Source organism: Lates calcarifer, linkage group LG12, assembly GCF_001640805.2.
Source record: "Lates calcarifer isolate ASB-BC8 linkage group LG12, TLL_Latcal_v3, whole genome shotgun sequence".
NCBI lineage: Eukaryota > Metazoa > Chordata > Actinopteri > Centropomidae > Lates > Lates calcarifer.
The window spans coordinates 15,236,932-15,290,129 of NC_066844.1; the positions used below are offsets into that span (position 1 = coordinate 15,236,932).

The 53,198-nt window shown below is 41.2% G+C and overlaps 2 protein-coding genes across 3 annotated transcripts; both read right to left on the reverse strand.

The window, feature by feature from the left end:
• Positions 1-375: 375 nt before the first annotated feature.
• mapkapk3 (MAPK activated protein kinase 3) lies at positions 376-18,905 on the reverse strand. Of its 2 annotated transcripts, none has more exons than XM_051074395.1 (11): positions 18,678-18,905; positions 18,051-18,532; positions 11,194-11,333; positions 8,444-8,508; positions 8,207-8,286; positions 7,982-8,108; positions 7,705-7,780; positions 7,450-7,574; positions 6,101-6,186; positions 5,914-5,994; positions 376-534 (listed from the first exon to the last, which is right to left on the reverse strand). In XM_051074395.1, the coding sequence occupies exons 2-11, from the start codon at positions 18,378-18,380 to the stop codon at positions 391-393; spliced, it is 1,254 nt and encodes a 417-aa protein (XP_050930352.1). In that variant the 5' UTR covers positions 18,381-18,532; positions 18,678-18,905; the 3' UTR covers positions 376-390. The 2 variants fall into 2 exon arrangements, with proteins under 2 accessions (XP_050930352.1, XP_018535563.1); XM_018680047.2 differs by lacking the exon at positions 376-534 and adding an exon at positions 2,221-2,977 and having other exon boundaries at positions 18,678-18,898.
• A 217-nt stretch (positions 18,906-19,122) lies between these two features.
• On the reverse strand, positions 19,123-49,692 carry dnah1 (dynein, axonemal, heavy chain 1). The gene is given in 81 exon segments (XM_051074394.1): positions 19,123-19,440; positions 20,031-20,265; positions 20,502-20,708; positions 21,261-21,405; positions 22,684-22,814; positions 23,044-23,214; positions 24,064-24,240; positions 24,582-24,761; positions 24,995-25,165; positions 25,275-25,406; positions 26,059-26,217; positions 26,522-26,666; positions 26,801-26,997; positions 27,111-27,262; positions 27,345-27,540; positions 27,658-27,883; positions 28,214-28,374; positions 28,479-28,628; positions 28,826-28,945; positions 29,116-29,241; positions 29,377-29,508; positions 29,979-30,170; positions 30,289-30,456; positions 30,585-30,776; positions 30,924-31,109; positions 31,339-31,449; positions 31,655-31,846; positions 33,420-33,591; positions 33,683-33,891; positions 34,158-34,293; positions 34,732-34,928; positions 35,085-35,315; positions 35,571-35,749; positions 36,037-36,066; positions 36,205-36,378; positions 36,602-36,677; positions 36,679-36,760; positions 36,886-37,046; positions 37,284-37,424; positions 37,528-37,629; positions 37,747-37,905; positions 38,103-38,222; positions 38,337-38,531; positions 38,624-38,801; positions 38,904-39,058; positions 39,162-39,253; positions 39,338-39,524; positions 39,647-39,733; positions 40,001-40,150; positions 40,238-40,351; positions 40,594-40,699; positions 40,816-41,004; positions 41,099-41,212; positions 41,378-41,541; positions 41,705-41,845; positions 41,992-42,171; positions 42,265-42,370; positions 42,625-42,746; positions 42,840-43,004; positions 43,096-43,308; positions 43,562-43,815; positions 43,919-44,117; positions 44,234-44,389; positions 44,689-44,830; positions 44,999-45,081; positions 45,166-45,285; positions 45,427-45,652; positions 45,816-46,009; positions 46,098-46,248; positions 46,484-46,782; positions 47,098-47,309; positions 47,398-47,555; positions 47,690-47,945; positions 48,043-48,213; positions 48,301-48,433; positions 48,550-48,700; positions 48,971-48,993; positions 48,995-49,146; positions 49,314-49,377; positions 49,515-49,670; positions 49,672-49,692. Coding segments are annotated over 81 exon segments (12,624 nt in total). The 3' UTR covers positions 19,123-19,318.
• Between the last annotated feature and the right edge of the window lie 3,506 nt (positions 49,693-53,198).

Here is a 53,198-nt window from a genome sequence, read left to right on the forward strand (position 1 = left end):
GGAGATAATATAAGCATCATGTGACGTGTCTGTGAGGACCTGAGGCTATTTCAGTGGCAGTAATGGTACCCGTATCAGCAGCCTATGATAATGATGACACTAATTGTCAAGCACGAGGCCTGTGACTGCACATCTGTGAATTAATGAGACAGTCTCACACATAAAATACTGAGGACAGAAAGACATCAGGAAAGTATTGAAGCCTACACAAGATAAAGAGAGAGAACGACTAGAGTTCAGAATGGTGGAGAGGGTGGAAACAGTTGAAGGTCAGATGGCTCTTGACTGACCTTCGAGGCATTGCCCTTTGCCTTTTCCTCCCTCTTCTGAGCTGCTTTTCTTCACCATTGGCTGTTCTGTTTGGATTCTCCCTTGTTGGTCATCTGTGTCTCACTGGCTTTGGCAGACAGTCGACACACTCTTGGACCCTGCAGCGGCCTTCTTACATCTTTTGTTGAGGAGGGGGTCGAGATCCTTGATCTTCACCTGGTCGTAGTCCACGCGCATGGTCGCTAAAGCACTGGTCATCTCTTCCTGTGAGAGACAAGGATCAGGTGTGGCAGAGTGTGTTAGATCAGTGAAGATTACTCCAGTTATGTACTACAAAGGGCAGGGCACATCAGTAAGAAGTACTCCTCTGTTGACTCCTATTTTCAAAGGGGCTATTTTGAAGTTTTCTCTGCAGCCGTACATGGTTTCTCGCCAGGAGCAGGTGGTGATGATGGTCACTTGCATGAGCTCCAGCTATCATTGTGTTTACATCACAAGAAGTTAGACTAAGCCCTATGGGCAGCTACACATTTTCCTGTGCAGCATTAAACTTAAGACCAATCTCATTCTTCTTTTATTCATAGTTATATAGAAAAATCATTATACTTATATGACATGTAAATATATGCAATAATCAATGATCACACATCCTTTCGTGCCACAACTTAAATTTGTGTAGTTTTCATAAAGATATGATGTCTCTGATCATGAGGTACTATAGCCCCTATTAGAATAACAGCAGACTTTATTATCCAGTCAGTCAGTTTTATGAATCAATCTTACTCCCAAAAGAATAATAGTAATAAAAAAAAACAGAACCATGACTGAACCTAAGTGCTGACAACTGACCATAATAAGTGTTGTTGTCTTTGTATTATTGCTACACTGGCTGATGTTGGCAAATCTCTGCTGGGGGAGGATCAGCGACTTTTGTGGAATAACACAAATAGGAAGCGTATGAGACACTATTATGTCAACATCATATTAGTGAGGCAGATACATTGCATCATCATGACCGGGCTTGTCTCTACAAAATGGCTGACTAACAAAGGAAAAATACTTACCACTGCCTCCCCACGAGGAAACACTTCACACGCAATGTACTGTTAAATTCCACTCACAAGTATTCCCTGATGAATTGTTTTTGTTTGTTTTATTATGAGAACTCTTGTATTGTTTTTTTTTTTTTTTTTTTTGGAGTATCAAACAACAGCTGACAGATCATGCTCTTTTTGTGTCACATCTAATCATGGCTGACATCCCATATTTACAGCAGCATATTTATGATTAGCCTCCCCTAAATATTGCAGAGGGACCATGTGATCTAAGTGGGGGAAAGGTACTTCGCCTGTAATCTAAACATAATAATGTTGACCTTTCCCAGTCGAACACCAAGTCAGATGGCCGCGTCCCAAATAACTACTCGACTGCTGCTATTTATAGTGGCCTTACAAAGCCTGAAAGGACGAACACAAAAACAATACCTCCAAGGTCCACAGAAAAAAGCATCTTGCGTATGAAAACCCCTGATTTGCTTTTTTAAGTTTGATTTACAAGTGTATGGACAAATGTAGTCTGCTGAGGTTTCCATTGTTAAGGGCCACACTGTCTTCCTGATGATTTAATATGAAGTGAAACTGTGGCCACTATTTACCAAAAGCGTTTTACTCAACCCCCATAAACACACACGAACACACACTTTGTGTGTGTGTGTGTGTGTGTCACAACTCATCCATGTCTCACAACCAACCATTACCCCACCACTGCTTTCATAAAGCTCTCTGGCCTCACACTGACAGGAAGCAGGCAGGTTTCGTGCTGCCCCTCATAGCCCCATTTATAGGACACAACATGCAGTGTTGATCTTCAGCAGTGATGCTGACTAAAATATATCACTTGATAGTGTGTGTGAGGCCACGATACTGTTGCGGCAATGATTTAAATACACCCTCGGGTTGATCTGTAGCTCATTACAGAGGCTACATTTTATTGACAAGACAGTCAGTGTCAGACTTTGCTTTAATCCCCTGAAAAGAAACAGCAAAAGACAGACAATATTAAGACAACACAGGTAATATTGAGTGTTCTAGGATTCACAGTCTGTCTGCAGTTGGTTTGTCTGTCTGTGTGTGTGATCTGCACACCAGTGCATAGTTACAAAGAAGACCTCAAACAGGCAAACCAGCATTAAAATACACAAAATATTATCACTACAAATACTTGATGACAGTTGATATCTGCAGCCAGGATCTAAAAATTACATACATACATAAATAATTAAAAACAGACAGGCCTGCAGTGAGCACAGCTGTTGATTACTACCACTGGCAGGCAACATACCCTATAAACGTTCAGTTTTGACATCGCTGTTGTTCCTATGTTGTCCCTTTATTTAAGAGAACACGCCCTCAATGTCCAGTCTCTCAGGACTCCCGAGCAGCTCTCTAAATGATCCTCTCCTGCACAAATCAACTTTTCCTCCCTCTTCTGAGTTGCTTTTCTTCACCATTGGCTGTTCTGTTTGGATTCTCCCTTGTTGGTCATCAGTGTGTCACTGGCTTTGGCAGACAGTGGACCCACTCTTGGCCCCTGCAGCGGCCTTCTTACGTCTCTTATTGAGCAGGGGGTTGCTCGAAGTGTCGAGATCCTTGATCTTCACCTGGTCGTAGTCCACGCGCATGGTCGCTAAAGCGCTGGTCATCTCTTCCTGTGAGAGACAAGGATCAGGTGTGGCAGAGTGTGTTAGATCAGTGAAGATTACTCCAGTTATGTACTACAAAGGGCAGGGCACATCAGTAAGAAGTACTCCTCTGTTGACTCCTATTTCTCAAAGGGGCTATTTTGAAGTTTTCTCTGCAGGTCACTTTACATGAGCTCCAGCTATCATTGCATTTACATTACAAAAAGTAAGAATATGCCCTATGGGCAGCTACTTCTTCGAGGCAGTCTGGATGCTACACTGAGTCACTATTGGAAATTGATGGCTAGCTGCTTAGCATTCTAACCTCAGTAGAAGAAAAAAGATAGAACTAGAGGGAAAACATCATTCTTGCTTTTCACTTCTGGAGACAGCTTTTGGCATGTAAAGGAATGAAGTCCGATGCTCAACTTGCAACGTGTCTTTTGGACTGGTAAGTAAACAGCTGTTAATGCTAAGGGTGGCTATATAGCTGTAGCAAAACTTCCAAATAGCTCCTATAACCAGTCTTTTTAAATGTCAGATGATTTAATCTGGTGCTTTAGGGGTTTCTATATGACTAACATTGCTACTGAATTATTCCCCTCCTGCATCCAGGAGATTTATCAGTGCACACGTGTTTAAAGCAACAGCTGGACATTTTGGAAAAAAATGTACATTTGCTTTCTTAACAAATAGCATGTATAGACAAGTAATATGTGGCTACAGCCAGCAGCTTACTAGCATAGCAGAAAGACTAGAAACAGTCTGGCTCTGTGAAAGGAAACAAAAGTCACCTGTCAGCATCTCTAAAGTTCACCAATTAACATGTTATATATCATTTTTGCCAGACAACCAGCAGAGACCTCAGGAAGTTACTATTTCTGTCCAAGAAATACTCTGGCACGCAGCCTGGTGAAACCACAACTTTTTTTTTACACTTAGCTAACCAACTGCTGAGACTAAAGTCTTATACTTAACATACATACTTAAAGAGTTCTTCTTAAACTCTCAACTCTTGGCAAGAAAACAAAGAAGAGTGTTTCCCAAAATGTTATACTGTTCCCTTGAGCTGCTGTTTCACAGCATGCAGTAATTCACTAAACCAATTGTTGTTAAAATGAACTGTGCAGACAAAAGTAAACGTAAAAGTAGATAGGGCAGAGAAAAACCTGTCAGGGAACAAGTTTTATGAATTGAGAGAAAAGGTCAGGTCATCACTGGCCTAGGCCAAGAAAAGCTGGAGCCAAAACAGGCGGTCATGAAGTGTGTAGAAAGAATGTAACATCTTGTTTTTTGTGCTTTTTGAGAAGTGGTTATTCAAGAATGCAATCTGCGACGTTTTTACGCAACATAGCCCAACAGAGCCCATTGCAGAAGAGAGCGGTGTATTATTTTAGAGAAAGTTCTTTTCATACCTTATCGCCACAGATTCACTTATTCAGCTGTTGTGAAGGAATGTGCAATGCTACTCATGATTGTTGCTCACATTTACAGCCACTGAAAAAATATGCAATTGCCCAACTTAGCCATTTTTTGCTGGGGAGTTAACCCCACAGTGACTTGATGTGAACAAACAGCGTTCTTGTTCTTTAAGCACATTTCTTTGTGTGAATATGACAAAAAGAGTTGGGAAGAGCGGCAGAGTGTAGCTGAACTCTTTTGTGTTCATGTGTGTGTTTTAAATGTGAAAGAGAGTGCGAGTGTGTTGAAATAACTCATAGAACAGCTGAGACTGTGACCATTGCCTCCCCCTGGTGGCCATCAGGGAATCATCATGATGGTGATCCGCAAAATCAATTTTGAAAGATGTTATATTCAGAAGTTATATTCACTCGAGGATGTGAAAGGTTTCTCTATCTTTGAAATTTTCTTTGAAATCTTTCCTTTGCTGGCTTTCATGTGGTAATGATTAAAATCATTAAAGAGGTATCAGGCTGATTTTTACACAAGAAAATCTCTTGACTAGTCATTAGGAGTATGGCTTAGACTGAGATGAGCTTTGTAAAGCTGTGGCTAAATATGACCCCAATGATATCATTGTGATGTTTTCAGGGTCAATGGATATTTACCAGGCATGCAGGGTCCTGCCCCATACTGGAGACTCAAGGTCAAGATTATTTGCCCTGTGCTGCATTGATTTCAGGACTGTTTCTTAAAGGGATAACACGCAGGATTTGTTGGTTGCTGTTTGTAAACACACCATTTCAAGTTAGCCTCTCCTGCCTTGCTCAACAAACGAGAGAGAGAGAGAGAGGGAGAGCAGTGCTGGTTGAGCGAGCTAGAGAGTGAATGATGAAAGGGAGCAGCGATACTGACAACAAAGAATGAAAGAAATTAAATGTTATTTTCTGTTTGTTTTGCAGTGGTAACATTCTACAGCACAACCCTGTGGGAAGGTGCCGCACTACCGGATTTTAAATGAATGCAGCTCAAGCTCGGCCCCGCCCTCGGTCACACAGACACAGATTTGCAGTTCTTCACGACACGGACAGAGAGTGAGGAGAGGGACAGCGATGTTACTTGGTTGTAACTTGGTTGTGTTTTTAGAGAGTCTCTCACATTCTGCATGTGTTTATTGGCTGGGGTCTACACACCCACTGCCCAATGGTGACAGCCTAGAATCGTCCTGAACACAGCAAAATAAGGAGAAAATAATAAAATACAGGCACAGGGGATGGTCTCTGCAGATAAATATACTGCCACGCACTTATAGTGGGGTCATACATGATGAGAGTGGGATTATTTTGTATGAGTCTATACATTTTTTTAAGGAAAATCCTACATATTATACCTTTATGCTCTGTCTCTCATGAGGCCTAAATATTAAGGAGCCGCAGCACTAAATTACTGGAATTCTCCTGTAGCACCAACCAAACTAAAGCCTAAAGCTTTGATAGCCCAGCGGTAGCAGGTTGTAATGTAAGCATGTGACCCGAGGGGGTCAGTATTATTCTGCTTCTGACCTTCACATCCTCCCACATCTCTCTGTCTTCAGTCAGGACCCGGGTGGTGTGGAGTGGAGTGGAGGGAACCACCATGGACTGCTGCAGAGTGCAAACATACATGAAGGTATGAGCAAACAGATGCACAGACAAACGAGAAACAATACAGGAAGTATACAATGTGTGTACTTGACACACAGATGCTTACATTGATCCAGGGGTGGTTCATAAACTGAGTGATGGTCATTCTTTCATTAGGGTCCGTCTTCAGTAGCTGGTGGATCAGATCTTTTGCTGGAGAAGAAAAGGCAATGCAAAGATTATTATAATTAGTGGTAATATAATCGGCAAGACACACACATGAAACAGTTCCTGGTCTCAGGGACTGGCTGGCCTAGTTACACAGCCAATAGGATTATTTGAAAGAGTGAGAGCAAGGAGTGAGACTGAGTGAAAAAAGAAAGGAATATGAAATGTGTGTGTGTGTGTGTGTGTGTGTTGTTGTCATTGGAGGAGGACACCAGGTGGCTGTTGTCTCTGTATCACATCTTTAAGAGGAGCATGGCCATGTTCATTTCCTTTGAAGTGTCAAACTCTGGGAAAGCACCAGTAAATGGGGTTGATGAGTCACCATGGGTTAAGTTTACCTAAACTATAGATGAACCATACTGTATTTACAGAGACTGCACTCAGGTAAGGATACATACTGGGAAGGTTGAAGAGGTTACAGCACAAAGTGTAAACAGGCCATTTAAAAGCTCAGAGCAGTGTTCCCCCACATGATGTGATATGCTTCACCAGCTGCTGCAGCATTCTAATATAGAAACTGAGTTTTCCACATGAGAACGTCTTTCACTAGGTCACTCAGTAAACCCGTGGAGTCAGTCGTTCGTTTTATGGTTTCCTGTTTTTGATTGTGTTACTGCAACCACCAGTGTGGCCATGCCCACACTGATGCAAATAAATGTAACAACACTGTTCACAGGGTTCTTCATCATAAACATTTTCAGATTCATTTTGCTGTCTAAGCTGAAAAATTCCAAGTGAAAAATGGTTCAATTTCACCATCCCTCTCTTAGACAGACAGAGACAGAGTGATAGCTTGGTTACTCTTCTTGCTCTCAGCAGGAAAAGAGTAGTTTTTTTTAACTTCTCACTCTCACATATATATGTATGAGTACAGCTAAACACAGAATGCATGTGTTGTCATTGATGATATCTTTCTGTTTGGAGCATGGCCTAGAATAAAATAATGATAAGCTATGGAATCTTCAACTTGTCTAAATGTTCAGAAGATAGAGGTTCAATGTCTCATAAATAGCAGGTTGCAGTTGTCTGATAGCATAAACACAAAGATGTGTCCATTAGAACATCTGTATTGAGGGATCAGTGACACTGACAAAAACTTGGTCGTGTTTGTGGAAAAATTAAATGTATAAGTTTGTAAAAACCTACACTCTCAAGGCTGAAAAATGGAGATAAAAACAAGCATTTTCAAATAAATATATAACATAAATAGATAAGTCTGTGTGGAAGGGTTTCTTGGGAGGTTCGCACCTTCCTGTGACACCTCAGCCCATTCTGGGTTGGGAAACTCATACTGGCCCATCCTGATCCTCCTCTTCATCCCTGGTGAAATGGCCTGACCCGTGTTGGAGTAAAATGGAGGAAAGCCACATAACCTACATAGACAAACACAGAGGGAAGAACAGAGAAAGTTTAAAACCACCTACGCTTTGTTTGAATGTTTCCATATACAGACTGTTTGTTGTGCCATGCATGTGTTCCCACCCAATTATACACAGTACTCACAGGATGTACATGATGACTCCCAGAGACCACATGTCACATGACTTGTCATATTTCTCCGGACCCAAAACCTCAGGAGCTTATCAGTGGTGATACACACACACACACACACACACACACACACACACACACACACACACACACACACACATAGAACCAATATACACAGGGACATTAGGTTTATACAGTATAAGCAAATAATGACTCACCAACTACATAGTGTTTTCCTGCTTAAAAAAACATACTTTTCCAGGCCTTCAAATAACACAAAGCAACATACCCACATAGTACGGTGTATAACAGGGAGTCTGTAGAGGGTTGTGTAGCGTGGTCTCCTTAGCGAAGCCAAAGTCTGTCAGTTTGAGGACCGCGTTTCTCTCTTTAGTGGTGTACAGCAGGTTCTCTGGCTGGAGAGGGAGGCAAAAGAAGAAAAGAAGTTTCCTTTAATTACCCAGGACAGATCATAATCTTTGTGATTTGTGGGGTGATTGTGATCTCTGTGCACCTTGATGTCTCTGTGTGCGATGTTAATGTTGTGGAGAAAGTCGATGGCTGTGCCGATGTCTCTCATAATCTCAGATGCCTCTGGGAAGAAAAGAGGAAAACGCAATCTCTCAAACCAGAAGCAGTTCCAATATCACTCAATAAATTTAAGAAACAAACTCGTCATTCTGTCCCCCTTTTTTGTACGTTCCTATCTGATTTCATTAATGTAATATCTTGTGAATCCATCAGTCCTCACCTTTCTCAGTGAAGGCCTGGTCTCCTCTGGCTTGGATTCGGCTGAACAGCTCTCCTCCCTCCATACTAGAGACACAAACACACACAGACAATTTCCAAACTGCACAAATAACACACCATAATGTCTGCTGTATATCACATGGATCAATTTTGGATAAAGTAGAGGCTGAACATTTTGTGCACTGACTAAAGCAGAGTTCTCCATTTGGAAATTTAAAAAACAAGTAAAAGTAATAAAATGTTTCAAAATATTATGCAAAAATAAATGTTACATGTTTTCTATATTTGAATGTAAGTTATATATAATAATTTCAAGCAGTGCAGTGATGGTAATGGCGCGATAAAACTGTGCTTAAAAATAAATCAGGGCCAGAACTAATGTGATTTGTTACAGTTACAGTATAACAGGGAAAAACCACAGTTTAGAATAGACTGTAGATGTTGCAAAATAAATAAATAAACAAATAAAGCTAAAGAAAACTATCAGCTAATATAGACATAGAAATAACATGATCTTATTTGTCTACACTGCATTGAACACCAGAAGCTACATCTGTTGAATTGCTTTACTGCTTGAAATACTCAGATCTTTCACCCAAAGCTTTCAGTTTCTTGCAAAGAGAAATGGTACGTGATGCTAAGTGAAAGTCCTCAAGGGGGAAGAAAGTACAAGTACTGAAATCTTCTTACTGAAAAGAAGCAACAGGATTTATGTGAAATGGCACAGTGTCAGTAATATGGCTGTTATTTGTCTCCTCTGTAGTATCACTGTTAGAAATCCAATAATTACTGGGAAAAAATGACATAAAAGACAAATTATGATCTTTCATTCTAGAAAACAATTATATATATATATATATATGTGTGTGTGTGTGTGTGTGTATTGACATATGACCTAATTGTTTGAAAGTTCAGACAGTCTGGCCACCGAAAATGTGACAGTTTCAATATCAGATGTTTGTGCCTCCCACTCCTCATTTTCACAAGCACACATCAAACAGTGGCTACTGATGTCTGAAACTCTTCCTCTGTTCCTCAGAAAAACGAAAAATATTTTGGTGCTGCATTTTAATGTCTGTTAGGTAAGAGCGTACTTTTCGTGGTCCATGACTACACAGATCAACAGATAGCTGAGACAAAAAATTTGAGCGTGACGGTTTGCTGAAGTGAATATCTGCACCGCCGGCCTCCTCTGACCCTTGCTCACACAGGAAGCAGCTCACAGCAGTGAGAGATTATTGAGAGCGCGCGCGCACACACACACACACACACACACACACACACACACACACAAGGTCACTATAAAACACAACACAAACAGTTGCTGTGTCAGTAAATGAGAATGTGAGAACCATTTAGTCACTGTTTAGAATTCCCATGAGCAGAGGACAGTGTCATTTTTATGGTGTCACTGTCTGGTTTCTCTCTTTTCCTCTGAGTTATTATGTTTTTCCCTTTTACAAATGAGGACAATAAAAAGTCCAGAGTTCAATTACAGGTACACACACACACACACACACACACACACACACACTCACACAAACACACACAGTGTTTTAGCACTGCCTCTGAAGTCATACAGGGTATTGTTATGAGGGGTTTGTCTTGACATGTGAAGCCCAGATGGAATTTCCTTTCTCTATCTTGCCATCAGTGCTAATGTCTTCAGTTTGTCATGTCAAGTCTCATGACAGACCCTGAGCATGGATAAGCACAGAGCTTACTCACATATAATACAGACACACATGTGAATCTATGTTATGTGAAGATATACAAAATGAATTTCCTGCATAATTTTCAGGATAATGGTTTTAGACATGCATTTGTAATATGAGATTCTTTTTGTTGAGAGACATGCTTACTACGTAATCTCTTAGTAATGATGCACAGGTGACCTTTAACCTTCTCGACATAGTGGAAAAAGCAAGTGTTGTCAGTTGAAAGAAGAAAGACACATATGGAAAACCATCTTGAGTGTGTTTGTATTCAGCCAGACTAACAAAGTCTTACAGGAAATCTGGAAACATTACATCCTGAGTTTCCACACCAGATTTCAAAAGCTATTTCCCATATTTATGGAAACAGTAACGTATGTAGCATCACGTAAACCTGTTGTAAAAACATATCATATTTATGTTAAAGCTACAATTTTCAAGCGTCATAAAAAGTGTGTTGTGGAGGTGACAGCATTTTGTATGGTACAGTATGTGTGTGTTGTGAGACTCATTCACTGCAGAGCTTGTTCTTATTTTTCACGAACCAAATGAAAAAAAATTCCAGTGGAAACATGAAACCAGTAACTTCCTATTTTCTGGTCAACAACAACAGAATATATCAGTGCTGAACCTCTCTGTTGACATTTGCTCAAAGGGGTTTGTTAAAACCGCTCATTAGGTAAATTCTGTGCTCCTACGCAGAGCTGTGACTTGTGGGGATTTGTAGTCAGTCTGAGCTATGTTGCCAGTTTTGAACCTGTTACTAAAATAGCAGGACTCATCACTGCCCAGTGGAAAACATTTGTCCTCTTAGTCAGAGAAACCGCCTTGTTTTAAGCTTCAGGATGATGACTTCTTTTATAATCAAGTTTGAATCATTTTATTAGACATGGGGAAAGCCCTTTGTTAATATGGAAACTTAAATGAAATATCACAAAATACGGAGATATAATAAGTTAGCACGTTGTTGTCCAGGAAAGCATTCGGATAGGAGTGTGTAAACTGATAAGGCAGAGTAGTGAAATGTGAACCCTACCACTCCATAATGATGAGCAGACATTTCTTCCCATGATGCATGTTTTCATAGAGGTTGAGGATGCGAACGATGTACGGCCCTCCTGATACTCGCCAGTGAAGCTCCACCTCTCGTCTGGCTTTGGGGCTGTCGTACAGAATCTGGGGGAAACACAGAGAGAAAGATGAACACAAGGTGAATTTTTTGACAGATAGAAAATTAACTTTCAGTGTATAGCAAGACTGGGGAACTTATATTGTGTTTATATACAGTCATGTTACCCTTGTCCAGAGTCAGAGTGATACTTTTTTTTTGGGGGGGGGGATTTTAGTCTCAGGTAATCCATCACAGGACTTTGAGCATCAGTTAACTTATTTTATATACCATTTCGAATACAATTTCCGTATCATCATATATGTCAATTGAAGCATCAATAATGAAAATGACTGTTAGTTGCCCTAATGTAAATATCAGAGAGCAACATATTTATAAATAATAATACTTTCAACCACATCACCTATTACAGCATCTAAAATTCCTCACATCCGCAGTATCTTGTCAGTTATTTTGCTCTTTTGGTCGATAACGAATCAGGGATTTTGTCATACCCTCTTTGTTACCCATATTATCAATATACTCCTCCATGGTTTAATGAGAACTACATATTGTGTTTTTGTTAATTAAAAGTACCCCTTCAATACACAAGAATAGAATTACAGCTATAATAATAACAACAATAACATGCATTTTCTGCAGAAAATGTGAGTGAGAGTGGGCGAGCTGCAGCTGTCGCTGTTGTCTGAAGAGCTCATACTAGAAAAGCTGCATTTACTGTAGAAAAGGCAGGTGTGACTGCTCACAGCTTCAGTTTATACCTCATAAACACTAGAGAATATCTTAAAGTTTCATGTCCTCTGGCAATGCAGAGACTCAAGCTCACAATATGCACACAGTCAACAGGGAGCACGCTGTACCGAATGAGCTAATGTTTGAGACAAGACTTAATGTTTATAAAAACAGCAAATAAGGAAAAAAGCATGAATCTGAAATCATTAGTATCATTAGTGACGTTCATGTGAGCAGTTGAAAAGAATCAACTCCATATACCTCAACCCTGATTATCTTTGTCAGCTAAGATCAAAATCTCCTGTGGTGGATACTGAACCCAGGACCGCCTGGCAGGAGAGCAGGAGAGGCTAAGCACTGAGCTAACATGGGACGGTTTTGCCAAGATCAGCTGTCAAATATCACATACAATGACAGTGAACTGGGGACTGAAAATCAATAAAACAATAAAGACCTAAAAACCTGTGTGTGTCAGGAATATCTGTGCCTAAGCCAGGTGAGCTGGCCTTACTAAGAATTAAACTCTGAACTCTCCCGATTTTGAGGCAGCAGTGTTACTACTGAGGTGACATTACTCACAGAGAAAAATACATCACACGCTTTCTAAAGAAATACGTCATTTTCCCGTAACTTCAGTGGGAGTAGCTGAGCATGAGGAGATATTGTTTAGTTACTGCTTGGTTGTTAAAAATCTGTAAATTGAAGAGAAGTTAAAGACAAAAGTAGTTTTATATATAAAGAAGAAGAACAGGTGTAAGCACTAACAACCACATGAGCAACGTCTACACAACGTTAAAATCTGGAATGATGCAAAGCTGAAATCCATGTGCAGAAAAGGTTCAGTCCTCACTGACAAGGCCTGTGAATTACATTCACTGAAGAGCAAACACGAGACACCTGTGTGAGCCAGACAGTCTTGTGGGAGCTGGAAGTTGTGTCAAATCAAACAACTCCACCTATCAGAGCCCTGCACTGATAACAAAACTGCCCCCAGCAGGGATTGAACTTCTTGGTTGGTTTGCTCCTATGAGCAACAGGATTAAACTCTCTGTCTTACAGAGCCCCAACCAAGCTAACCTCTGAACCACACAGGTATCTCGCTTACATGTAGCACAAGTTCACATTTTCTTGATGATAAAAGTAAAGCAATCAAAAAGAAAAGCTTTTGGACCAATATTTTTCATCAGCTGCAGCAAGAGCGGCTGAGCATGATTATACACTGTATGCTCACACAGTATGAAAATCAAGGGAGAGCCCGTAAGTTGAAGAAAGTGTAAGGTGGGGAGGGAGCGAGCCTGCCGTTTATAGGGCGTGAAGAAAAACCGCTGCTCCACACTTTGACTGATCACATGACACACTGATGAAGTCTGTATAAAAACTTAAATTGCTCAGAAAAAAAGATATCACAGCACAGAAGACAACTGTATCGTACTCTACTGTTCTGCGCTTACACAGCTCCAATGAAGTAAGTCGAAGACACGTGTATAGTCCTTTAAGAGGTCTGGTCACACAACAGCATGTGTGTTTGACCTAAGCAGATGGGTGCACGCGCACACACACACACACACACACATTGGTCTTTTTATAGCTGGCTTGACCAAGTCTTAAGCATCAAACTGCCCTTTAAAGCTGAAAGGAGCGGCCAAAATTTCCTCACAGAGATGGTTTGTTCATACAACCACTGAAAGACATGTACACACATATTACACGCACACACACACACACACACACATACACAGACACACAGCAGGTGGCGGACCCTGACATAGCACACGTCTTCAGTCAGGGTGTATTTTTGGATGTGACAGTGATGGAGTGATCTCCTGTTGTTCACAAGGCCAGTCTGGTCATAGACTGAGTCTGGAATACATAACACACAGAGGGAATGACTCCTTAACGTGTGACAGACACACACACATTAAATCTGTTAAATCTGTGTTGTATGGCAAGTGACTTTAAAATGATTAAAAAAAAAAAAAAAAAAAGTTAAAAGAATCTTTATAAAATTTCAGATTCAGTTGTGTGGGTGGAAATGGAATAATTCAGCATTTCCTGGAAACTCCAAATGTCAGAAACAACAGCTCATAACTGTAACATTGTGTTTTAGAGGAAGTGAAGAGTTGAGAGCACAGCCGGGTGTTGAAAGTAGAAGTTGAGGGTTTCCGGTGACTTACTTGTCTGATGTGCTACTACATGTGTCCTATTTTATTCAACCTCGCCCACTGAACTTGTTTCTAAACCAGGCAGTGAGCAGGTTTGTTTCTGCTATGTCATTTATTGCTTTATGACTTTAATCAGAGCCGACAGCCTGTGAGCTGCCCTCCTTAATTTCCTGCAGTGAAACAGAATTGGCTATAATAAAAAGAGGTCCATGTGGATTAAATACACATATAAAACTCTAAGATGGATGAATGAGAGAGTGATACAGACATAGTTAACCTTCTGTTGTTATTCTGAATTCTTATGTCAGGCGACATTATGGAGACTGAACACACACCTGATCCTGTTCTAAACCAACTGGATCCCAACGCTCCTCTAAACCAGGTCTCTGTTCATAGAGAGTATAACGCATTCTGATAATGTGCTGAATTTAACATCACCCTGCTCACATGACATACACACACTCACAGGCATATTGCACCAACATGTTTACAATCTATTAAAGATTAGGGGCTTTCTTGATGAAAAGGCGGCTTATCTTAACGACTACTACCAATAAAGTGTTGCTAATAAAGGCTATAGCAAAGTGGTGTATACGGTTAATCAACAATCAAAAATAAAAGCAATTCAATAACAACACTAAAAGTTTTTTTTTTTTTTTTGGAAAGGCTGTTTTCAACCAGACTGCCAGCTCTGTGAGACTACACTTTCAATAAATGCTAATGCCAGCATGTCAATATGCTCACATTAACAATGGTAACTATCTTAGGATTTGCTAGTATACCATGTTTTACCGCCTTAGTTTAGCTTGTCAGCATGCTAGCATTTCATTATTAACACTAAAAAAGAAACACCCATGTTAGTCTGGCAGGTATCTGAGCGAAACCACTGGACAAATTCTAATTTTAAGCAGATGAAAAGTCAAGCAATCACCATACTAACAGTTCATCCTTAGGTGGACATTAACGTTTAAACCAAACTTAACAGCAATCCACCCTGTGGTTGTTGAGATATTTCATCAAAAAACACAAATGTCAACCTCATGGCGGTGCTAGAAGAAAACTCAGGTTGTTCGATTAATCCTCTGGGCTCCATAAATATCTGTACAAAAAATTCACAATAATACATCCAATAGTTGTTGAGATAATTCTGTCTGAACCAAAGTATCTCTAATAATTACTGCATACTCCTTTTTTTTTCAATATCATGAAATGAAATAATTTTTAAAAACAAATATCAAAAACACACCCGTTTCATTCAATACACTACAACCTTTCAAGTCAAGTAAGAAAAACACCCAAAATCTATTTTTGTATGTAGATTTTCCATGACACCAGTACACTGTTGTGTCCTTCACACAAAACCTTGTGAGTAAAATCCCCACAGGACAATAAAAAGTGCTGTGTAAACTGAGCAGACAGGGAGGAGTGATCTACACCAACATAACTTTCAGCTCTTTTGAATACTACAAAGATCCTTCACCACAAAGGTTAATGAGGTTGAAAACCCAAAGCTGACGCTTTCATTCGAGATGACATCTCAAGGCTCCAGCGCTGCAGCGTGTTATCGCCATGATACAATCCAAGCAGATAATGAGCTTGAATTGCTCAACAACAGCTGAAGCCTCAGTGTAGAATTATAAGCCCAAAGCTCTGCAACTGATTAACTGTTTTTACCAGCACTGTCTGCCTGGAGTGAGGCTGCATGAGACCTGTGTGTAGTTTTTTCAAAATAAAAACCTGCTCCATGCAGTGTCTGACCAAACCACTGAGACTTTTTAATGACACTTTGGTCTCTGAGAGTCCCAGAAGAAAGCCAGATGTGTCACTAGCATGCCACACTGAAAGGAAGATTTTGACTATGAATGGAAGCCTGCATGCAGACCTGTAGCTCACACTGTTTTCCGTGCGCTAAGCTGGAAGGCACTTCAGACGCTAAAATGGAACAATTGCCAGCCAAATGTGTGCATCTAATGGTATTAACAGCTAATGGCTCCAGACAACTGCCAAGCAGCACAGGGCTCTCTCTAAGCCCCCCCCCCTTCTCCTCCCTGGAGTCAGACAAATCCAAGTTAAAAGAATCTTGATGACTGTAAGTGAATTACATTAAACGGATGGCTCCCCTCCAGCTCTGCCGCAAAGTGGATTAAACATATACCCATTTATTCTGTTTAGCGCTCAGAGCAACACTTAATTAAAAAGCCAGTGAGCTGGTCAACTCTCCTCACCCCCACTCCACTTCTAACACACTCGGTTATTTCCCTGTCTATTTGCCTTGAGATTTAAAATAAAAAATTTACAGAGAAAGTTGTTGTTGCAAAAAAAAAAAAAAAAAAAAAACCCTGACACTTGGTCCAGTGCATTCCCATTTACAAGAAAGCCAACACAGATGCCAGTGATGTGTGTTTTCATGAGTGTTTCACTTGTCATCTTCTGAAACCTTTTAACAGGTTCTTCCGGGGACAGAGGAGGTTCAGAGGCTGAGTGCAGCAGGTCTGTGTGTGTTCTCTAAGCTGGGGTCCTTTCCTTTGTGCAAGTTGAAGTTAGTCGGGCATCAGGTGATGCCATAATGGATGCAGTCAGCAGTAACATCACCACACAGAAAATAACATTTTCACAGGTTAACACACTGGTTTCTAAGTAGCCGACGAAACGTTTCTACACGAGACACTCTTGTGCTGTAGTACCATGCAACCATCTCAGTGTTTTCTTAGAAATTCTGCTTTTTTTAATCAGCTCTTTAGCTCCGACATTAAGAAAAAAAAACTGTGATCCAATTTAGCAAGTAGCCTGAAGATTTTTTCTTTATTGTCTCTGCTGTCATTTCAAAGCAGTAATTGTTTTCTCCTCTCCCCCAGTCTGACATGATGCTATCAAGCATCCCGACTCTCTTGGGCTTTCATTTTTTGTTTGTGACATCCTATTTTCTGCTGGAGTTTATCTCTCTCTCTCATCTTGTGTCTCTCTTTCTATCCCAGAGTCCACAGCTCTGCTTGTGACACTGCTGCTGCCTGGTTTGGCGGCTCAGCTCCAGATGGATTACAGTAAGCCACTAAATCTCTCTGAGTCTGTCGCCCAGTGGTGACAGGTGACAGGCCTGACGACCCCAGTGAATGCATGTGTGCATCTATGCATGTGTGAAGGTGCGCCCGAGTTTCCGCGGCTCCTAGATGAAGGTGTCACCAGCAAGGTCTATGTGTCTATATGAAGCAGTGTAACACGTCATAACTTTCTTCTGATCCTGACTGAACTTCCAACAGACATAGCTCGTCCACATGTAGAGCGTATGAGGGCAACGTGTCGAATACAGTACATGCCAGACCCAGTGTGAGCAGCAGCCACACATACATGCAAGCTCACAACATAGACATGCAAATACAACAGTCACAGTCTCTCAGAAACAAACACACACACACACACACACAAACAGGCCGTCTGAATGTAAATCACCATGACTGGAGAATTATTTAACTATGATGGGTTTTGTTAGTCACTTTTGACAACTCCTGTGTAATTATGACTCCTGTGTGTCTCTGACACAAACCTGACCTCAATAAAGGTCAAAGTGCAACTCAGTTTCCATCTCTTAGATCTGAAAGATACAAATGTATCAAGATAAAAAAAAAAAAAAAAAAAAAAGATGGCACCTGCTCATATATGGATAAGCACAAAATGAATCATACTGGACTGTTAAAGATACATATGTATCGGTAATAGTAACGAGTCTGATCGTTTGGGAAACACGCAAAAGGTGTAATAATTCTAGGAGTGAATAAATCAGTTTACTTGTGAGGTGTGAAAACTGAGCCGAGAGGGTCTATCCTCTACTATCCTGTTTATAACATACTCATAAGTGTCCGGTGACTTCAGTACCTTCAGTGCGCACTTCTCTCCTGTCTTCTTATTGAAACACTCGAGGACTTTGCCATTGATTCCTAAGCCCAGAACCTGACTGGAGATTTTATAATCGTCCGTCACTGCGTTGCGTTTTATCTCCAGTTTCGGGTAAACGGGCAAGGGGAACTGAGTGGACTCGGTGCCCGCGTCCTTTTTCTCAGCAGCGGGGAGATCGGGCTGTTGCTGCTGCTGCTGCTGCTGCTGCTGTTGTTGTTGTTTCGGGTCGTCGGCGGCCGGGGAGTCCGGTTCTGCCTCAGCCTTTGGCGCTTGCAGCGGTTGCTCCTTCCCGTTTCCATTTTGTAGCATGTTCGCGCCGGCTTGTTGTCACCACCGGTGCTGTGGTAGGGGAAAGCGTGAGTAATTCACCACAGTAGTGCGATGACTCCTGCTGTCCTCCGGTAACTGCGTAAAGCTGAGGAATCCTCTGGTGCGTCTGGCTGCCCTGGGCACCGGAGCGCCTGTAAGGACGCCACACAGTAATTCCACTGTATCTACAGTATCGCTAATAAAAACAGAGTTCATTGGTTTAAACTACACAGTTTCTTGTAACTAAACTTAAATACCCGCCTATTTGTTTTCCCCAAATTGCTGTGTCAACTTTACCGTCTGTCTGCCCAGGGAAATCCAGATAATTCAGCACGTGAATAAAACCTAAATTAAATTCCAGTCAGATATAGTCTTTCACAGGCTACTGCGGTTGTTCTGTTGATTCTATTGATCTTGGTTTCCCGTTGGTCTAGAGCCCTTTGGTTGTTGTATTCACATGGCCGGTCGCTGTCACTTTTTGCGTAAGCGCCACCCTCCTTCAGTTAAGTCATGTTTCTCAACTGGCCCGGTGTGGCCGCCTTAAAGGAGCAGGACGTGTATATAGTTCAGCATTCTGTGCAGTGGGGGAGGAGGAGGAGGAGGGAGGTTGATAAGAGTAATGGAGGAGATTAGATTTAGTCTTGTAAAGTTACAATATTTTTATCTTGAAAACCAGTGGAGCAGAATCCTTGTGATCAGATTATTTTAATCTAAGCGACAAACGGTAAATGAGAACATCACGTTGATAAAAACTGTTTATTACACAAACCAAAGAGGAGTGTATAGCTCATTTTTAGTGATATCTGATGCATGGTGAGAGCATCTGTGTTTGACCTTAATTTTATTTCAGCAACAACTACATAGTCATAGTGGCTGTGGGCTGTAAAACACAGAGCATGAAGCATAATGGCAAATGAAAAAGTCTGTGCATGTTTGTGTCAGTAGTCCAGTGCACATATGAGAGCGACTCCCCGTTTGATCCAGTGTCTCTGACTGTGATCTGTGGGCAGCTCCACTGCGATCACGTAGTTGGTGGAATGACCGGTAGTGGAGAGTGTCCCTGCAAAAGCACACAGAGCAGTTCAGTGACATAAAGACAATGTTTTATATTGTTTGTATTTTATCCAAGTGTTTTCGGGGCAATCTAATGTGCCAGCACAAGGTGTTGGCTACGTGCTGCGGGTGGAAAATACAGAGCTGCACTTTGAGACACTTCGTGAAACAGGACACTAACTGGAGTCTATTTTGGGTGAGTAATAAAACCACCAAAAGAAGATACACACAAACACTAGAGCGAGCACCTCAACACCAAGTCACACTGACAAATAGAGTTCATAACCTGAGCAAACATGGGCTGATCTCTAAAAACAGCTCATCAGTTAAGCACTAACTAATGTGTCAAATTTAAGTTATATCACACTTCCTTGGAAATATAGTATTTGCTTTTTGCTCTTTCTACTCCTTAGCCTTACTTCTACTTCTCTATATCTGTCTTTGTTTACTATCACTGTTCTTTAGCACCGATAAACCAAGATAAATTCCTTGTATGTGCAAACTTACTTGGCATTAAAGTCTGATTCTGATTCTGATGTGCATGTTGTAATATACTGTAGATGAATCCAGTCATGCTCAGATACTGTGTGTACTGACCAGCACGTGTCAGCGTCTTGTAGATGGGACAGATGTAGACCCCAGAGGTTGGAGGTTTGCGGTTGGGTTTGGGGATCAGCCAGATGACGGCCATTTCTGTGTAGAGCTCCTTGGGCCTGGACTCCGTGAGCTGACCTGCCCCGTTATCCCAGCGAGCCCCCTCCAGGAATAGACCGTGGATGTAGCAGCCCGCGTCCGGTTTCTCTGTCATCTCTGACACTGACTTCACCATTACCTGAGGAAGGAATTATTACAGAAGAGATGGGGAAGAAACAGGTTCAAAGTTTTAACAAAAACTAATAAAAAATGAAGTTTCAAATAAGAACTGTACATTTAGATTCATACAGACATTGGTCAGTCCTCTAAATCTGTAGTGTCATATTTGAGAAATATAAATTAATATCTCTTCACTCGTGAGGTAGAAATGGTGGCAGTGAAGCATACCGCCAGACATACAGCTTACTGTCTGACCTTAAAGTCAAATCCAATTGTGTCGATGGAGGCGCTGTAGCGACGGGCATAATTCTGGAGCGTTCCAGTGAGAAAAGCCTGCGGGAAAAAGAAGCCGCTAATCCAGAAGACAGGTGGAATGCCATTATATATCCATCTCTGCAGGAAATTGATCCTCTGAAGCAGGTCTGACACCCAGGAGGCCAGAGGTTTCAGAGACGGGTAGGCCTGGAGGGAGAGAGATACACAGCCAGTCAAAGAGTTATGTATTCTTAGAAAGCAGAGCCTTGAATTATTACAGCAGGACAGAAATGTCACCAAAAGTATCATCTGATGGCTTGTACACAGAAATCACTCCCGAATGTCAACTGTGCAAGAGTCATCCCTGACTGAGTCAAACATGAATGAATGTCAGGATATTAGCTGAGTTCAAGGCATGTTGAGCTGGTATGTGTGGGTCAGGGGTTCTCTTTAAAATTAGCGAGGTTGAGCCACCCTACCTGCAGAACTGCTAAATATAGAAATAAAGATATGAGAGGGTAATTGCTTAAAAAGAAAATTTTCTCAACAGGATTTTTTTTTCCTCAACGTGTTCATATAAACATCCCATTTTGTAATGAATTAGCTATTAATCATCCATTAATACATGCGTGGGTTGTGTCCAGTATGCTATGCAACATAATGTTTTTGCAGGCAGTCACGAACCATCCGACAACTGGTTCCTGATATCAGTAAGAAAGGTCAGAGGGGTAATAACTGGTATGTGCCTGTGTGTCTTGCCTTGGCTTTCCACATATCAGGCACCACGTTGTTGAACAGGCTGTTGGCCATAAGCTCCAGTTCTGATGACATCACCACTAAACCCCTCAGAGCCTTCACAATATCACTGAGACTCTGAGAGATGACCGCCAGCAAGTTGTTATACCTGAAAGACATAAAACATACAAGGACTAGTTACTGAAGTGCTTATGATTTCAACTGAACTAATCTCAGAGTATAGTCAGTCACGGATCCAGGCCTTTTATTAGCTTTCTATAAAACAACTACGAGAACACTTTGTGTTTATTTAATCAAGTTGTGCAAAGACAAATACATGACTAAGTGGGGAGGGAAATGTCAAATAAATATGTAAAGAGTTCACTCTTGATGATGATGATGACGTAAGCAGTGAACAGTCTGATATAACTTAAATTTGATTTCTAAAACTCCTAAGAAAACAGTAAGATTTAGTTATAAACCTTACTGTTTTAAGATTAAAAAGTAACAATAAGTAAATTATTCATACGTTACTAAAGTTCCCAGATGGAGCTCAGAAAAGAAAAATGAATCGTTGATTAGCCCAAAGATAAGCTGTACAACAAGCTTGATCAAAATATGATGACAGACGCACAAACTAAAAAAAACCTGGCGACCAAAGACATAAAGACAACATCACTTAAAGTTTTTATTACCCCATTTAGGTTAAAAAAAGGAACATGATACATTTGCAAGAGCGTGATAGGACTGTTCATCAGCACCAATGACTCAGCAAATATTATGTCATATTCAGAGAGTTTTGCCTTACCCAACTCACTTGAGACAAGTTGCTGACATAACAAGTTGCAGCAGCTCACACACAACCAAATGAAAAAGCTGTTATTACATGATGATTACAGAAACATGTAATTATGGTTACAAGCTGTGACTTTTAAAGGGTACAATTTCAGCAGTTGGTGTCAAATAAAGATATTACATGTCTGGTTTCACATTTAATTATTTTTTTTTTACCTCATAAGTGAAATAAAGTTACATTTATACTGGGCAGGAACAGTGATCTATTCTGGCTACTTGACCCAACTTCATGGTGTCAGTGCAACACAGATTACACTTTTTTTCCCTGACAATTTGTCCTCCTGCTAGATTAATATTTTTTATATTATATATTAATATTTTCATAATTCAAATATGTGTACATAAGATTCACTCAGCAAATCCCAGTAAGGCATACTAATGAAAAAGTTACAGTTAACTGGGATCATCTGAATTTACCTTCATTTGGTCACATCTTTCTAGTCCTGATTGTAAGTGTAAAATAGGATAAAACTTTATTGTCCCCAAGGGGAAATTTGACTTGGGCAGCAACAGAGCAGAGTGATGTGTTATTATATCAAGGAGACCTGCAGTGTGGTTTGTGATGTGATCTCACAGCACAGCGTAATGTTACCTGACGACCTCCTGGATGAGCACTGTGTTCATGGACTCTTCATAGAGGACCGGGTACTTTTCCATCACCTCCTGCACACTGAAAGGCTGAGGGATCTTTTCAGCGATGCCTGCCACTATCTCCTCCACTATCTATGGTGCAGGAGGAGGTAGATCACAAATGAAACATAACAAGCCTCAGTCTCAGTCCAGGCATTCAAAAAAGAGTATTGTATTCATTTTGCTGTTAAGTATGTTCACCTAAAAATGTAACTGATGTCCCACAGGTCTCAGCTTGTATTTAATGAATGAATACTGATACCATTAGTTTTAATAAAGACTACAAAAGAACAAAGTAAACCAAAACGGTCGCTAACTGTACCTCCTCTAGGGTTTTCCCCCCCGCAGACGCAGCTCTAGGCTGCAGACGAACCACAGCTCCCAGCAGGGCGAAGGTCTCATTCTGGGCAAAGCTGATATTTGCGTTGTCATGGAGACCAAAGATCTCAGGTGTATCGTTGATGGGCAAACCACGAATGTATGCCAAGTAACCCTAGGGTCAGAGTTGCCATGACAACAGGTCATTCACTGATACCAACTGTCACCAATTAGTTTGATAGTCAGCAGTTCAGATGATAACATAGAATTTTAAGTCATTCAAGAGATGTTAAAAAAATCCCATTAATAAACTGCAGTCCTGCCAGGACTCAACATGTGTAACCGCAGTTGTGTATGATTATCTTTTTTGCAACATGGCACATACTTACAGTCTTACACTTCCTTGTGTGTGAAAAAAATTCTCTTGAAATTTTGTTTTTAAGGACAATATATGGGGTGGAACAAATAAAGCACGGTCATATGGCCTATTGTAATATGTTAACAATGCACTGGCTTCAGCACTGCAATAAGTCTGAAGTCTTGTGGTAAACATTTTAACATTTTAACCATATATTCTTATCTCTGGGAACTTTTATTTTACTTTATGTCTGCTGAATGATGGCACATGATGTCAGTGTTTCTGTGTGCGTGTTAAAAAGGTTCCCATTGATTATAAGACTGAAAACATGTCACAATCTTAGTGAACCTTAAATGCAGTGAATAAATATGACTGTTTTTATTTTTATTTTTTTTGCTTATTAAGAAATTACCTTCCTGTTTTAGTAGTATGTTGTTTAATTACAAAGATATCCTCATGTATCATTAATGACTATCACCTATTGATATAGACTGGTTGTATACTGACTAGTGAGTTACCCTTTTATTATCAACTCTAAACAATATACAAAGTTATGTGGTCGACAGTATACAACTTTGTAAAGCAACAGATGCAGAGAAAGGTCAAGTCTAATGCACTACTCTTATCGTGATCCTTTTGAATGCTTTCTGTTTTCCAGTATCTAACCTTGATATCCAGATTTGTGTCTATCTGCCGGTAGACTCCAGACGAAGAGTAGACATGATCATCAATAAGAACAGCGGGACAATAGAAATCCTCCAACACACTGAGCAGACAGCGTCTGTCCCAATCATCTGTCACACGCCCGCCATAATTTATCTCCCCTGCAGTGTATTTTAGCACCTGGACAGGTGGAGGACAAAAATGGGGGACAGACAGATGAACACACACACATTGTTTGACTGAGAAAAACACCCCTTGTTTCTCATTAGAGGGTCTGTTTTTCTCCAAGCTCGAGCTTAACCATCCATAATGATAAGAAACTTTTCACAGTGAAACAGCAATGGACATGCATAATGCATGACTAAGGAGACAAGAGCAGACTGATAAAACAGCCACAAAGGGAAAAGAAGAACAGTCAGAGAATAACAAAACAAGAGGAAAAATAGGATGGAAAATGATGGCCTTGGAAATACTGCTTTTAACAGGTGGTTAAATACAGACTGAAGCCCTCTCTCCCCCACCTTGTATGGGATGTCCTGGTACTCATCCAGGAACATTTTGAGTTGGCTGATGCAGATGTTCAGGTCTCCATCTGTGAACTCGTAGGGAATGTTGAAGCCCAAGGGGCCAAACTTCCTTCGCTCCAAAGCAATTCCATGGAACAGACACAGAGACAGGAGCAAAGACTTGAAGTTTGATATCTGTAGAGGAAAAAGGAGGAGAAAAGAGGAGAGGAGTAAGTTGGAACTTGTACATTGTTTATAGCAAATGTAGGAACTTTACAACAACACTCTACTATGGTAGATGTTCTCGAAAATAAAACAGATAAAACTGATCCAAAAGGCAGATTTGCCAATCAAAAGTAAATGATAAGGAGGTAACTGTAATGAGCAGGAGCAGGCTCAGAGGGAGGGTGACTAAGGAAGGGACAGACCTTGTTGGAAGAGGAGATAAAATCATTAGTGAGCCTAAGGTAGGTTTTCTGTAGGTTGGCCTTGATGCCCCTGGGAGGCTCAATGGTCATCTTGGAACCATTTTGGAGGATGGACACCGGGAACTTGTTGCTGGGAAGACTTGTGAGCCACAGACGGAAGTCCTTGTGCACCTGTGGAGAGGATTCTCTTACTGTCTTTTTGTTCTGTTTAAGTAGTCCAATTTACTTCTTGTAGTTTGTGTGTGTGTCTTTATTCTTTTGTGTATGCATATGTTCTGACCTTTCCTGGGTTGATGTTTTCAATGAGTCTCTCCAATGAAGGCATCCAGCTGGGAGCCAGGTGACAGTTCTGGAAAAAGACCCACTGACCTCTTTCCATGGCATCATGCATCATTTTCTCAGCCCAAGGGCCCTGAATCACACAAATGACAGCAGAGGAAAAAAAAAAAACGCACATGTGAAAACAACACCAGTTCTGCCAAAAACAGCAAACTTAACACGAGGCTTTCATTTAAGAGACTACGTTCACATTTCTTAAAAGTCTGACATCTCCCTACAGACAGTTTGACATTCTAGGAGTCTTTCAGGAGGGCTTAAGAGCACTCAATTCAATGTAGACAGAAACTGAGGACAGGGGGATGCAACAGCCCAGCATTAGCCAGGAATCCAAATCACATAATTGCAAGTAATTTGATAAACACACACTAACACCTATTGAACAGCCACAGGGAGTATGTTGCTGGGAGAATGTTTGGCTGGCAACTAAGTTTCAAGTTTGTGGACAATGAGTTTGCATTTATTCTAAAACCTGCACATGAGGGTTTTATGGTTGTTTTGTGAGCTTAATTGCGGTGCCTTGGAATCAAGCATCTGTCAAAAGTAGTATGGTACATTGTCCTGGCCTGTGGTCAGAAATAGAGAAAACAATTAGCACTGAGGTGGCCATTCTTGACAAATGAGAATGGCCTGGCTCTGTGAGAAAATGATTTATAGTGGCTTTCCCCAGGGTCAGATAAAGTGTACAAAGAGAATAGAGAATTCCCAGATATCTCTCTGGCTCTGACCTGGCCCTGGCCCAGAGAGATGGCACTCATTTTCTTGGAGAACTGCATGACGTCAGCAAACTTGTAGAGGTCTGCAGCAGGGTCAGTGCCGGGAGAGAGTACAAAGATGAGGGGAGTGGAGGGGGATGACTCTTTAAACACCACGGACAGGTCTGACGTCTGTGGAAAGATGGAGGGAGGAGGACTAATAAGCCATAAATACTGCTGCTGCATACTGTAGAGCAAACAACCTGAAATAATTTTCAGCTAAAGATAGCATTGTTAATTCTTTACTCCAAACATTAAAGAATGTTTGCACTGCTGAAGACCCAGCCAAAACAAATAGAAAATTATTAACATGTTAATATTACCACACTTATCTCTGTGACAGCCACTGTCACAGAGATAAGAATAACTTTGTGTCACTCCATAAATATTGGTTTTAACGTGAACATTAAGGCAAGAGGGAGGACAGCGTCTCCACCTGAGGTTCTATGAAGCGCTGTCCTAACTGAGCTGCGACAAAGTCCTGCAGGCCTTGAACGACGCAGTCGGCCCTCAGACAGCGCAGGATCAACAGCTTCTGGAATGAGTCCAGCTTAGTGTCCCACTCCTCTGGGATGGGCTCCCTATAGAGACACATACATAACATACACACATGGACACCATATTAGACACTGACAGGTTCTGCACAGTATAAATGAAGGAAAAAAGTGTGGTTTTGTTATGTGCGTTTGTTAACAAAGAGGTAATCAATGCATGCCTATGAGGCTGGTTGCTGTCAAAAATTCTCTTGAAATCTTCCAGATGTTCTGTAAAGCACTCTGCCAGTTTGCTGAAGTTGTTCAGAGCACTGAGGCCCAGGATGTCTTGCCAGGCGCGCTCCGATAGCCAGCTCACTGCTGGATTGGGCATCTCTCGTACAGGCATCCCTCCAGACAGTAGGTAGCGCCACTCAGCCTGACACAGATTCATTAAATGCACTTGGGTTAACTGTGTATTTGTATGAGTTCCTGCAGAAGATTAAACAGACAAGCAAACACTAAGAAACCACAAACTCCCCCGTTGCTCACCATGTCAATTTTGTTCTCATTCATCATGATGCGAGTGCACAGGAGGAAGGCGAACATGAGTTTGTGCTTCTCAAACAAACTGCGGCACACATTGCTGTACAGGCTGAAGGTGAAAAATTCATTGATGTTGGCGATTCTCTTCTCCACTGTGTCTGTGAAAAGGTCAAGAAAAGGTCAGTGGTAGCAGAAAAATATTTTCCAGAGACTATCATTTATTGTGTGACTTCTTTCTACCTGCTCTCTCTGAGTTGGCAATGCCAGCCATGAAGATGCCAAGGAACCACTCCAGAGAGTACTGGTACATTGGGTCAACGTTGGACAGGTCCGATACACAGAAGAAGAGGATCTGCGTGCGCACAGCCACTGGCACATACTCCAGACGAGTGGCATCAATGTCCCGTTCTGTCTTTTCTGCCACCATCACTTTAGCCTGCCAGTAAAGCCAGCTTGTGTTAGTACAAAATCCAACAATGGCAGCTTATGAGCTCAATGACACATTGCTGAAGCATCAAATATGAGGTTATGGAGGGAGTCTCTACTGCCTGACCTTGATCTCTCCAGCCTTGATCTTGGAGGCTTCCAACACTTGGATGAGCTCCTCATTGTCCACAGGGTTTCCCTCTGTGGAGCTGAGTCGGAACAGGATCTCATCCTCAATTTCTTTCAGCTCCTGTTTCATCTTGGCATTGCTGATGATCAGCTGGTTCTTAGCCTCCTCCAGGTCTGGACGCTCCTCAGCTACCACCTGGCCCAGCAGCTGGTCCTCTAGACCACTGAATACAGACAAAATGCACTTTTACAAAAACACTAAGAGTGAGACTAAGAGTGTATGATTTTTCATACCTGTAACAGTAACATGGACTTGCATTACTAATGATAGCAAATAATAATCTTTTTGGCATTCTGCATATTTTGGATGGAGTGTAGGCTCAGATTGTACAATGAACAGATTAAAAAAAATAGATATATATGTAATATAAATATAATACTATAATTCACTTGACTTTAAACTTGGGTCTAGGATTGGGTTGATGGCAAAACTACAAAAATAAGATCAAAGTTGTGAAAAAAAAGTTCTTGTATATGTGCAAGATATGTGTTACCTTGGTGACAGGGTGAAGTTAATGAGGGTGACTTTGGTAGAGACCTCAGGAGAGTAGTGTGGATTTGGCAGCTTTGTGGTGATGTACATCTTGAAGCTTTCGTGGTAGGGGATGACTGAATCGCCAAGCTTCAGCACTGTGCTGCCTTGCTGCTTAAATGTCTAAGAGCCATAAATGTGAGTTAAGCAGACCAGTGTGTGGTAGATATTCATATAACACTGGCATACAAGTGATTAATTTATTTATAATACTTGTGTGTACCCACCTGTTGCAACAGGACAGGCTCGAGAGCAGGATCTAGTTCCTCTCCTACATTCTCCAAAAGGCAGGGTTTACCAAAACGAATGGCGTTTTCAAGACTGCGTAAGAAGTCCCGGTCACTAAGCTTCATAACCTCTAACCCACTGTCCCGCTCCTGGGTGACAACAGGAAGCATGTATAGATCAAATACAACAGATACTGACAAGGTTTTTTAAGAGTTGTATGTGAGACTGAACTGCACTGGAACCTCTACAATATTGGTACTGTGATATGAAGGAAAATGTTCAAATCTAGGTATTGGTACTCTCTGCACTTGTGGTCAGATCAGAACACAGAAGAAAGAGTCCTCACCATGTTTTTGATCCACGAGTTGGCTTGTCCCTGAGGATCAATGAACAGAGCCCAGCGCAGAGAGTACTGGGTAATTACACCATTCTCCACTGAAAGATTGTCCTTGGGCAAACCTGATATCTACAATATGCACATAGAAATGACAAAGTGTAATGACAATAAAGGTAAAAGTTAACTCAAGTCTAAATGCATGCAAGAAAATAAGCTAGTCTGGTCTGACAATTAACAATTAAGATCTCTCTGAAGAGGCTTTGACCCTGAAGGTCACCTGACAGCAGTTTGGGTCTGACCTGCCAGGAGCGGATCTTGACTGGATCTCCAAGGGTGCTAATAAGGTTGGGTTCGTCAGTGTGTGGAACACTTAGCTCTTTGAAACATTGCAGCCATTCCCCTGCCATGGCTGCCCTGTATTCTCCCTGAACACGAAATATTGAATCTTAAAACTGCTGTTGATTGCAATGAGACATGTGTATACATAAAATACATGATAGGTAATGCATTTTTTATATGCACTCACACCTACACACTCACTGAGTTACAACTTCACTTACAGTGAAGGGTCCCAGGTATGCAACATATCCTGCAGACAGAAGCACGTCGCCTGCTACATTATTAACCATGTAATCCAGATGTTGCACAGTTTCCTTCCAGCGCACTTTTTCATCTGCCAAGCCACCTATAAGCTGGAGAAAAATGATACATTATCATGACCTGTCATTAACTATGAATATCAAAGCAGGTAAATATATTGAGATTAAAAAAAAGTTTGTTTTTTTTTTTTATTCTTATGCACTGCGTTGGCTTGCTTTTTAAGAGCAGTTGTAGTAAATCCATTATATATTATACATTTCCATTTTCATGCTTGATTATATTCATTGGGCATAAACACCAATCAACATATATTTCCAATTATACTGCACTACTACTTTTGCATTATTGGTTTTTGAACATACATTACATTTAAGCCAGCTGGTTTAGAGTAACTACTGTCAAAATTTTTGACTTATATTTACCTGCTTTGACCATTATCTGTATATGTGCTTATTTGTATCCTGTTCCTAACAACCTCTCTGCTCTGTTTCTTGAGCTGCTCTAATGCAAAATTTCTCTCCTGGAAAGATTTGTCCTATCTTATCTTATCTCTCCTTCTGACCTTGTCTGCTCGGACGAGACGGGTCTCACACAGTTGATACTTATGGTCCAGCTCGTCTTTCTTAGCCAAACAGGCCTGGTACTTGGCTTGTAAAGTGGCAATGCCACCCTCCACCGCTGCCAGCTTTTCTTTGGCATCATCAAGGATGCGCTGGGTTGCCGCTAAGTCCTCCTGGGCCTCCTGGAGAGCTTGCTGCACAAATATTTGCATTTTAACATTTAGATGACGATTTAATATGAAGAAACTTAACTTTAAATACCTTAAACAATTAACTACAACAATGGCTAAAACCATGGATTTCAGTTTTTACCCTTTTAGGTTCCACAGCCTTGGCCACAAAGTGATATACATGCATGGCTCGCACCCACTGGCAAATGGAGGTACAGGCTTTGGAAACCTTGGCGATAGAGGCTGGCTGGAACTCCTCATTATCTATGTAGGGCTGGACTAAACTGATCACATTATCGGGGATGTTGTCCTACAGAAAAAAAATTGTGTCATAAAGTTGTAAATGCTAAAGTAAAATCTGAAAGAGGCAATAATAATGTTCTGGACATACTATACATACAGTAATGTAGCAATACATCCATTAGATATATGCACTACCTTATCATACTTGAACAGGCTCTCCAGAAACTTGCCAGGGTCTTGTAGAAGACCCTTTCCAGGTTCCCAGTAGTCATCTATCTTGGTGCCAGGCTTCTCTCCAGGTACCTTTTTGGGTTTGATGCCCTTCATAATGCACAACGCTTCAATAACCAGTTTCACCCCCTGGGGTGGTCTCTGCATTGCCCGCACCTATGGAAATCATTTGGTCCCAATTCAGGATTATTAAACTGACAAAAAAAATCATACAGGAGGTTATATTGCGCCTATAACATATAATATATACAGTTCAGTAGTATTTGAAGACTATCTTGAACAATCATCATCTAAATCCCTGACCTCAGTGACATCATTCTTATTGAGTGACTTGAGGCTGGTGAGGGCAGCATCCAGGGCTGGCAGAGCCTCGTCTAAGTCTCTCTGAGCATCTGCTGCGATGGCCCCTGCAAAACGGGCTTTCTCTGAAGCTTTTGCTTCCTCTGCCTGCACTGACTTTCGGGTCTCCTCTGCAACCACTGTGTCTTTCTGTTGGCAAAAATATACAGCACACTCATAATCAACAGGTTATACAATTTAGTTTTTGTTGTCAAGAAAACCTGATTATGCACTTCAGTGAGCCAAAGCATCAATACAATCATTTATGTATGAACAAGGGGATACAATATGTATGGTCTGTGCCAACAGAATTCAGGAAAGGGCCGTATGCTGCTTGTGAATGCATTAATTGCCTCTAACTTTATGAATATTTACTTACTTTGATGGTCTCCATGGTGACTTCAGTGTCCCTTGCAGCCTCCTCTAAAAGAGGTCTCATTGTCTCTAGCTCCTCTTGCATTTTACTCACATCCTCTGCTGTGCTAAGGAGCTACAGGACAACAATATAGTGTTGTCAGATAAGAGTGTTAATTAATATGTACACAAATTACACATTTGTTCATAATATTAACCATCCATATCCACTCAAGTGAGGAGAGGTAATTCTTTAACCTAACAGGGCAAAATACACAAAGACATACAAATTGTGATTTGTGATTTCTATTATTGTTTTTTTTTCCCTCCCAGTGCCTTGCCTTGTCCAGACCAGTCTTCATGCGCTGACGAGCACTGCACAGTTCTTGCTTTTTGCGTCCAGTCAGATCTGAGAAGATTTTCAGCAGTTCCAGGTAGCTCTTGGGTGTGACATAGTTGTAGCGTGAAAGCTCAGCCAGGTACTGTTCACACTTCCTGGCCACCATCTGGTGGATCTTGACACACATCAATGTCTAGAGAAGATAAACAATTAGGGAGAGACTGTGCTTACTGAAATATTATTTTATTATTTCACATTCAACTGAATGCATAGCAGAAATGTGTAGAAGAGGCTACCTTCCCCCAACAATCCCCTTACACACCTACTGTTGCTAGCTAACTTCCCAATTAATGTATTTCCCTCTCTTCTGTCTGAACAATTTTCTCTACTCTCAAATCATTTAACATGGCCACTCTTGAATCATACATTCCCTGACCACCACTATATATACGCAACATGTGCTCATCATCATAATGTTGTCTTTTAGTGCACTGTCATTCAGCTGGCTAGGAATAAGGGCTCACAGTCTGTGCTTAAGTACATTAATAGAACTGCACATTTGCTCAATAACTGCTACTAATGTATGAGCCGAAATAGCTCAGTTGGGAGATTGGAGATCTAAAGGTCCCTGGTTCGATCCTGGGTTTCAGCAGTGAACTATGGATTTTATCCAGCTACACCTGTCATTCAAGCCAAATGCCAAATCTCTGCTTGTCTCTCAAATATATCTACACATATGAAGGAACATCACCTACAGCTAAACCTCTTAAAGACTGAGCTCTTTGGTCATCCCAGCCAATCAATGTCTCCATCACAATATCAACATCACCTCCTCATCCCTCTCCCCAGCCAAAGCTGCAAGAAACCTGGGTGACCAGCTACTCTTTTCTGACCATGTTGCAACTGTGTCCAGGTTGTGCTGCTTTGCACTATACAAAAAAAAAGCCTTACCTGACTAAGTATGCCACCCAACTCTTTTTACAGGCCATGGTTATCACTTGCCACAACTTTTACAATGCCCCTCTGGCGGGCTATCTTTCGCGCACAGTGAAACCTTCACAGATGGCACAGAATGCAGCAACATATCTGGTTTTCAATCAGCTTAAAAGGGCACATGTCATTCTGCTCATTGTCCTCCACTAGCAACCCATGGCCACCCATATCGGGTGTCCCTCTCTATCTTCAACAATCTCTTGAAGACTCATCTCTTCCAAATGTACCTCCTCCTTTAATACCTCTAACACCCAAATCCTAACATGCCCGCCTTGCATTTACTGTGCACTTCTTCACCTGATCTTCTTGTACCTTGTCTTATTAAACAAATCTAGTACTGCAAGGTTTCCTGTTGTTCTGAAGCATCGGTTTTGGATAAAAGTGTCTGCCAAATGAGTAAATGTAAATGTTAATGTATCACATGTATGTAATGTATGTAATGTTTGAGCCAGTGGTGGGATTTAGAACACAATTTTGTTATCCAAAGCGATGAGACACAAAGACAGATCCCTACCAATATGAGCTCAGCCTGACAACCAATCAGCCAATAAAAAAGGAAAACATAAAATCATGTCTCAGTTACTGTACAGTGATCCTACATTATGTAACATTTAGCCTGTTGACACATTTTGTCAGTTTGTTTTTATATCTAATCTTATATATTGTTATTTTAATTATATAAATGTGTAAGTGTACACAAATATTATTTTAAAACCTTCATACCAATGAAGCTCAATCACACACACACACACACACGCAGCCAGCCTCCTCACCAGTCCCCTCATGGCCATGGGGCTGGCTTCTAGCTCGGGCAGCTCATTAAGAAATGATGTGGCCACAGCCTGCAGAGCCTCCTCTGGCCAGGCACTGAACCAGTCTATGGTACAACATGTCACTAGTGAGGGAAACTGCCTCAGCCGTGCACGAAACACCTCACCAATAGGACTGCAGGGGAAGGAATGGAGAAAAGTATGAGCAAGAAGAAGAGATTTTTTTTTTGACCACATACATTTTTTTTTTTTGCACAATTACAAACCTCATGCAGAGCACATTGTGGATGTTGCTGCGGACCCTCCTGATGTAAGCAGCCATAAGGTTGGCTTTAGTTGGCTGCTGCCCGAGGTCTAGCACCACTGGTTTCATTGCTGCCAGGATGCGTTCCTGCTCGTCTGATGCGTACAGGTTGGGAACATCCCCAGAGTTCAAAATGTTGTTGATATCTTCCAGGAATGACTCGCTCTTAATCTAGCAGATTAACACAAAGGTACAAATGAGCAAAGAGGCGCCTTGTCTTATAGAGGTATATACTCACATATACTTAGGATCATTAAAATCTACATTCTAAACATTTTGTTTATTCTCTAATTTATACTGATTTAAAATGCAACAAGACAACAGTACAGCAACATACAAATTCCCAGTATAGTGCATACTACTCTAGAAATATGGATGGTAGTGATGCTGTTAACACAAATACATATAGAAGATGGTAAGAAAGTGCTACTGTTTACCTGTGTGTCTACAAAGAGGAAGGTGATCTGCTGGTTCTGAAGACCAGCCTTGAGCATTATGCTTTTAATATCTTCCCTCCACTCTGTTTGACCGTAGTTCTTGGACAGCTCAATCTGGAAACACTCATATTCTGACCTAAATACAAACAAACACACTGTGAAGACTGGGCCACAAGATGGTGTCTTAGCACATTAACAATTATATCATATATACTTTTAGCTGAACACTTTTTAAAGCTTTTTAATTTTTTTTAAAACAACCCACACTGTCAAATGATTGTAACTTTGACATAAAATGAAGATTACAAAATCTTGAATGTGGTGATTACTGATTTTAAAAGTGTGCTGAAATTAATGGAAACAAACAGATGCCTGTAAAATAGTGCATCAGTACAAAATCTTGAGTATGTTTTGGAAATAGGTCAGCAGTAATTTATAACATAGAAAACATTCAAAGCTAACTGTGAACCTTTAACAAACTAAATAACTAGAGGAAAAAAACTCAAATTCATTAAAAATTTTGTTTAGCCTGCTGGCATCTGAGCTTCATATCCTTAATAGCAGAGAGTCTCACATATGTGAGGCAAGCTTAGTGAGTGACTGGCGGCCACTGCCACCCACTCCAAGCAGCAGAGCATTGCCTAGGGGCTGACGCAGGATGCGGCTGATGCGGCACACATGCTCAATGGCATCCATGAAGAGCACAAGCTTCATCTTGGTGGTACTGATCTGGTTGTAGTCTTCCATGTACTCCTCCATCACCTTTGCCAACTAGATAATATAAAATAAGGAAATTCAATATAATTCAGGGGTATAAGATTAATAACTATATCATTACAGAAAGTTTAAGCCAAATGGTTAGGTCTTTACTGAGGCAACTGCATAACACATTCACTTACTTCCAACATAGGTCATGGTTCCACTCACCTTTTCCTTGTCTTCTATAAGTGTGTAGACCTTGTGGTCAGCTCCAGGATTCATGAAATCCCCATAGAGAACAGGCTGGCAAGACACAACTTCTTCAAGGCTGCAGTCAAAATCTTGAATGCAGTCCTTCAGGAGCCTGTTGAACCAGTCTCTGTCCTCAGCACACACCAGGCGGTCCTGGAAAACCCGGCAGCTTTCATGGTACCATAGCTGCAGCAGCTGCAATTTGTCCTGAAAACACCAAAGTAATTCTGCTTTTACATAGGGGATTATGAAACAAACAAAAGTCCCTTCAGCCTTTTCTCCTCTCATCAAAAACATCTATCATACGTGATTATTATAGGGACCCATGAAATATTTGCATCTACTGTCAGGATGAGTAACACACTGCTAATGGATCAAGTGACTGAACCTGAGAAAGATATTCCTACAATCTATAGTAATGTGATAATTTTACATGAAGTTGATTCTGTTGGATCTGACTACCTCTATCATGCCAGCCTCAGCCATGAGGATGCCCTGGAAGACCTTGGACAGGTCTCTCAGGTTGAAGGTGTAATGGGACTTGGATGGAGTTGGAAGAAGCTGGGAGGTAATGGTAGAATAGACTCGGATAGTGGCGTCTACAAGAGACTCATTCAGCGGCTGGATTGCTGCCACAGGTCCTGATGAAAAACAACAAGATGCAAGAGAGAAGTGATAACATTAAACATGACATTTATTTAAAAATCTATTTATTTTCAGGCTTTTAGACAATGCTTTATCAGAGACACTTTCACAAGCTCGGATCAACATTTTTGTTTGTGCTAGAAATGTGCTGTATAAATAACATGACTTAAAACAACAAGAATTTAAACCATGTGTCTTTTTTTTTTTTTATCATAGATACTACACTAAATGACATTTTATTTGATTTCTACTCCTGCTTCCTTTCACTGTGTCCCTGACTTACTGCCTGGTTCCTTTTTACTCATATTTCCATCTGAAAGAAAACAAAGATTGAGTTAAAAAACTGTGGTGATTTCTTTACAACCTTATTCAAATATTTTCTACCCTGCAACAACTGTCGTGCTACTAACATATGGCCTTAATTTTACACACATTAGCAGAACTGACTCACCCATCCAACTGCCTAGAATGGTGGAGAAAATCTTCTTCTTGCTGGCATCATCCATTTCAGTGAAGGATAGGAAGTTGAAATGGCGTGTGAATCGCTGGGTGATTGGATTCCGGCCTCCACCCGGAGGTCCCATGGCACAGGCAAAATTGATGTCCACCAAGTGCTTGAAAGTACCTGTGGAGTAATAGCAGGATAAACATAAACAAAGCTAAATCTGATGGATTTTTCATATTACTGATCCAAAATACTGTGACTAACCACAAATCTTAATTATAAAACATAAACAATTAATATTTAACTGTGCACAATTAATACAAAAATAAAAGTATATTACATTACATTAAATTACATTTTAAATTAACACAACCGAAAACAAAATATACTTCAAAGATCTCACCTATCTGCTTCCTGTCATACCAGCCTCCATGGTCCATCCACTGTCGCAGCAGTTCAATAGGAGGCTGGGCACCGTAAGGTCTCCAACATTGGCATGTTTAGGTCATCAATGAAGAAGATAAAGTACTTCCCTATTGGAGGCCCAAACACACCCTTCCGCCTGATATAAAGGTACATGCATCATTCAAATGGTGAGTCACAAATATATTGTTATTATTACAAATATATATTGTATTTGTAAATGGTGCATAGTTGGATGAGCAACATATAGTAGAGCTGGCATACCGTTTGTCTAGTTTACTGTCGATGTAATCTTGAGTCTGGTTGGCTGAGGTGCGGGCAGAGAACATGAGGAAGTGTGTGATGAATTCAGCAGACATGTTCTTCAGCAGTTTGTCTGACATGGTCAGAGTCTTTCCTGTGCCAGTTGGCCCAACACAGAGCACCTAGATTAAACGCACATACAAATATAAATCTGGTCTAACAGTGTCTTTCCAAGGAAATGAAAGCATTTAAATGGCTGGATTAATTAGCTAGACTGAATAAATGTTTCAATATAAAATATTCACAGTTTAGAATAACAAGTGATGCCGTTTTTGCTTTTTTTAAAAACATGTATTTCATACAAAAGTATTTGATGACAGATGTATGAAGATTAAAGATCTTAAGATCAAAGTACTCACTGGTTTCTTATTGGTTAAAAGCATATCCATCAGGAAAGACATTCTCACTGTGTCAGCAGTGGGAATGATGATGTCAGCATAATTTGTCTCTGGGGTGATTACAACACTCTTTGCATATTTCATCCAGCTGACCCACTGGACCTAGAGAACAGGCAAAAAGATGACTGGATCAATAGAAAACTGTATCTTATAATCTCAGCTGCAGTGCGTACATAAACTGTATGTTTAAGCATCATTTGTTTACTTTTCTCTCCTCATCTTCTTCGTCATCCTCCAAGTTACTAATCCCTGCATCATCAAGCCTGTAGTCATATACCAGGCCCTCCTCTGGAAAACATAATTGAATCTGAAAGGCAAATACATTATCAAGTATACCTCTGTCAAGAAATAATACAGCCATTAATACTTAATACATTTGAAATAACTTGCTATTGGGATGCTGAAGCAGAGGTTGTGATCTGACCTTCTCCTCCGCCATCTTGTTCTTGATCCAGGCGCTGAAGCGCTGGCAGCTGGCTGCATCTCCTGTGGCTCCTACACTCCACACCAGAGAAAAAAAGAACCAGGGCTCAATCAACTCCTTCAGACGGTCCAGTTTCTTTTGAGGTGGTGGTCTTTCACCCTAGAAGACAATACAGGATTGGTGACGGGGAGCACAATCAATATACCACTATCTGGCACATCAATAAGAGATGGTGAGCACAGGACACAGAGCTGAAACAACCAGTATTCTTGTTAGTTTTAACAGCCTGATTTGCACAGAAATCAATGTATTCCTTTATTGCGGTTTATTGTAACAAAGCAAAATGGCACACACACCTCTTTAATGTCAAAGGGATTGAAGAAGCAGTCCATTAGTTTAAGCAGACTACAGGCAAGGTTACTGTCTAGGGATGTGATGACCTCCTTTACTGATTTGCGAACAAATCCGATGGAGTCCTGTGTGAAAGTACAGAAAAAGAAAAAAGAAATCAAAACACTTTTTGTAGTGTTATAATCTAAAAAGCCTTAAGATCCCCTAGTGGTCTCTCTCAGTTATGCCTTCCCTCTCACCTGCAGGAACCTGGCAAACAGGGAGTTGAGCTGCTCCGTGTATGGTTTCAAGGCTTTAGGGACCTGCTTCAGCCAGCACTCTGTAAAAGGGACAAGGCCCAAAATACTGGGCTCCAGGTAGACCATACCACATCGAGATACAGTTGCTGGGGAGGCAACAGCCAAGTCCTGCACCTCAAACATCATGGTCATCACCTGCAGGAAGAGGACATAAAACACCTGAATGCATACGGGACAGAGATCGAGACACAGACTGAAAATCCAAGGCTGGGAAGACATAACCTTACATCAGTGAGTTTAATTATTTCCCCAGAGCTAAGACACAGTTTTTTGTTGTCATCCAGCACAGTGTTCATGTTCTCAATCCACACAGCATCCACTGGCCCATCAAACATATACCACTTTTTCTCTTTGTCCATAGATGCTGCCCCTCCACGTATAAGAGATGAAAGGATACCATCTGTCCTACAGGGGTGGTGAGAAGGAAAAAGTTGGTCTATGCAGTAAGTCAGTGTCTTTTTTTTATTCTTCTGAAGTTTGTGTGAAAAAAAAAAAATCACTTCTTACCACTCATGTGTGAGCAGGTCATACTCCCCATAGAGCTGTCCCATGGTGATAGACTTGGGATTGAGAACATATATCTGAACTGATTCATACACACCACCACTTACAGAGGGCTGGCCCTTCACAGCTGTTATTGCCGCACCTAGTATCTCATAACACTAAAACACACAACAGTAATACTTAGAAACACTGCACAACAAACATCATTATCAACTTTGTGCATAAATCTGGAGACTATATTGCAACATGTAAAAGACTCACCTTGGTTTTACCAGATCCAGAAGGTCCCACCAACATCAGGCCATGTCGCACCACAGTAGTCTCATACAGCTGAATACACTTACTAATATACCCTGCAATCACCACAATACTGTCATGTACTAATTCTGTGAATACAGGTAACAGCACATCTGAAAAGAAACACTAAGAACACTAACCATCCACATCTTTGAGGTTCTTCTCGGCGCAGACATTGCGCATGGACTCTTCAAGCGTGCCATAGTTGATTGGCTCCTGTTTTGTCTTAGGGAAAAGATCAGACACAATACCATTGAAGAGCTTCAGGTCATCCTGTAAAAACTTTGGTACATTGACGTCTTGAATGGCCCGCAGACAAATCAACTCCTGGGAGATGCAGAGGAATAACATATTAATTGGACAGGAAGAATTCGTCAAATACCATTCAACAGTTGTGTCATGTTTTCTTATATTTTACTTCTATCAAAAACAAAAGAAGCATTTCAAACCTCGTTCATGTCAGGATTTTCTCTCTTCAGGTTTCCAGCAGCTGAAATCACAGTCTTCACAGCTCTCATGCCAAAATCATAATGATCCTTCAGATAGACAAGAGAAAAAGTCAGCATATCTTTATATCTTTGTTGTTCTCATATACATACAAAAAAATATGTCACCAGTTATTTTTTACTTTAGGTTCTTACATGCTGTATATATTATTATATTAACTACATTTTGTATGACAATATCTATCAGTCAAATAGTGTAAAAGAAGGTTTAAAAAGTAACATCTGTCACAGTTATCACATACACCCACTTGGACAAAACAAATTCTACTTCTGACATCCTATGGATCCTCACCGTACCTGAGAGCTAAGCTGTTCAGAGGAGAGCTTGAAAGTGGTGGTGATCTTCTTGGAGAGGACTTTGGCATCACTGAAGCCAAATGAGTACAAGGAGATCTCTGCTATCATAGCGTAGTCAGGGACCATCATGGCCACAGGACGAAACAGGGCCTGTGGAGGACATAATCTCATTCGTTGAATCCCGTCTGCTTATCATCAGTGTTATGATATGTTTAAGATTCAAATATTATTTCAAACCTTGAGATTGTCAGGCAGTTCTGTGCGACCAGCGTAACCAGGATTCATTGTGATGAACACAGCACAAGAGGGGACAAGAGGGATCTCTGATCCTTCAAACATAAATCGCTCTGCCTAAAAAACAGCATGAACACAATTATTTCAGAGGAAACTAGGACTGACTCATTACATTGTGTAGTTGGCCTACACCTCACCTGTTGGTGAGGAGTGTGATCTCTTAAAATGTAAAAAAAAAATGCATATTTAATGAGATAATGGTATATTTTGCACATTCATTAAACATAAACATTATTCCATAATTCAACTAATGTAAAACCTTATGATGCATGATAATGTAATTTGAATCAGTTTCTCACCCTTTGCTGTTGAGCCTTTTGTATAGTGGTGATCTGTTGTGCCACCACAGACAGCACCTCCACATCAATACGATTAAACTCATCAAAGCATGCCCAGGCACCAGAACTGCAGAATGTAAGACAGATATGAAATCCCACAAAATGTGATCAATTTCAATCAAACATTTGTGACACATAATAGCAAAACTGACAATCCATTACACTTAGTTAACTGACTCTTACCTGGCCAGTCCTTTGAGAAACTTGCCCATAGCAATAAAATCCAGCTGATCAGAGCAATTGAAAACCACTGTCTGGATGGCAAGAGCCTTTCCCAAGTCTTTAGTGGTTTCTGTCTTTCCTGTCCCTGCTGGACCTGCAGGAGCTCCTCCAAACTTCAGGTGTAGAGCTCCTGTCAGGGTCAGGTAGCATCTGAAAGAGCCAAAAAGTGGTGAGCTCAAAGGACTTTATGGCATTCAGTCAAAAACAAAGTGGGTAATATTATACAAAAGAGCTAGGTGCCTACCTGTCAGTGAGTGGGGTGATGACCAGGCGTCCAGAGTTACCAAGGTACTCGTATCCATACAAGAACTCTGCATTCACAGCACGGATGTACAAGTCGTCTTTTGCCCAGTAGTACCTAAAAACAATCATTGCAATCACTCATTTCTGTGCACACAATATTTTAAGAACTTTAAGAATTAAAAAATGATAATATGCAGTGGACTCTCCGGTCAGCATCAGTGACAGAAGTAACAGTGACAGGGGTAAAAAGACAATTAAAAACAGAACAAGAGAAACAAACCTGAGCTGGCTGATCCACTCAAAGTCATTGACACTTGAGACCTGCTGTTCCACCAGCTTGGCGGCTACATCTTTAGCATGAACTTCTATGACGATGAGAGCTGAAAGCACAGCTCGTTGCATCTTAGAGAGACCTCCTCTCACCAGCTGCACTAAGTCACCCAGCTGCAACAGAAAGCAAGATGTTAAAATGTCAATATATTCTGTAATGTGAAAATTGTTCCAAATTCAAGTGTGAGCAATAAATAATAGAATGTTTTTTTCACTAATTTTGGATATGTAATGTTACTTAGTTTTAATATTTGCTAGTCTAATTTCAAGTCCCCACCTGAGTCTGCAGTTGGGGGTAAAGTCGGTCGGCCAAGTCTCCCTGCTCCAAAGCCTCAGACACCTCAGTAGTCCAGAAGACCTGGCATCCAGCAATCACCACTTGACCAGGCCACAATAACACCCACTCTACACGAGGTTGCTGAGGGGTCAATAGGGTTCACAAAAATCTTACAGAAGCAGATATCTTAAAAATGCCTTAACTTGAAATTCAAAAAACAACCCATATAAGAGTATATCATATCACAGTATATCATAACCACCAAACTGAAAGTCAAGCTTGCAGACCTCAGGATAGACTTTGAGTGAGCGGTCAATGTTATCCCTCAGTGTAGCCTTCATAGACTTCTCCACATCTCTCAGCCAGTCTTCCACATTTCCAGTCGGCCACACTGGAAGGAACAGCTTCACCTCCTCCCCTTCTCCAGAGTACATATGTGTGATTTGTAGATCTGACTGGAATTGAAGCTGAAAACCAACAGATGTCTCAGTCGTGTGGTATACATTTCATCAGCGGTCTATAAGCAGAGCAATTGTAAAGCGCAACCAGGTAAAACAAACCTGTGCAATGTTCTCGAAGCATTTGCGCAGGTGTGGTTGAACAGCAGTGGGATCTTTGGTCTGAGAGAGAATCTCCAGGAGCTCATCATCTGACAAGAAGTAAAACCTACAAACAAATATTCAGTGAATATTACATCAGTGTTGTGTCCGCGTGTATGCGTGTATCAAGATTTATTTATTTTTTCTCATGGTATCATAGCTCTGCCTAGAGACACTTTGGCTACTGACTGTTGGTGATGGGGTGACATAATGTGAAAATGTGACTTAAGTGTACTGAAAACACTGACAAATCTGTTATTAACACCAACAGAAACTGTTGAATGTCGGAAGTGTTTTCAGGACATTTTCACAGTGGCTTACCTGGGAAAGGAGCCTCGTTTTGTCTCCAAGTACTCACTGAGACCCTTCTGTACCTGTTCCAAAAGTATGTTGCACTCCTTAAGTTTGTCAAGTAGACGAGCATCTGGACACAGCTCAATCACCTAGAGGTAAACACACAGAAATATACATAAAAAGTGCATTATTATTATCTGTCCTGAGCTCTGTCCATTATTATAAAGTGTGGATGCGCTTACCTTTCGATTATTAAAGGCACTTTTCATGACTCTTTTCCATGTTTGCTCCATTTGCTGGTATCTTTTTCCTTCCACGGGCAGCTGCTGGTTGATATCATCAGAGCTAAAGATGGGCTCTAGGTAAAGCCAGGAGCGCTGGCATGTCAGCCACTCCTCCAGCACATCCTGCAAGCACCAGAAGAGGGCAGTAGCACTACATAGCAGAATATAAGACACAGCAATGATAATGTTAGAATGTGTCTGTGTGTGTGTGTACTTGAGTCATTCTGAGCTTTCCCTCCCAGGTGTTGATGCGACCCTCAAAGGCCTTCTTAAAGGGAGAGAAGGACATGCTCTGTGTCATGACAATATGATCATCCAGCAACTGGGATGCTTCATCCGGGCTCTTCAGGATGTAGGTGCCTGTCTCCTTATAGGGCAGCACATCAAAAACTACTGACGCCCACTCTTGTTCCATCTTTTCCAGGGCCTAGGTGAGAAGATGTGAAAAAAGGGTAGTGAAGATATTCACACACTGACACTGTGCATAAGCAAGCACATTAAGAGGAGTTGCACTGTGCTGGAAAAACATCAGTCGCCCTGCCTCTATTTTATCCCTCAAGTGCTCATATTGTGAAAATTGTATTTAAACTTATATGTTTTGTTCAGGCAGAGGATAAAAACAAGCTGCCCAAATCCACTCCCATCCACACTTATAATGTACATCTGTGGTTCAAAGGTACCTGCTCAATGGTGTACTCTTTCCCAGCCACCTCAGCCACATGAGCTATGTCATCCACATAGTTCTGCAGGCCAAGCTCCAGGCAGCGGGAGAAGGTCAGGTTGGCTTTGGGCTTGACCTTCATTTGAATGCGTTCAGAAAGCATCTCCCAGTGGCGGCTCCTCATCCCTGGGTTCCTCAGGCCCTGAATCAGAGGGATGTAAGGACGGAAGTCCTCAATCTTGTTTCGTATTAGAGTTGCCACCATCTGACAGTCTAGTGTCAATAAAGCAAAGAGAGCAGGCCAAGAAAAGACAAGTCAACCACAGCACACGAAAAAAACACTTCACTTTGTCAAGTTTGAATGGTAATAGCCTACCAGGAATGTCCTTGAACTGTTTAATACATTTGTGCATGGTCTTGTGAGCATCTGTGACATTGCGCTCAAGCTGCTCAGGGTCAATGGAAGAAAGCGGGTCACTGAGCCAGCTCTCATGCCAACGTAGCCAATCAGAGGTGGTGGCCCATAGGTCTTTAAAAGGCTGGAAGTCCTTGACCAACTTCTGCACACGATCATACTATAATACACATTTTTCATTGTCAGAAAAAGCATGACAAATGTGTATTCTTGCAAATTTTTTAAAGTATCTGGATTGACAAAATCCTTTTACTCGATGCACTCTATTTCACTTACATTCGTGACAGGAATACCGAACAGACGTTCTCGGGTGTTGTAGGTTTGGGCCAAACTCTGGCATTCCTTAAGTTGCTTGCTTGTCCGCCTCACCTCGTTGGACATCTCATGGGCACGATCAATGTCTGAATGGCCCGCAAACCCAGCAACCAGCATCTAGAAACACAGCTGGGTTGATTTTTAAGCAAATTTCTAATATAGTAAAAAAAAAGTCTGTCTAAAACACTTTTTTTAAGATTAATAATACAAAGGACATAAAATAAAGGAAAACAGCACATTATAAAGCTGCTGACAAGTCATTATAAATAATCACAGGTCCACTTCCGGACACATTCAAATTCCTGTGAAGTCAGGAACATCTCTGCAAATTCATCTTGAAGCAGTTCTGTTATATAGCAGGCACCTGGACTTAGCCGACACTGTAGTAAGAAAAATCCCTAGATGGCTCAGCTGACCTGTAGAGAGTCTAGGTGCTCCTCAAAGTTGCTCTGATCAGCTAACTGGATCTTGTGGAAGCACTCCTCATCCTCCACATGCTGGATGGTTGCTGCTTCCATCTGGCTGATTATCCTCTGAGGCCATCCAATAGCTGTCCATCTGCACAGACAAGTAATTATAATAATCAGTATAAAAGCTCCTCAGTTCTCTGTCTCCACACTAATCATTCTGAACCCATCAAATCACTCTTAATCCCACATTAGAACATATCAATTAGATTGTTATATCAGTTTTTTTTTTTAATTAACATGATGATCATGCACTTACTTTTTATTAGCATCCTCATCTGAGAGACAGTAGCAAAATTCTTCTATTACCTCATAGTCTAACAGGATCTTGCCAATAAGTTCCTGTTGTGGACAAAGTTATTGACAAAGTAATCCTTCATATGATATGAATGACAGAAATATACGCTTCTTCCCATCACCCTGTACCTTGAAACTCTTCAGCTGTTCTGGGATTTGTTTCATCCAGTCCCTCTTTTCAGCCAGTTCATCAATGCTGTTCGACTTCTCACGCAGCTTTCTACTTATGATGTTACACTCTTCACATGCCTACACATACAACACAACAAGATTAACAATGCCATTAAAAAAAAACAGTAAAGGTCATTCTTAGGTTGTGTGTGAAGAAACTGCTTAAAACACTCAAATGGATGACACTTATGTTGTCTGGCATTTAAATAAAGGACTTACATCATCAATCTGCTTGCGTAACTTCAGAGCAAGGTGAGCCAGCATTGTATTGGCTAAAGCCTTTCTTTTGCTAGAGAGAGCCTGACGTACAGCCTCTACACGAACAATGAATGGACCAATCACAATGGAAGATGGCAAGGACTGTTCGATCCTTTCCTTTTCTTTGAGATGTTGTTCCACCTGTTTCTTCACTTCTTGGGATGTCTGTTCAGCATGCATATGAGAACTAGCAGCAAAAATAGGGACATAACAGAAATGAAGAATCATTCAAAGGAAAATCATGGTTTCAACAACAAAAGCATCCTAAATGGACCATTAATCAGAAGACATGCATCCTTACACAGAAGAGTTGTAAGAACTTGGATACATCATTTTACACCCAAACTTACCCGAGAAGGGTTTCTATGTCCAAGTTCTGTAGCTCTAAATGTTCCTCATATTCAGCAGCATAAGCCCTAAGAGGTATGACTGCTTGTGTCAGAGCAATACGAATCTTCTCTCTCAGCTCAGTTACTTCTGGTTCCCACAAACTCACTGACTCGAGCAATGGATCGCCACCGATAAACAACTTCTGCATCACAAACTTGTATGGACAGGAGAAGGGCAATTAAATTCTTTCTCATTTTCAATTTAATGCTGCGTGACTGAGGTGACAGCAGATTGTATTTTACCTTATCAAGCTGTGGTACATTGTACGTGGCCAAAATGCCCTTATCAAACAGGTTAACAATAGATGTCACAAAGTTCTCCGGTGGTGTGCTGTAATGAACCCCAGTCTGGTCCAGAACCAAGTCCACCAGGAACAAAGGGTTATTTTTTGGCCTAGATTTGGACAATGGGGAAATATTATTAACACAATACTGAATATTCAGAGTACACAGTAATGGGTTATGTCACGCTAACTGTCAAACACTCTTTGAAATTGAACTGACTATATAATGTATAATTGACTTCAGGTTACACTAAGAGAACAAGAAAATACTGATGAAAAATATGTGATGTTTATATCCATGTGAATGCATCTTTATACTAAAAGTGCATGTGCATGCTGTCCTACTTGTATGGGCTAGTGACAAGGTTGCTGCCCCAGATCAGGTCCTGAGGACATGTGAGCACACTGTGGCAGGCGTCCAATATAAGGTGGGTCAGGCTGGCCAGTGAATCCTGCACAAGGTAGCGCAGGGAGTCCTGCATATTGAAGCGCACCACAGCAAGCAGTCTGTATAACTTGGACATTTTGTACATGTCCCAGTGTGACTCATTCACATTGTATGAACCTGGGCCGATACTCCCCAGGTTGGAACGGATGCTGTTGCTCAGCGCGACCTTCCATGACTCCCGAAGAAACAAGCTTATCTGAAGAGGGAGGAAAAGATTTGAGGCTTCTTTATTCATGGAGATCAGGTGTCTTTTATGCCTGAACGGTTTCTCTAGTAATTCTAAGTCAACATCAACCACAAAACTGTTATTAAACTGAAATCAGTGGGGGAAAAGAAGTTGTTAATCTGCAGTTAAACTTGTTTGGAAATGATTTCATCACTGAATAAGCCACAATTGTTGTGATGACTGTTTTAGCAAATCATACATCATACATGTTTTATTAAAAAACAAAAAATCTATCTATCATAGCCTGGTATTGACAGAGGAAAAGCTACCTTGATGCTACAGTACCTGAGTATGCAATTGAGACTGGATGGTTTTAAACTCGTCCAGTCGCAGTGGTTTGATTGAGGTGACATTGAAGAGCCTCGTGGTTGCTACTTTGTTGCACTCAGACCATATTTCAGAAAAAACACGGAGCACCTCTGGCTTTGTCAGCAGGGAACGGAAGGCAAATGCAGCTTGGTTCCTCTTATAGGCAAAGTGAGGAACTGGAACACACCCTGTAGGTAAAACAGCACATTTTTGGTGCTAAAACTTGACTCCAGTGACTGAAACAAATACACAAATAAAGAGGGCCAACTGACTCACCTTTTTGTGGTACATACTCAGGGTTCTTCTTTGGCAGGGTGATGTGTGAAAACTCCTCTGGGTGACTCATCACCACTTTGTCAAAACTCATGCAGTTCATAATGCGGTAATATTCCAGTTTGAGCTCTTTCTCCAGGTCCCCTATACACTTCTCCAGGCTGCACACATAATATTTGCTTTATTGCCCTTTTATTGGTTAGTTAACATATCAACTCTGTGAGGTGTTCTACAAAACAGGCCATACTGAACAAGGGAACAATTACAGCAGTAATATGACGCTGACATTACTCACATTTTCAGCCTGAGCCCAGGGGCAGAGAGGGCTTGTTTTTTTATACGCTGGAGACTGTGGGTATCAAGAGATGGTGTTCCCCTCCAGATGGGCATGCAGTCCACAGACAAGTGATAGAGGAGCAGGGCCTCTGTGTTCTCTCTCCAGCGCAGGGCAAACTGAATCCGTTCAACAAAGACACGTGGGTCCTCAGCACTGAATAACAGTCTGATCCTGGGTACCCAGTACTTAGTGCCTGCAACCAAAGGGTTTACTCCTACGCAAGGAGAGATGCAAGGCATACATACATAGTTAACATGACAAACAGAGGGCAGAGGAGGAGGAAATTATGATACAAAGACATAAAAACCAACCAGGAGATTTGCTCTTTTTGTGTTCTTCATTTAGAATAGGATTTCCTTCTTCATCTGTCAGTTTACTGCTTTGGTGAACTTTCTGCACCAGGTACTGGCATTTCTCTTTACTGTAGTCAAGAACCCCAACTAAATGCCAGCTGTACTCCAGGCAGGAGCTTTTGGTGTCCTCTTCAAGAAAGAGAGCAACCATCAAAGAACTGAAAATAATGTCTATGTTTACTCTGCTTACACAGTATGTTTTTGAGGACATTTTACCAGAGGGAGTCTCGTTCTCTGTAGGCAGCAGTGCTTTTGCAGGAATAGGTTTTAGATCAGGGGATCCTTCAGCATTGCCCAGGGCAAGCCAGTCCTCTGGAGTCCAGCAGTCGTACTCCTCATTGTCAAATATCTAAGAAAAAGGTAGGAAAGGTAAGTGTGACGTCATGGTGAACCCCAAAACGTGAGATGTAATTGTAATCGGGAACCAAAATGTCTCAAGCAAGATTGTAGCAGTAACAGACTCACCTCCAGTGGGAGATAGGGTGACACAGAATAGTCTGGTGTGGTCACATGCTCATCACTACTGCTTGGATTTCTTGGCACTAGTAGATTAGAGTCTATGCCTTTTTCTGTGAGGAGCTGTTCAAAATCTAACTTCAAGTATTCCCTTCGACGTCTACAAGAAAAGCAATATAAAACTGAATAAATAAGTCATAACAACAGCCAGTTACAATAATTCCTGGACCCCACTACCAGCTAGTGTAGAGTATGAGAAAATCACTGCTACATCTACTGAATGCTAAAAGCTCAGTGGCTTGTGCACTCTCATGTCACCAGTGAATCTGGTCTTGCAGTATGCAGAATATACTCACAACAGGGAAAAAAATGAGATGAGAATTTCACAGATTAAGACTTGTCATACATGGTGCACACAAATAGCACAAACCTCTCAATTGCTAACTTGCGGGGTAACTGGTCCAGGGACGGTTTGGTATGGTATCTGAACCTTGGGTTTATCTCCACCTCGGCAGAAGTAGGAATTCTGTGATAGCTGTGAGATAGGTCCATGGTAATCCTTTTCAGCACGCTTGCACTGGTCAGATGGAGTCTTGAAGGTTGTAACTACAGAAAGAGCAAAGGTTTTGTGCAGCATTTTTTTTCTAGTGCAGGGTAATATGCACCTCTTATCAATGCAAAAGTTGGTATATCAGAAATAATGACTTTCAAAGCCTGCATGCTTAAAAATGTCATGTAAGACAATATCTCACATTTTGATGTGTTGTACTCACTGAACTGAAAGTTGGATTGGCCCTGTGACCGCTGCTGTTGGATGTCAGGTCCCACTGCAGGAAACTAATCAATAAACAGTTTAGATCGGAGAATGACAGATGCTCGGACACTTGCATGAGCTTCAAAATAAAACATCTGTCAAAGTCTGGAGAGTCAAACGTATGAACTTTTTTTTTGTTGTTGTTGTTTTTTTTTTTTACCTGGCACTTGAATGTAGAGACAATATCTGAGTAGATGCCCCTTTGTTCATTCAGAGAGAATTTCCTGATTGGAGGGAGTTTGTGTCTGTGACTTAAAGCTGGAGGCTTCAACTCTGGAGGTTTTCTGGGGGGATGTGGCACCAATACCCCAAAACCGAGGCAAATGTTTGCCCTCCATCTTTTAGTGGAACAAAATTATTCACATGTGAACAATGAAGTCCGTCTTATCTACTTTTTAAATCACATTTACTGCTACATTTAAAATGAAAATTAACGTATACTTTTGACAAGGAGAATGGAGGAAAAATATTTAACCTCCATCTGCTTAAGGCTTTTGGGCCTTAACGACAGACAGTTAATTTTGGGGTCAGTGCACGTTTTAACCAGCCAGTGCTGCCGAGTTACTCCCTTTAAAAGAACTACAAAAGTAGTGAAATGTGCATTTCAAAATACAGCTATCATACTGCAACGTAAGACAGCTTTACATTGAATGATATGTAAAGGCACTGGCGTTTGCGTGCGCCAAATCAATTGCCGGAATGGGAAACAAACAAACATCCTACATAAAGTTTGTTACTTTCAATTTGTAAACAACAGAAAAAAAAACAATTATGGCATACCTTATTTAAAATCTAGTTCCAAGTTGTAAAGGTCCCTTTAAATGTCCTGTACATAACGTTGGCTAAAATACTGGCTTGCTGAACTGTTGAAATCTCAGTGACCGTATGCAAATGTTGGACGCGGCAACAGTTGTCATGGAGATGTATATGCGTAATTCCGCCACCGGCAGAGAGAGCCAGAGGGACACAACATACTTGAGGAAAATAGTGCTTCCCTGAAAGAAAGAGCTTTGAAAGTTTTGGAGACAGGACGAGGAAAAAGAAAGAAAGAAAGAAAGAAAGAAAGAAAGAAAGAAAGAAAGAAAGAAAGAAAATAAAAGGAAGAGGAAGAGAAAAAAACAAAAGCATGGTGATGGAATGGATGAATGGTGATAGACCTAAATATAAAATAAAACTAAAAATATTTCTGTCAAATGTTGAGTAAGCTGTTGGCTTTGCACATTCAGGTTTGGAATATAATGTAATCAGTTAATAGAATATATGCAATGTTATAGATGGCCTACTGTATAAAGTAGTTAATAGTAGCTAATATTACACCTAATTTTTGGCTGCATGGGCAGCTTTTAGTAGATCTATACTACCTAAAAAAGAATGAAGAAAAGAAAGAAAATAGATTTCTATATAACTTGATGTAAATAATTCAGATTTTGAGCATCTGAGAGATTGATTCTCAAAGCTGTGAGTAAATGTGGGTAACTACCACAGAAATTTCACATGACATTTTTCTCCACAGGTAAGCACCAGAGCACTCACGTCCCATGCTGTTCCTGGTGAGGATAGTGATGGTAATGGCAGTAATGATAACCCAATGGAATTTGATCGGAATGCACTCTTTCCTGTGTTCAAATTTGCGATCTCTTCCTTTCACACTCATGACAGCTCAAATGTGTCCATAAGGGGGAAAACCCCACTGACCCGTGCGATCCCCACACTCCTGGGTCACAAGGGCATCATAACCTCGACTGTTTCCCATGGTAGATCAGAGGCATCATGCACTGCAGCCCCTGCTCCTGCCCCTGGCCTCTTTGGTTGAAACCCATCAGAGCAGCCTGAGATTGGGTAGCCAAGCACAAGTGAATAGTATCATGTGTCTGGACCCTCACGTGTCGCTTGCGAAGGACATACAGCCACAGAGATAGGAATAAATTAAAGTCGAGAGGGGAGTGAGGAGTAGCTGAGGTATGGTCTGTGTGAAAATCAAAACTGAGGGCACGGGGTTCTTGTGCTTGGCTGTGGCAGGGATCATGAGGTCGAGGGGTTCAGGGATGACCTACTGTACATCACTTTGCTCAGCTCTGTGAGAAGGTCATTATCAAAGTACTTTATAGTGAAGCCAAAGAGCAAAGGTCAAACACAGAGTGACTTGACATGGATGAATACTGCAAATCTGTGCAGCACTAGGTCATTACACAAAATGGGCCTACTGAAGTGTTTAGTTAGAGACTCTCAGCTTCACTGGCTTCTCCTCAATGGAGCTTAATCTCAAAGCAATGACATCACCCCATGAGGAAGCCTAAACCAATGAAAGACTTCCCCAAGGGTCTAAAAAAGCCACATCTAATGATGACATTATCGTATCAGAGTGGTCTGAAATCATCCTGACCACATCAGTTTATTAATCACTAACACATGCTTAATGCTATTGATTGAATCAGCGAGGAGATGCGGGCCATAGAGGTTCCAAAGAAAACAACACAAGAACCACAAGTCTCTGATGAGGTGGTGGTCTCCTACCGATGTTTGGTTGGCAGTACTGCAGCCATCTCTGGAGCCAGGAGCCCACCATGGCAATGGGACTTGATTAGACAGATGTGGCCAGCAGCTCTGGGTGAGTGGAACTGATTAAACCCTAACAAGCTTTGTTACAGCTTTGATCCACCCTGTTCTCTTCTGTCTCTCCCAGTAGTATAGAGGTCTATAGAGGACTTGAGCAGTCCAGCAGCAGATAAATGCTGACATGAAAGACCTGGCACAACATCAACCATTAAGGAACATTAATATTAGTCACTTACATAATCACCCAGATGTGTTATCCATCCTCTCCCCTCTTCATCCTAAAATCCATATATTATTCATCTATTTCTCTTCCTCCCTCTCTCTTAATTTTACAGTATTGGGATGTTTTGTGAGGGTCATGCCTTTTGTGACTATAACTCCCATTTTACACTAATGACATCAGCATGTGCTGCTAAGTTTAGCTCCTCCTGAGGGCCAGATGTTGACTGATAGGATCAAACACTATCCCGCTCTCACTGTCACATTGTTGGGCAAGCCAAGAGGGCTTAGCGCTCGCACATATTCCCACATAACTCTTTTCTCCTGCAGAAACCTATAATCCAACCACAAATGTGGGCACACCCTTTATGTTACAGTGCAGTTTTATTTTTGCATTTGCGCACAGGAGTGGAAACATATGAAGGTATGCTGCGGTTTCTAGTAAAGTCTCATTAGGCTTTCTTGAAAATACACTGAAATTTTGTTCAGGGATCATTTGCTACACAGCAATAAAGTTTTCTAAATAATTTACACATTGACATTATGGAGCTGGAAATACATAGAACTCCCTGGGCACATTGTAAGAATCATTCACACCTTCCACGTACAACCTAATACCCATCACTGCACACCATTTTCAAAGCACTTTTTCTCTTTTAAAGGCCATCTGATCTGAGCAACAACACTACTGTGGTCGATGAGCGTCACAGTCTGTGGATGAAAGAGAACCACCATGAGCGCAGCAAATGTCACGTTAACATCACAGTGTTTTGTGGTTGTGCATTTTTACAAGAGCAAAGCAGATAGCAGCCAACATACGTACGAGGCCGCCTGCAGATTTGATTTTTGACTTTGCTCGGTCACACGAGGTAGTGTTGTTTAACTGTGACCCTTGTGCTTGGCTATACATTGAAGTTGCCGTCAGGGGTTGGGTGAATCACAGGTGGACTCTTGGCATGCCAATAAAGATGTGTTTAATGAGTTGAAAAGGGCCTCAAAGCAGCAAAGTGGCCCGACATGAGAGACAGACTGGAACCCCCCAACCTATGGCCCGGGACTTCAAACAGCT

Coding starts and splice junctions, on each gene's coding strand:
- mapkapk3 (XM_018680047.2), bottom strand. CDS start 18,380: ATGCTACAAAATGGAAACGGGAAGGAGCAACCGCTGCAAGCGCCAAAG. Junction 7,781..7,981: donor TTATACACCGTACTATGTGG/GTATGTTGCTTT, acceptor ACCACTGATAAG/CTCCTGAGGTTTTGGGTCCG. Junction 5,995..6,100: donor TGAACCACCCCTGGATCAAT/GTAAGCATCTGT, acceptor TGCACTCTGCAG/CAGTCCATGGTGGTTCCCTC.